Source organism: Phoenix dactylifera, chromosome 4 (genome assembly GCF_051530095.1).
Source record: "Phoenix dactylifera cultivar Ajwa chromosome 4, Ajwa_hap1_PhDact_Kaust_v1.1, whole genome shotgun sequence".
Taxonomy (NCBI): domain Eukaryota; kingdom Viridiplantae; phylum Streptophyta; class Magnoliopsida; order Arecales; family Arecaceae; genus Phoenix; species Phoenix dactylifera.
In genome coordinates this window covers 26,786,270-26,858,358 of record NC_143193.1, presented here as the reverse complement: position 1 = coordinate 26,858,358, position 72,089 = coordinate 26,786,270, and the positions used below count along the sequence as shown (strand labels likewise).

The 72,089-nt window shown below is 39.5% G+C and overlaps 1 protein-coding gene across 1 annotated transcript; it reads right to left on the bottom strand.

The window, feature by feature from the left end:
• Nucleotides 1-37,049: 37,049 nt before the first annotated feature.
• On the bottom strand, nucleotides 37,050-49,538 carry LOC149753758 (uncharacterized). Its single transcript, XM_089930379.1, has 6 exons — nucleotides 49,245-49,538; nucleotides 47,352-47,675; nucleotides 38,867-38,937; nucleotides 38,703-38,790; nucleotides 38,401-38,541; nucleotides 37,050-38,320 (listed from the first exon to the last, which is right to left on the bottom strand). The coding sequence occupies exons 1-6, from the start codon at nucleotides 49,536-49,538 to the stop codon at nucleotides 38,090-38,092; spliced, it is 1,149 nt and encodes a 382-aa protein (XP_089786505.1). The 3' UTR covers nucleotides 37,050-38,089.
• Nucleotides 49,539-72,089: the final 22,551 nt, after the last annotated feature.

Genomic DNA, 72,089 nt, shown 5'->3' with positions numbered 1-72,089 from the left:
TCATTCTCTTTGCCTTAGTATCCAATTAAAACATAAATTGCAGGTATTAATCATTTCTGTGATATAAGTGATACTTTTGGCATGAAAAGAAAATATATCCAAATCACTCCATCTTTCTATATTATGCTTCAGTTATTGATGGATAACTTGCTTAATCAATATTCTTAGAATAACTCTTTAAATTCTCTATATGCTTGATTGAGAGGTCTTATCCATGACATTATCTTCTATTGATCACAAACATAAGAATGTCTACTTGGTATAATTTTTTTTATATGCATTAAGAATACCAAGATTAAAGAGTCTAATTTTGGCATATAAAATCAACTCATACTAGTATGGACTTGATCTCAAAAGACCTTGTCATTGGTTCACTTAGATTATTCTTTGCAAGGTCAAAGTTTGCTATGGATGTCATCTAGAAAAACAACCTAGAATCATTTCTAAATCTGAAAATATTGTTTTCACCTTTTAGCCTTTGAAAACTCTTCATAAGAACTTATTTGGATCTCTAGGATTGTGAACCTAGGAGATAAGCTCTCTAATTTTGTAATTATGGATGATTTCTCAAAGCTAATGTTGGTTTTATTCTTGACACTTAAATTGAAATATTTTCTGCATTGGCACAAACTCACAAAAAGGGTTCAAATGAAAAAGGTTTGCAAACTATGAAAATAAAATTGTATCATGGCATAGTTTTGAAAACCAATTTCTTATTGAGTTGTGCACAGAAAATAATATTGAATACAATTGTTTCTACACCAAGAACACCATAAATAAAATAGAGTTGATAGAATCCTTGAAGAAATGAAAAAGACAATGTTGTATGATAGTCATCTACTTAAATGATTTCTGTTAAAAGCTATCATCATTGCTTGTCATACATATGGTTTCTATTAGAAAACTCCTTTTGATCTTCTGAAAAATAGAAAATGATATATTGTATATCTTTTATATTTTTCAGTCATACATGTCATGCTTGATATATTCTTATGAAAATAATGTCAAATCTGGTAAAACAAATATTCCTTTGGATATTACTCTTCAAGCAATGCATATAGAATATTCAATGAAAAGATACTAGTTGTAGAGATATCAATTCATACTATTCTTATTAAAACTAGATCCTTTATTGAGAATATAGTTTATCATTTTGATTCTATGTAACAATCAGAATTTTGATAGACACAACTATTTAAGATAATTTGATTAAAACTTAACTGGTATATCTTATTAATAATTATCTTAAGCAAATAGAATCTAAGCTAAATTGCTTCTGACAATAAGAAATTGATTTGATCTTGATGAATCTTTCTATTGCCTCACATGCTTGTCCTTGAACCATTTTACTTAATGAAGTTATCTCTTTAGTTCAAGTGACTTGTGCTTGCTTATATTTAGACAATCTCTTGAGTAAAGTGACTTAATATTCAATTATTGTCATATCTTATGTTGAGTCATCTAGCTAAAGAAATATATTGTATGAATGTTTTGTATCTTGAAGAAACTAATGACTTTCCTTCAAGAAAGAAAAAGAGTTTATTAATGATACAGGATTTATGAGCAAGAAATTTCAACTTGAAGGACACCTTGATGAAAGATACAATAAACATTCCTTTGCAAACAAAAAAGGAGAGAGATTTTCTTCAGCCAAGGGTGTAAAGAATCTAAAAGGTATTTGGCTTGAAGAATGCTAAATACACTGGTAATCTAAACTCTTCTCTTGTGAGTTAGTTGAGCAAAATCAATAATCTGAAATTATATGGTAGCATGATTAAACCTTTAATTGCTGATCATCTTGATATCATGCTAGTGATGATTGTTTCATGGTGTGATTAAATTGAAGTTTACTTTTTCCTATATAATGCATAACCATGAAATACACAAGTTTATGCCTCAAATCTCTAATTCAAAATAACTTGTGATAAGCTATGAATCATTGGGCATAATGAAAATGCTGTTTGCATGATATATATTTATATGCAGCATATTAGATTAATTCTTTATTCTGCTCTTTCATGTAACTACTTGAAAATAACAAAAAAAGAGAGAGGTAAAGAAAAGAAAATGGATATTATTCAAGAGAAGTAAAATCTAAGTAAAGTCAAATACTTCAATCTTAAGAAAAAGCAAAACAAGCATAATACATTCGGCACAATTGTGAGACTAATATGAACATTTCTTTGGAAGAGATAAAATCCGTAATTAATTACAGAAAAAAAAAGTTTGAAGTGAACATTTTAAACCTTCTATATTGCTCATCATAGGGATGGTGTCAATGGGGAGGCTAGTGGTAGTACCCGACACTATTTGACCCAACTATTCGGTGTAGGGCATATTAGGGACGGCACAAGAGGGAGGCTAGTGGTAGTACCTCGTGCCCCTTCCAACTCCACCGGATAGGGAGCAAATAGAATATCATAGAAAAGTAAAACCGAAAAATAAATGAAGATAATCAAAATGTTCATTGAATGGTTAAAGAAAGAAATTAAAAATTTGGGGAATGAATGATAAATAAATAAAAATATATAAGAAGGTTGTGAAAAATCAAATGAAGTTTGAATCACTTGAAAACACACCTTAAGGATAAAATCAGTGCTAAATTGTATTTAAATAAAGGAAATTTTATTTGAAAAGAATTGATTTTGATCCATGACATGCTTGTTATGTTTTGCATATTTTGAATTATGTGTTTTCAATATTCAAATAGCAAAGATCTTTCCTAGATATAACTTGTAATGCTTCATGCCTATAAATTTTGATTGAAACATGTTATTACCAACAACAACATCATTTTGTTTTAATGAATATATTTTGAAAAATAAAAAAAAATTTATTTGAATTTGCAAATTAGGCAAAATGGATTGATTCTGACATATCTTTTATCTTGCCTAACATTAGTACATAATATCCTCCAATTTGTACCAAAATTCAATATGAATTACAAAGATTCTGGATGTGCTCTAATGTTCTTGAAATATGTGTCTTCAATCTTAATAATTTAAGATGAGCTACAATGAGAAGATACATATCTCAAATTACAACTTTGAAAGCCTCCTTGAGAATCTTTATGAAATTCAGAATCTGATTTTATATAAAAGCTTAAACTCAACATGAATTTCTAGATAAAATTACAGCTTAAGAAAAATAGAATAATTCTGATGCCTTGATTGCTTGCCCCGATACGCATCTGAAACATATCATTTCTTATCTTCAAAGTGTACTAATATTGGTCTGAATGATGTGTCTTTTGATGATCTTGATTGCAAACAAATATTTTTAATATATGATTTTATTTTGATATTGAAAAGATTTATTGTGCTTCATATATTATATTGCTGAAAAACCTTGATTAAGAAATTGAGTTCTATAAATACATATACTTCAATGATCATCTATATATTTTTTTTCCTCTCCTACATTGTTAAAGACTTTCATCAAAATATATATGTATATATATTATTAAAAGAGTGAATGATCTCAAGTCTAGAAATATTTCAGCTCACTCAAATGATTCTTAAAAGAAAGAAAATGTAAATGCTTTTGAAAGAATTTGAGCTTCAAATGAATCATTTTCTGATTAATATTTCAGTACATTTTCTCAAAGATTAAGAGGAAGCATAACTTGTTCTTAAAAGATTAAAAAAGAGTGATTGCTATAAATTTTGAATAACTCTAGATCACTCTACATTCTTGATATCATAAAGTTTCAGTTTTATTCACGTTTATCATTAAAATCTGAAATTCAACAAAAGAAAAGAAAGTTTAAAAGAAAATGCATCTTTTGAGGGGGAGCTTTAAATACTCAATCTCTTTATTGAAAATTATCTTCAAACTCTAAACTCTCAAATGGAATGATTAATTAAGGGGGAGAAAGAAAATTTCAGAGGGAGAGATCATATAGAACTTAATCATGTAAATTCACAACTAAAGATGAGAGAAAGAATACCAAATGTAAAGTGGTATTAAACTCTGTGCTTCATTGAATATCTTTTGAAAGTTGGATTTTCATCTGTACTTAATTGGTAAATCACTTGTTTTGAAAACTAAGTGAAAAGGATTCCATTTGTCTTAGTATTGGAAATTTACTTTGGAATCTACTAATGAGCTCTTATTGGCTTGCACTTTAGCGTTTCAATCATGAGCCAATTCATTTTAATTGATTTTGATGTTATGATCTTTAAAGGAGTAAAAGAAAGTCCTTAAGAGAGCTCTAAAAGAACTTTCAAAGCCTTGAATTTTATGTATCCTACACTACATAAATTCATGTTTTGGTATCTATGCCCCAATACTTTTATTTGGATTTTCATCCGTGCCTTTCTTTGAATATTATTCTTGATACTCCTTGAAATAACTTGAAAAAGATTCCATCTACACTTGATTTCAAAACTATCTTTGGAATCTACATTTAGAGATCACTTCTGGCTTACATTCTAAATATCTCATTCCTAAAGCCAAACACATAGAAATAAGATATCATTTTACTAGGGATCATGTGCAAAATGGAAACATATGAGCATACATGTACTGAAAAACAATTAGCTCACATATTCACAAAACCCTTGAGTGAAGATAGAGTCTGCACGCTAAAGAGGAAATTAGGCATATGTGATCCTTTTTATTGAAGAGATATAAAAGGGAGCAAGCAATCTCATGATACATTCCTCCCATTTCTAAAAACCCATGAAACATGAGTCAAACTTGTTATCTATAGATTCCTTACTCATGTATCATTGTCCCATAAAGAGTTTATAAGGATTGGAAGCAAGGAAAACATTTTAGAAGCAAAACGGAAGAGAAAAGAAAAATTCTGCACTTGGGTCAACCCAACCCAGAATAGGGTCGACCCAACGTTGAGTCGACCCAAAAAATTTCTTGAGTCGACCCAACGTCGGGACCCCACTGTTAAAAGGGGGACCCGTGAGCTATCTAGGGCACTGTTTACCCTTTGTCCTCTTCCGAAAATCCTATTTCCCACTCTCAATTAGAGTCTCCCTAGGCTGATCTTAGCATCTATATTTAGAGCCTAGGCTAGAAATCTAGTTCTCGTATGTATCTTGCCTTTTCTCATATATATCTTGCTTTTTCCCTTATGAATCTTGTCTTTCCCTTATATCTTTAAATCTTGATTGTGGAACATTGTACTTTTCATCATTTTGAGCATTAATATATGAAAATGTTCCTATTTTGATCAATGAAGTCTGAAGTTTGTTCTTTATTGCATCTTTTCCCATATATATGTTTTTGATGATAACAAAAAGGGGGAGAAGAGAAGGAAAGAGTATATAAAGGAGAAGAGAAGGAAAGAGTATATAAAAGAGAAGAGAAGGAAAGAGTATATAAAGGGAGAAGAGGAAAGAGTATATAAAAGAGAAGAGAAGGAAAGAGTATATAAAGGGAGAAGAAAAGAGTATATAAAGGGGGAGACGAAAAGATAGAGTATTCACTCTAAGAAAAGAAAGAGTATTTCATTTGAGAAGAAAGAGTATTACTTTTGTGAGAAAGAGTGAGTAAAGAAGTTATGAAAAGAAAAGAGAAATAAATGGGCAAACAAATTGAAAATCATATAAGAAAGCTTACATATCTAAGGGGGAGCAATTTGTAACAATGAAAATCATCAAATCAAAAATTTCTATCATAATTCAGAATTTGGCACATATAAATTCAGAATTTGGCACGCTCCTTTCTCACCTCGATACATAAGCTGAAACTCTTATTTTATCTCAAATTTTTGAAGTTTCATTGCTAATGAATTATAAATGAAAGGGGGAGTCATTCAAAAAAATCAAATTGGCAAATTTTGAATGATATAGGGGGAGATTTCACTTATATATATGAAAAGCTGAAATTCTGAAATTCAATCCCTTTTATAAACTGATTTTAAAGACAAGTATCAATAGGCTTATACTCTTTATTTTGTAATCATCAAAAAGGGGGAGATTGAGGATGATAGTGTTATTTTGATGATTAACAAGCAATTATCTAGAGCATGCTATAAGTTAAATTGATACTTCATTTATAAGTTCATTACTCTCAGTATATTTGTTTAATTGATATAGATACATGTCTTTGTTCATTTGAATGAATCTAACCTTGAGAATGCAGCAAAGTGTGGATTGAGTCGACCCAAAGATTGTTTGAGTCGACCCCGGCACATCAAGAAAGCATTTGGCACACTTCTGCAAAAATGACACAGATGAACAGTGAGTTGGGTCGACCCAAGGAAAGCATGAGTCGACCCAAACATCAAGATCCTCAAACAACTCAGAAAATGGTTCTCTGGATTTACTGAGAGGGTCGACCCAAGATGAAGTTGAGTCGACCCAAGCTTGAGTCGACCCAAAGAAAGGTTGAGTCGACCCAAGTGAAGAAAGGCTGAAATTCAAGGTTCTGATTTTCCTGAGTTTGGGTCGACCCAAGAAAAATGTTGAGCTGACCCAAGGTTTGAGTCGACCCAAAGAAAGGTTGGGTCGACCCAAGGCAACAGAAGGCTGAATTTCAAGTTTCTGTGTTTTCTGAGAGGGTCGACCCAAGGAATGTTTGAGTCGACCCAAGTGAAGGTTGGGTCGACCCAAGGACAGGTTGAGCCGACCCAAACACGGGCTGAACATAACGGCTAGTTGTGCAGAAATGCTTTTTGGACTCCCAACGGCTATAAACGGCTAGTTTCTTCAATCCAACGGTCAGAAAGGACTATTTGGAGGTTGGAGAAGTATTTAAGAGGGAGTATTCATCAGAGGAAGCAAGCTTTTGGGAAAATACATCAAGTGCATTCAAGAGAGAACCCTAGCAAGGCAAGCTTCATCCAAGGGCTTCATTCAAGAATCAAAGAAAGGGATTGAGCAGATTCAAAGAGGCATCAAGAGCTCCATCCTCCCTTGAAGAGTGAAGCATCCTTGACAAAGAAGAGCAAAGCCACTTCAAAGCGATAAATACTTTCTAACTCTTCTTTGTAGTTTATATTGTTTCATATGCTCATTTAGGAGTTTAAATCTTTTCTTTTCATTTGTTTGAATACTTTGTAAAGGTTCGTTGGTGAGCCCGCAAAACCAACAAAGGTTTTTGGTAAACCCGGAAAACCAAAGTTGTAAAGGTTCGTTGGTGAGCCCGCAAAACCAACAAAGGTTTTTGGTAAACCCGGAAAACCAAAGTTGTAAAGGTTCGTTGGTGAGCCCGCAAAACCAACAAAGGTTTTTGGTAAACCCGGAAAACCAAAGTTGCAAAGGTTCGTTGGTAAGCCCGCAAAACCAACAAAGGTTCGTTGGTAAGCCCGCAAAACCAACAAAGGTTTTTGGTAAACCCGGAAAACCAAAGTTGTATAGGTTTGTTGGTGATCCCGTAAAACCAACAAGGTTTTTGGATTGTGAGCCCGGAAAACAATCCAACTGTAATCCGCGAGATTATAGTGAATTCCCAAGGGTACGCTTGGGGAGTGGACGTAGGTGCTAAGGAGAGCACCGAACCACTATATATTGTTGTGTTTGGATTGTGTTTGTGCTTTCATTTTCTCTTGCTTTACTTTCTATTCTTGCATTAGTTTAACTCACTCAAATAACCTAAGAAAGCATCCATCGCATTTAACTAAGAAAGTTTTAAAAGCACTAAAATTTAGAAGAAACCAATTCACCCCCCCTCTTGGATTGTCACCTTGGGCAACACGTACCTTATTAGATATGGTACGGTCCATGATGTGCTTCATAAATCTTCCAATTTCCTTCTGGGGACATGCCCTAAAAACTGCTGCATTAGTATTAAATAGAGTACCATCTAAGTCTGTATCTAGCACTCCATATGAGATATGGAAAGGAAAGAAACCTAATCTTAAGTATCTTAAGATATGGGGTTGTCATGCTTATGTCAAAAGAAATTTTGGACATAAGCTAAGTGCTAGATCGGACGAATGTATATTTGTAGGTTATCCTAAAGACAGTTTAGGATATATCTTCTATAATCCTACCGAACAAAAGGTATTTGTTGCTAGGCATGCCATTTTCTTGAAAAAAGAGTTTTTTTTTAGAAAAGGGCAAGGATAGAAAAATTGAACTTGATGAAGTTCAAGACCTACAAGGTAAGATACATAATAATCCTCAACCAGATGTACTTGAGAAGGACTAGAGATGTTTTTCTGATTTATGGAGGATCAGAATTGAAACTAGAAGGCTATTCAGATTCTAGCTTTCAATCTGATCCAGATGATAGCAAATCAATCTCTGGATATATCTTCACTTTGAATGGTGGAGCTGTGAGTTGGAAAAGTTCCAAACAGCAAACTGTAGCTGACTCAACTACTGAGACAGAATACATAGCTGTTAGTGAAGCTACTAAGGAAGCAGTTTGGATGAAGAAGTTCATCACAGAGCTGGGTGTAGTTCCTGAGATTGCCGGACCAGTCCCAGTTTATTGCGATAACACTGGAGCTGTTGCACAGGCTAAGGAACCAAGGTCTCATCATAGATCCAAGCACATTTTGAGACGCTTCCACTTTGTTCGAGAGATAATCGAAAGACAAGACGTCAAGATTGAACGAGTAGACACAAAGAACAATATAGCAGACCCATTTACTAAAGCACTACCATAGCAGAAATTCAATCGTCACCTCGATTGTATGGGGTTAAAATATAAGGGCGATTGGCTTTACTGCAAGTGGGAGATTGAAAGAGTAGATGCCCTATAAGCCAATCATTTGATGGGTTTCTCTTTGTAATCCTCCAAATCATGTACTTTGACGCTCGATATATATCAATAAAGGCATTGTATTTCATCATTTGCTGCTTATCTATTTTATTATTGGATGATGAACCCCATAAATTAGGACATTGGTTTTAGGGTTATGATGAGATCATACCAGTGAGACCTAAAATCCTAAAATCCTAATTTAGAATATTCCCAGTCAAATTGGCATATTGAGTCGGGGATCAATATTACCGGAAAGACTGGCACATCTTATGTATGCTCAATATAGAGGGTGATTGATCTCACAATCACTTGTGTGAGACACTAATACAAAGATGTGGGTGCTCATTAGAGGAATGAGTTCACTGAAATGACCAGCCATGAGAACATCTTATGGATTCTTAATTAATTATCAAAAGATGGTTCTCATAGTGGGAGTTGTGCAAGTGATCCTTAGACCTGAGATCACCATGGTACCTTGTGCACTTGAAGCTATGTTTTGGTTTACCCTCATTCACGACATTGCATTGTGTACGGGGTATTCTGGATATGGTGGATTTTGTACGAAGGTTGTGAGTAGGTCAACAAGGAATCAGTCACTTCTAGTAAGAGAAGGTAACATCCTACTTACTCTAATCTTATGATGATTCAAGAAGCCTTTGATCAAAGCAAAATGAATATTAGAAAGAGTTTCTAATGTTTCATTGTTTGAATTATTATATAAAAGATTGAGAGAGACATGAATAAGTGATTGAGTTTGATATTGATCCATACTCATGCACTTATTCAGGATGTAGTATGACTGAGGGATTGAATTGCATGGTAACTTGCCACTGAAGGGTATGTTTGGATTTGTCCAATACATTCCTCATCTTCCGGGTAGACATGATACGTTGCTAGACGTCAATCATGTCTTGTGGGTTGATCGGATCAAAGAGTTTGATTAGATCAAAGCATCAGAAAGGTTCTGATTGCTAAGTCAGGTTTAGCACTAAATTGAACCTAAATTGGATTAGAGGTATTCTAATCAGGTTAGGTCAACTTGCACCTGCACCTACTGCTGGCTAAGATAAGGAACCCAATGGGTCACACACAAGGGAATTGATCAAGGGTCTAATTGGATTAGATCATGTTTGCAAGATGAACATGCTAGCACGTGTTGCAAACCCTAGCTCCTGATTCAAATTAAATTCGAATATGATACTTAGATTAGGTTGATCTAATATGATTAGATCATGACCTAATATGGGTTAGCCAAGAGTTGAAACCCATTTGGCTTTAATTAGACCTGATTTGATTAGGTTTAATGTTTTCTTTAAGTTGGTTAAACCCAATTGGATTGGGTTTGATAGGGCCTTCACTTCTGGACCATTGGATCGCTTCCTGGATGAAGGATCTGGTCCACTGGTTGGCGCCTTCATCTGGACCATTGGATGGCTTCCTGGATGAAGGATCTGGTCCACTGGTTAGCGCCTGAATCTGGACCACTGGATGGCTCTCTGGATGAAAGATCTGGACCGTTGCTCAGCGCCTGAATCTGGACCACTGGATGGCTCTCTGGATGAAAGATCTGGACCGTTGCTCAGCGCCTGAATCTGGACCATCGGTGATGGCATCTTACTTCTGGACCATTGGATGGCACCCTAGATGATGATGCCCTGATCTGGACCATTAGATGGCGCCTAGATCTGGACCATTGGCTTTGGTTCACTGCATTTGGGCCCTTGGATCATCAGGATTTAAGAGGGAGATGTGAGAAAGAAGTTGATACACCCTTCTCCTTAGCACCCCATCATGATGGGATGCATCTCTTGGCACATGCCTCATCATGATGAGGTGTGTGGATGGGATGCATCCCTTTATGATGCATCCCTCCATCTCTTATAAATAAGGAGGTGCCTTGGGGTTCTAAAAATCATAAAAGAAAAAGTCTCTCCTTCTCTCTCCCTTATCCTTTCTTTCTTACAAGCCTCTCTCTTTTGTCCTAACCCAAGACAAGAGGGTCTTCTTTAGGACAAAAAGACTAGTGAATGTTTTAGAGGTAGAAAGGAAGAAGGAAGTGAAGGAAAATTAGCCAATTAAATTCTTTGCAAGGATTGAACAATTAGAATCAAGTTTTGGTGGAGCTAGAGTCTTGAACCCATTCCTGTGTGGATCAACATCGGAGGGTGAACATTTGGGCACCTTAGGACATTTTCAGATATATTGGATATAGCGTGATAGGTATTCTTCTATACTAAGATTATATTTTCTACATTATTTGGTTATACTATTAAGGCGATCTTGGCTTATTAGGTTTCATATAATGGGTTTTATAAGAAAATTTTATAATCCCGTATCTTCCGCTGCGCCCTAGAGCACTGGGAAACCCTAACAATGGGTTGGAACGATTCCAACTCAACTCATTAGGATTTATCGATCATCGAGATATTTCCTGTGAGTCTCACCTACTGCAGCCAATCTATACTGCTTAGACCCATATGGCTAGAGACCATGTATGTGTGCAGTCAAACTACAATAACGTCACTGTGAGCAGCCGAAGCATCGCAGGTCAAAGGACTAGTCACACTACTGTAGCATCAAGCAAGTCACTGACGAGTGGATGGACATCCAAGTGACTTCTTGTCTTGGTCACGCTCAGTACCCTTGTTCTCTAACAAGCACCTGCACTATCACTTCAGTGTCCCTACACTATGGACTCGAGTCTCGTCCATCCGTAATGAAAGTGATGTGTGCATTGATCTTATCGGATCGATCACCGTCGTCGTGATGATCCATTGATCAGGAGCATTTAGAAATTAATCACCAATAATACATAGCTCAAATTCTCAACTCTTGAGAATATGCATCATCATCTTATTAATTTCTTGGACGATTCATAGACACATAAACAATATGAATGAAAAAGATGCCTTTTATTTATTCAATAATAAATAGTCAAGTACAAAATTATGTTCCAGAATTAATAATGTGTCAGCCTTATTGGCTTCTAGGGTATATATCTAACAATCTTCCACTTGCACTAAAGCCAATCAGTCATATATCTAAGCCCCATCTTCTCAAGGTGGGCTTCAGTCTTCTGCTGACTCAGCTGCTTAGTGAACGGGTCCGCCATGTTATCCGCGAAGTCTACTCTCTGCACCTCAACATATTTCTTCTCAACGTATTCGCGTATGAGGTAATAGTGCCGTGATGAGAGCACAAAAGTGCAATCGTCATACAATCTTAATTAGTATTATAGCTAATCATTAATAATAAAATTAACTAATTAAAGTTGTATTTTGTTTTAGTGCAAGTAATCCAAGAAACCAATTAACATTGGGTTTGAGCCCAATGTCCGGCAGCTCGAGCTCAAGTCAAGCCGTCCGTGAGGAGTTTTTCCAACACAATAGATTCGTTCATCCAGTCTCAGCCCAACTATGATTCCAGCCCATTCCAAGCTTCACGTGATGAAGCCATCAACGCCCGCGTCCCAATCCTCCACGCCATCAACACGATCGATCCATTCGTCCGTGTCAGTCCCAGGCACTCGTTCGAACGCAGCCCAGCTTCTCCAAGTGATCCCGCGGCCAGCGTTGCAACCTCCCATCCACCGAATCCACGTTCTCCCCTTTTCCGTGATCCCAGCACCTTACAGCCGATCCAGCCGTCCGCCTCTTCCGCGTTTCTTCCTTCCGCTATCCATCCCAGCCACCCGTGAAGGAGGAAACCAGCAACACCCATTTCAGCCGCCTGTGATTCTCCCCCAAGCATCTTCCGTGATCCCGGCAATCCCGCACTGCCTCCTTTCTTCCACGCCCAGCAGCCCGCATCCTTCATGCGGTGAATGTCCCAGCGCCCGGATCCAAGCCGTGAACGCCTCCTCCCAGCTCCTCCACCGCCAAGCATCACGTCCGAGCCGCAATGATCCAAGGCGCCATCCACGGATCCGTTCCTCCCAGCACCGATTCCGGCCGCCCGTTTCAAAGATCCATAGCTTCATCCCGTGCGGAAACCAGGGAGAAGAAAGGATCCCACACCCGCTTCCAATCCGGCGTCCACAGAGCTTCCGGTGATTCCGCATCTCTTCCGGATTTGAAATCCCAAGCGTCTGCATCCATGGATCACGCCGGCCGATCCACCTCCCCGAGATCCCGCGCCCGTTTCTCCTCCTCTCCATGCTGTGGCAATCTATAAGAAGGGGAGAACGAGAGGAGGAGGGGAGCTCTCGGGTGGTGCTGGGTGGTGGGCCAAAGAACTGGGAAAACAGGGGAGTGTGGAGGTCGGTTTGGCCAAGGAAACAGGGGAGCTCGATTTTTAGGAAGAAAAGAAAAAGAAAAAAAAACAAGAGAGGAGTATTTTATTAGTTTTGTTTGAGTTTGGTTTTTTTTATTTATGAGAGCATTGTTTTTCTTTAGCTTGAGTTTATGAGAGCAATGTATTTTTTTAGTTGTACTTTAATTGAAAGTTTTAATTAAGAAGTTATATTTTGAGTTTGAGAGCATGTTGTTCTTATTTTTAGTTTTATTTTAGGTTTTGTTTTGAGTTTTAATTTTTGAGAGTTTATTTGGGTAGAAAGTTATATTTCTGTTCTGCAATACATTAAATCCTCTTTCATGCAATCTATATTCCAGTCTGCAATTTTTCTAGCGCTGTTTTCATCCATTTTAATTATGCCAAAGCCTTTTTTGATTAGTTAAATATATAAATGCTTTTCGAATTTAAATACTTGTCTTTTTGTCAATTTCAAAGTAGAAAACATTCTCTGGTAGCCCAGAGAATCATTCAAACATTCTCGAAGTAATGTTTTTTTCTTTGTTATTCAAGAATCGATTTCGAATCCGAGTGAACGTTCTAATTTTTATGCAACTCCAATCGCCTCCCTGTGGATCGACCTCTTACAACCGCTATTCTTCGAGTAGGAAAGATAAGAGTAAAATTAAATTAAACTTTGTTTGTCAGTTCTAACAACGATCTGTTTAGCATATTTTTAGGTAAATAGAAATCGGCACAACAGAATTTTGGCGTCGTTGCCGGAGAGGCAAATCGAGAAGCAAGAACGATCACGAAGATCAAATCGAATTTTGGATGCCCGGAGTGAACACACTCCAGTAGTAAGTTTTTATTTTTATTTTTATTAATTTTTCTTATTTTGATAATTTTTAGTTAATAATTTCGTAGTTATTAAATTCTGAAATTTGAAATTTGAAATTTGAAATTCAAATTAAGAAATCAAATCATAAAAAAATTTATTAAATCAAAAAAAAAATAAAAAAAAATTATTATTATTGCTAGTAATTGATAGGGTGCAATCCCCCAAGGTTATCATACCTCTATTGGGGCTCCTCACGGAGTAATCTCCAGAGCTTATTCAACGGGCATTCGGAGATTGACTGACGTATAAGGATTGTGTTTAGTTTACATTTATGTTATTGTTATATAAAAATTAAAAAAAAATAAAAAATAAAAAAAATAAAAAAATAGTAAATAAAAAAAATAATTTTGTTTGCTCATTTAATCAGTACAACCTAATGACATTGCATAAATTTTAAAAAAATTATTATTGATTATTTGCTGCATTTAGTATTAAGCATTTGTATAAAATAATTTAAGGGCAAAACCCATTAAAAAAATAAGGTCGGAAAGTCATTATCTGTCCTTAGCCCAAAAATCACCACTTTGCATACTTATCCTAAGCCAAATTAAATTAAAATCAATTAGACGTTGGCCTTAGAATTTTCGAGCTCAATTAGGCTCTTGGAAAGAAGCGGCTGAAAGCCACTCCAGTGAGGATTTAATAATTGGTGATGTCTAGGAAAGTTTTACAACAGTGAGAACTGTTACGGGTATTGTGGTATCGGTGTATCCCTTCTGGCACCACCACACACCTCGGAACTTTCTTGGTCACTGGTTACTGGATCGCTTAATTGGTAAGCTCAAGCTTAATCTGAAAGGGAGATTAGGAGCTGTCTAATCTAGAGAGAATTTCAGAAACTTTTTAACCTGATAAATCTCTGTGCAACTAGATTTAAAAAGCTACTAAACCTCACTTAATTCTAAGACTAATAGGGTCAAATTATTGTGTGGTGTTGATTGTGGTCATCTGTGTCTAGCCCTTCTCTTCTCTTAGGATTTCGTTCATTTTAGGAGTCAAGTCTAATTAAGTTGTGATAATGTATGCATGGTAGAAGGTCATTAAGGGATAAGTTAACCCCATTTGATCCTGAGATTGATAGAAGTTTTCATCACAACCTGCGAACTGTAAACCAACCGTCGATCTCTACAATGAGTGAACATATTAGAACCCTGAATGAATTGTTTGCACCCGCATCCGCTCGTCCCCCTACTTGCATAGTATTACCAATTAATAACGCAGCCCAATTCGAGATTCGGGCTGCAACAATAAACATGTTATCCAAGTTTCATGGGTTCGAGAGTGAACAACCCTACATTCATCTAAACAAATTTTTGACAATCTGTCAAACATTTAGAAATCAAAATTTAGATGAAGAGGATATTAAATTAAGGTTATTTCCCATGACTTTAGAGGATCGTGCTGCTGCATGGCTGTATTCCCTAGCTTCAAATTCCATCACATCATGGGAACAACTATCTAAGAAATTTATGGCTAAGTTCTATCCCATGGTAAAGACTGAAAAAATTAAGGATGCCATCAGAACTTTTAGAGGAAAATCTGAGGAGAAATTTTTCCAACTTTGGAAAAGATTCCATGATCTTTTGGTCAAGTGCCCGCACCATGGGCTTGATAAGGCTGATCTAGTACATTTCTTTTACAAAGGATTACCTCCAGCACATAGGAACATGATTGAATCCATGCATAAGGGTAGGTTCATGAACCAAACTCCTGATCAAGCCTATGAGTTCCTTGTGGACTTAGCTGAAAATGCTCAAAATTGGAGTAGCTACGGTCAAGAGGTAGATAGAGATGATTATGGGTCTAGAGAACCAAGTACCTACGAAATAAAAACAGACCCAGAACTCAAAAATGTCATGTCCAATCTAGTGAATGGGGTGAATAATCTAAGCAAAAAGTTGGATGCTTTTACGGTTTCCACTAACTCAAACTCAGAAAAAGAGTCAAATTCCATCATGAAAGTGGAACATGAGCCACAAGGCTTATGCATCTTGTGTAACAGTCCTGAGCATCTAGTGGAGTGCTGTCCTAATCTGCCCACCATAAAGGCCGAGCAAACAAATGCTCTAAATTCATATAGTGCCTTTAAGTAGCCCACTCCCAACTCATTCAGCCCTGTTTACCACCCTGATAATAGGTTCCACCCAAATTTTTCATACAAGCAGAACGAACCTATTCAGCATCAAGGTGGTCCACCAGGTTTTCAGATGAACTTTTCTAGGATAGGTCCATCACAAATGAACCAACCTCTGGTTCAATCTGTACCTACTTACAATACCCCTGCCCCACAACAATCTTCAACTTTAGAAACCATGATGGCTAATATGATGAAGCAGCAACAAGACTTCATCCAACAGCAACAACAGACCAACATGGCTCAAACACAAACTAACCAATTCCATGCGCAAGCGATTGCAAAACTTGAGGTTAGTCTGAGCCAAATAGCTAACTCTCTAGGGGATAGGAAGAGAGGTGAATTGCCAAGTCAGCCAGTACCTAACCCTAGTAGGCAACAGAATCAAGGGCCGAGAGGCCAGTTTCAGATTGATTCTAATGGAAACCCTAACCATAAAGTCCAGGCAATTACCACTTTATGGTCTGGCAAGCAAGTGAACAACAAGGTCCAACTTTCTGTACAAGGAAAAGAAGAAAAGCATGAACCGAATCCCAGTCAGAAAAAGGCACAAGAACATGGAACACAAGGAATAGAGGAGAAACCAATAGAGACATATACACCCAAGGCTCCCTTTCCTAGTAGACTACAAGACAAAGAAAAAATCTCAGTATGATGAAATCATGGAAGTCTTTAAAAATGTTCATGTTGCCCAGATAGACAACCCAGGAGGGGGGGTGAATTGGGTTTTAAAATAATTATTGCAATTAAAATATTTGTGGACACTAATTAATACTTTTTGCAAGTTGATTAATTAGATGCTATGTGCAGTGAGTGAGATGAAAGTAAAGACGTCAAGGCAATCACAAACAAAATGGTTCTATAGTGGTTCGGAGCTAACCCTTGCTCCTACGTCCACTCCCCAAGCCTCACTTGGGAATTCACTATAACCCCTCGGATTACAGCCGGTTGTTTTACAAGCTCACAACCCAACTTGTTGTTTTACGAGGTCACAACGAACTCGGTAGGTTTTTCCAGGCTCACCGACTAGAACCGCCCGATTATTTTTCCGGGATCACAATCAAACCCTTACACGTTGGTTTCAACCTAGGCTCACCAACAAACCTTTACACCCTTGATTCAATCCCCTGATTGAATCAAGTAAGGACCAAATGGTTTGAACAGAAACAAACAGAAGAATAGAGCTTCTAAAAAGCAGATATACAGCGATATAAATAATAGAAAAGTTAAGAGCCCTCAAACAGTTTATGATGATGTAGTGGAGGGCTTCTTGAACTCTGGGTCTCCTCTTGTATGTCTCGAAGACTTGAAAGCTGAAGGAGACTTCTTTAATGCTGGAAGAATTGTTTGAATGGAGTTGATGGCCCTCTTCCTTTTTTTTCGTTGAAATCCTTTCGCAGAGGAAGATTTTGAGTTTTCTTTGAAAGGAGTGTCACTTCTCTACCTTGCTACAGTCCTCTGTGGCTATTTAAGCCATTCCCCACGGAAACTAGCCGTTAGACACACTTTACTAGCCGTTCTGCACATTCTGCACATCCTGACAATGTTTTCGTTGGGATCGGAGTCGACTCGCGCGATCTGGAGTCGACTCGGCTGCAGCAGGAGTCGACTCATGCTTTTCTGGAGTCGGCTCGGCAACTGTTCCGGATTTGAATTAAAGTGCTCTTCTCGACTGGGAGTCGACTCCCCAGAGTCTGGAGCTGACCTGGCACTTTTGGAGTCGGCTCATCCCAAGGAATCCATGGATGCATTTTTCAAGTTTGCTCACTCGAGTCGACTCGTGAATTCTGGGAGTCGACTCGGCGCTCAGAGTCCGAACTCCCGAGCTTTTGTCTTTTGGCTCGTGTTGTCTTGGAGTCGACTCGGACTGTTCTGGAGTCGACTCGGCTCTCAGTATCCGAAAAGCAGTCTTCTGTCTTTTTGGGGTAGCGCTGCCTTGGAGTCGACTCGAACTGTCTTGGAGTCGACTCGAACTGTCTTGGAGTCGACTCGCCTCTCAGAGACAAAAATACTGTCTTCTGTCTTTTTGGGGTCGCGCTGTCTCGGAGTCGACTCGGCCTTTGCGGGAGTTGACTCAGCTCTCAGGGTCCAACATACCTTCTCTGTCTTTCTGTCTGTAACCCCCTGGAGTCGACTCATACTACTCTGGAGTCGACTCGGCTAGCATCGGAGTCGACTCGCGCTCTTCAGGAGTCGACTCGCTGACAGGTTTTGAGTTGTATCTTTCTGTTCGTCTGTCTGTTCTCAGTCGGAGTCGACTCGTAATGTCCCGGAGTCGACTCGAGCCTGTGCCAGTGCTTCTGATACGCTTGGAGTCGACTCGAAATATCCTGGAGTCGACTCGAGTCTCAGACTTTGGTTCACATTGACTTCTTAACTTATCCAAATTGTCTTGAACCAAATCTAGAAACACTTAGCCATAAATTTACAAGGATATCACTGAAACACTAGATTGAATTCATTAGTAAACATAAGATATACTCAAATACTTTGAGCTCATCAAAATCAAATAGGATTATAATCAATCACTCCACAATCTTTCCCTTTTTGATGATGACAAAACATTGAGTATATGTAAAGTGAATTGCTCAACAAATAAGGAGAATTATAGTAAAATTTGAAAATGAATTCAAGTGTCTAGTTAGTTTTAATTTATCCAGACTTGAAAGGTGTGAAACAATAAATTTCGACGTTAAGGCTCCCCCTTTCATTTGGAATTATATAAGCCTTCATATCACGCAATCAATTGTTTGGCTTATATATATTTAATGATTTTGCTTTCTTAAAAATTCAGATTCTCCCCCTCAACACATGCATTCAACTTTGTTTTGAATCTCAGAATTTTCTTTTAGTGCATTGAAGCTTTTGAACTTAAATTTTTGGTTTTTAGAGGAAAAATCTGTCAATTTGTTCTTAAGTATGATTCAACTAATCTCCGAATATCCCTTGAATAGATTCTGGAGATTACTCCATTAGGAGCCCCAACAGAGAGATAATGAGCCTCGAGGTATCGAATCCACTAAGAACAAATTATTGTGTGTTTTAAAAGTTTTCTTTTTATTGATTTTCATTAATTCTCTTTACATGTCTATTCAATATATTTCTCCCCCTTTTTGTCATCATAGCAAAAAGGAAGAAAGCACATTACACAAGCAACTTAGAGATTAATTTGCACATTTTTGAAGAAAATGGTCTACTCCTTGTATTGATGTATAAGTAAGTACACTTGTGATTACAAAGAGGAAAGCAATAAATACATGTCAAAATACAATAAGTAAGCTAGGGCTTCTTGGAGGAGGATGCGGCTCCCTTGGGCAATCTCGATTGTTCCATGAGTAGGGTGACCCCATCTGTGACGTGCCCTAACTGTGTGATGATCGCCGAAGTAGCCCTGCTGTGAATCGAGGAGAGCTCAGTCACACTCTCCTGGAGTGTGTCTAGCTTGGCGATCAATACGTTCGCCAGACGCTCGGCCCCCTAGCTCTGGGTGCCCATATCATGTCGGATGTCATCTCGCATCTTCCTTGTGTTGCTTGTGACATCGCTCATATTGGAGAACTGGGCTTGTATCAAGCTTCTGACATTGTAAATTTCTTCCCTCAAATGGGCCGTCATCTCGGTCACGGCTGATAGGGAAGGAACCAATGCAGAAGAGGGCGCAGTCGAGGGAGCAGTCGCTGGACCTCGGAGCTCCCTCAGCAGGTCGTCCCGAAGATCTCGTACAATCTCCTGCCACAACTCCCGGAGCTACTCAGGAGAAATCCGGACCTCCATCGGCTGAGTGGGTGGAGCTAAGGAGGAGGGTCCGGCTGAGGTGGATGGTGCTGATGTGGAGGGAAAGGTGGGATAGTCAGAATCTGGATCAGGACTGGGGGAGCGTCTAGTGGTAGGTGTGGAGGAGGATGGTTTCCTGACCCAGGTTCCCTCTACCTTATGAAAACCCATCCTATGTAGGGTTCCCTCACTCATGCGATCTGTCCATCGTAGTGCGCGAGAGGGTTCCCCCTCAAGACTGGGGATCCCGGACTCCCTAAAGATCAGGGTGTACATCATCCCATAAGGAAGGGTGAGCCTAGGTCTGTCTAGTGGCTCACAAAGGTACTTGTAGATCATCTTGGGGAAGTTAATAGGTGTGTCTTGGAGGATGTAGAACATAAGGGCTAGGTCCCTCTCAGATACAAAATCAAAGCGGCCGGTCTTAGGGAAAAGGGTCCTAGAGATAATACTCAGGAGGAGCCGCATTTCAACTGACAGTGAACTAGCGGACACCTCATCGATTGGGGACTGGGGTGGACTCCCTAGAATGGCCGTAAGGGCCTCAGTCCTATCCTCTGGGTGTGTAGGAAATACCCCAACTTGGGGAAGATGTAGGATTTGTGCTATGAAATCCTCAGAAATGAATAGAGGGACACCCGCTATGGTTCCCTGTATCCCCCCATTGCCCCTATGCACTGTTCCATAGAACTCCCTAACTAGACCTGGGTATGTGGGGAGATCTAATGAACAAAAGAACTCTAAACCTTGGCCCCTCAACCTATCTCCTATGGTGAAGCCCTCCCGGGAGAGATAGTCGAAGTTGACGTATCTCCCGGTGGAGACCGCCTTCCCGGCGCACGGTCGCGAGGGAACCGGCCTCGGCGGGGAACGAACCGGAGGTTGTGGCCTCACGGGATCGTTCCGAGCCTTGGACCGTCGCTCGGCACCGGTCGCGGGTTGGGGCCTCTTCCGGCTTGGGACAACCATTTTCCGAGGCATCCTTGACCTAGGGATGGGGTAAAAACCTAAGGGACGGAAGAAGGTCGACGGAAAAGCCCTAACGACGGTCGGAGATGATCTCGGAGACAGCTCTAGGGTTTGTGAACAGTGGAGGCGGTGAATAGAAGTGTTGATTAAACGCTTGGATTAGGGTTAAAAACCCGGATCCCGACCTCGAGTCGACTCCTGTAAGTCGCGAGTCGACTCGACCTCGAGTCGACTCCAAAATATGCACGAGTCGACTCCCCTTATGCTTCCATCGGCCTCGAGTCGACTCCCGTCAATGTGCGAGTCGACTCCCCTTATGATGCCATCGACCTCGAGTCGACTCCCGTCTATGTGCGAGTCGACTCCCCGTCATGAGCCGACTCTGAAACGTATCCGAGTCGACTCGAACTCTGGCACGCACCTAAAAATTATGCTATTTTCGTACCAAACAAGGGACACTCACTAAGTTATGATCTGATTTGATGATCATAGATGAGAAACTCTATTTTTAACACAATCTAATCATCAAAATCAATGAACTAGAAGAGAACATCACTAGGATGGATCAATCACTCCTAATCCTCTCCTAAACACACAAAATCTCTCTTCACTCAAGGGTTTTGTGAAGATATCAGCTAATTGATCATCAGTACAAACAAATTGAAGTGTCACATCACCATTCAGTACATGATCTCTTATGAAGTGATGTCTTATCTCAATATGTTTAGTTATTGAATGCTGAATTGAATTTTTAGTTAGATTAATGGCACTTGTATTATCACAATTAATGGAAATTTTATCTTGTTTAATGCCATAGTCTTCAAGTTGTTGTTTAATCCACATGATTTGAGCACAACAACTCCCGGCTGCCACATATTCAGCTTCAGCAGTAGATAATGCAACTGAGTTTTGTTTCTTGCTGAACCATGAGATTAAACTTTCTCCTAAAAATTGACATGACCCGCTGGTGCTTTTTCTATCAAGTTTACAACCAGCAAAGTCTGAATCTGTGTATCCTATTAAGTTCAAGCTAGATTCTTTAGAGTACCATAAACCTATATTTTTTGTTCCTATTAGGTATTTAAAGATTCTCTTGACAGCAATTAGATGAGATTCCTTAGGATTAGACTGATATCTAGCACACATGCATACACTAAACATGATATCAGGTCTACTTGCAGTGAGATACAATAAAGATCCTATCATACCTCTATACATCTTTTGATCTACAGATTTACCTGATTCATCTTGGTCTAATTTGCATGATGAGCTCATGGGTGTGCCGATTGACTTGTTTCCCTCCATATCAAACTTCTTAAGCATCTCCTTGATGTATTTAGCTTGATTGATGGAGATCCCTTCTTCAGATTGTTTGATTTGAAGCCCGAGGAAATAGTTCAGCTCTCCCATCATGCTCATTTCAAACTCACTCTGCACCAAGTCAGCAAATTCTTCGCAGAGGCGATTGTTAGTAGCACCGAAAATAATATCATCAACATAAATTTGTACTACTAACATGTCTTTGTTTTTCTTCTTTAAAAACAGTGTCGTATCTACATTTTTCCTAGAGAACTCATGATCTAGTAGAAATTTGCTAAGTCTTTCATACCATGCTCTAGGTGCTTGTTTCAAACCATAAAGTGCTTTGTTCAGTTTATACACATGATTAGGATATTGATGATTTTCAAAACTAAGAGGTTGTTCTACATACACCTCCTCATTAATATACCCATTTAAAAATGCACTTTTTACATCCATTTGAAATAATTTGAAATCCTTAGAGCATGCAAATGCTAATAATAATCTAATTGCCTCGAGTCTAGCTACAGGAGCAAAGGTTTCATCAAAATCTATACCTTCTTCTTGATTATACCCCTTTGCTACTAGTCTAGCCTTATTCCTTATTACAATTCCATTTTCATCAAGTTTATTTTTATATATCCATTTGGTACCTATAATTGAGTATTCAGAAGGTCGTTCAACTAGATTCCATACCTTGTTTCTAGTAAATTGGTTTAATTCTTCTTGCATTGCATTTATCCAATTTACATCTTTTTCAGCTTCTTCTATGTGTTTGGGCTCAAAATGTGAGACAAAAGCTAGATGATTATTTATGTTCCTAAGAGATGCTCTAGTCCTAACAGGTTGAGATGGATCATCTAAAATTAATTTCTTAGGATGCCCATGAGCATACCTCCAAGCCTTAGTCAGCCCATGATCCACAATAGCCTCTTGGCTTGATGATGCATTTCCAATTAATTTTTGTTCATTATCTTGTAATGTCATCTCATTAATCTTTTCTTCAAGAATTTCAGCATCATCATCAAAATTAACTTTCTTACTAGAAGAGATATCACTAGAATCATCAAAAACAACATGTATGGATTCTTCTATAACTAGGGTTCTTTTATTAAAGACTCTATATGCTTTACTAGTTGTAGAGTACCCCAAGAATATACCCTCATCAGATTTAGAGTCAAATTTTCCTAGATTATCTTTTCCATTATTATGAACAAAACACCTACATCCAAAGATATGAAAATAGTTTACTTTTGATTTTCTGTTTTTCCAAAGTTCATAAGGTGTTTTCTTTATAATGGGTCTCAATAAAACTCTATTTAATATATGACAAGAGATATTGATGGCTTCTCCCCAAAAGTACTTAGGGAGGTTACTTTCACATAACATGGTTCTAGCCATTTCCTCTAGAGTTCTATTTTTTCTTTCGACAACTCCATTTTGTTGTGGTGTCCTAGGTGCAGAAAAATTATGAGTTATCCCCTTTTTACTACAAAACTCATCAAATAAATGATTTTCAAATTCGGTTCCATGGTCACTTCTAATAGCTATGACTGAAGTATCTCTAGCATTTGTTACTTCCTTATGAAATTTCTTAAAAACTGAAAATGCTTGATCTTTATGAGCTAAGAACATGACCCAAGTGTATCTAGAATAATCATCTACAATAACTAGACCATATTTACTTCCACCTAGACTTGTGGTTCTAGTTGGTCCGAATAGATCCATGTGTAGTAGTTCTAGAAGTCTAGAGGTAGAGACATAATTTATGGATTTAAAGGAGTTCCTTGATTGTTTGCCATATTGACAAGCTTCACATATTTTATTCTTTTCAAACTTTAGTTTCGGCAAACCTATCACGGAATCTCTTTTAACTAGTTTTGATATTGTGTCCATGCTTGCATGACCTAACTTACGGTGCCATAACCAACTAGCATCATTATCCTTAGTTTCATTAACAACTAAACATGGGTTATGTTTGGCAAGATCCTCAAGGTCTACAACATATACATTCCTACGTCTTATTCCTTTAAAAACTAAACTATTGTCATTTGAGTTGGTTATGATGCATAGTGATGGTTTGAACAAAACATCAAAGCCTCTATCACATAATTGACTAATGCTAAGTAGATTATGCTTAAGACCATCAACATATCGAACATTATCAATAAAGGTTGAAGGGGTAATTTGTACTTTACCTATACCAATGATGTGACCTTAGTTATTGTCTCCAAAAGTCACAGCACCTCCCTTCTTAGCTTCAAGGGTGAAGAATTGATCCTTGTCATCCGTCATGTGTCTCGAGCAGCCACTATCCAAGTACCAACAATTTTTGTCGACCTTGGCTGCAAGACACTCCTACACAAGCAAATCATACAATTTTAGGTACCCAAGTTTTCTTGGGTCCTTCATGGTTTGTAATGATGGTTCCTTTTGAAACCCAAACCCTTTTAATTTTTCTTTTAGTTTTTTCTTTTCTATAATCACACACATTTGCTTTATGTCCTAAAGTTCCACAGCAAAAACATGTTATTTTCTTAGTTTTGCTTTCTCCTGCTTTAACAAAGAAATTACTAAGGAGTTTTTGTCTATTTTTAGGTTTATACCCTAAACCAGCTCTATTGAACACAGCTCGTTGACTATTAAGTATCATTTCTAATTTTTCTGAGCTATAAGTAAATTTTTCTACAAAAGGCTTGTACTTCTCAAGTTCTAGTGCCAACTTTTGTTTTTCTATTTTTAGTGCATCTAAGTCTTTTGTGAAATTGCCTCCAATAGTTTGTTTATCCTTTTTAAGTTCAGAAATTTCCTTGGCTAGTTTTTCGTTATCTTTACTCAAGGTATTAGTTTTTTTAATTAACATTTGGTTGCTTGTTTTAAGTTCTAAATTTTCTTTAGTGATAAAATCCTTATCCTTAACTAATTTATCGTATTTATGGAGGTGAGATTGATTGGTTAGTTTTAGCTCTTTATTCTTAAGGCTTATTGTCTTATATTCATCCATTAATTCATTAAACGCATCATATAACTCATCAAAGGTAAAATCTAAATGCGTTTCAGATGTTACCTCATTTTCGTTTGCCATAAAGCATAGATTGGCCTTTTCTTCTTGTTCCTCATCCGATGATGATGAAGATGTGTCGGAGTCCGATAGGGTGGAGACGAGGACCTTCTTCTTCTTGTACTTGCTGGCCTTCTTGAGCAAAGGACAGTCTGCTCTGAAGTGTCACGGTTTCTTACATTCGTAACATCCGATTCCCTCATTTTCCCTTTCCTTACCTTTATCCTTGTGATAGGAACTTGAGGGGCCTCTCCTTTGATGAAAGGTCTTCTTACGGTTGATGAATTTTCTGAACTTACGCACGAGAAGAGCCTCATCATCATCTCCCTCATTGTCTTCCTTTCACTCCTGCTGCTGCAAGATAAGTCTTTGTTAGTAGAAATAGATTTGAGGGCTATTACCTTTTTCTTATGGAAGGACTCTTCTTCGCTGTGTTGTTTTATTGTGAGCTCGTGCGTCATTAGGGATCCAAGAAGCTCCTCAAGTGGAAGCTTGTTCAAGTCCTTGGCTTCTTGGATTGCCGTCACCTTGGCTTTCCATGACCTTGGTAGACAGCGAAGAATCTTCCTGACAAGCTCACTGTTAGTATAATTTTCGCCAAGGCTTTTTAGGCCATTGACAATGTCAGTAAATCTAGTGAACATGTAAGTGATTGTTTCATTAGAATCCATCTTAAATAATTCATACTTATGAACTAATATATTTATTTTGGATTCTTTGACTTGATTCGTGCCCTCGTGGGTCACTTCAAGTCTATCCCAAATTTCTTTTGCAGAATTGCAAGTAGAAACTCTATTGAATTCATTTCTATCTAATGCACAGTAAAGCACATTCATTGCTTTGGCATTGAGTTGTGCCTTCCTAATGTCATTGTCATCCCAATCCTTTTCAAGTTTGGGTACAGTGACACCCTCTACATAAATGGATGGGATGTATGGTCCATTTAGTATAATGGTCCACATCTCATAGTCTTGGGCTTGGATAAATATTCTCATCCTAGCCTTCCAATATGAGTAGTCGGATCCATTGAAGAATGGGAGTCTTTGGGTGGACTGGCCCTCAATGTGGGAAGATCCAAATGGGGTTGTCATTTTGATCTTTTACTCTTTGGGTAAAAGAGTTCCGGCTTTGATACCACTTGTTGCCCAGATAGACAACCCAAGAGGGGGGGTGAATTGGGTTTTAAAATAATTATTGCAATTAAAATGTTTGTGGACACTAATTAATACTTTTTGCAAGTTGATTAATTAGATGCTATGTGCAGTGAGTGAGATGAAAGTAAAGACGTCAAGGCAATCACAAACACAATGGTTTTATAGTGGTTCGGAGCTAACCCTTGCTCCTACGTCCACTCCCCAAGCCTCACTTGGGAATTCACTATAACCCCTCGGATTACAGCCGGTTGTTTTACAAGCTCACAACCCAACTTGTTGTTTTACGAGGTCACAACGAACTCGGTCGGTTTTCCCAAGCTCACCGACTAGAACCGCCCGATTGTTTTTCCGGGATCACAATCAAACCCTTACACGTTGGTTTCAACCTAGGCTCACCAACAAATCTTTACACCCTTGATTCAATCCCCTGATTGAATCAAGTAAGGACCAAATGGTTTGAACAGAAACAAACAGAAGAATAGAGCTTCTAAAAAGCAGATATACAGCGATATACATAATAGAAAAGTTAAGAGCCCTCAAACAGTTTATGATGATGTAGTGGAGGGCTTCTTGAACTCTGGGTCTCCTCTTGTATGTCTCGAAGACTTGAAAGCTGAAGGAGATTTCTTTAATGCTGGAAGAATTGTTTGAATGGAGTTGATGGCCCTCTTCCTTCTTTTTCGTTGAAATCCTTTGGCAGAGGAAGATTTTGAGTTTTCTTTGAAAGGAGTGTCACTTCTCTACCTTGCTACAGTCCTCTGTGGCTATTTAAGCCATTTTTCATAGAAACTAGCCGTTAGACACACTTTACTAGCCGTTCTGCACATTCTGCACATCTTGACAATGTTTCCGTTGGGATCGGAGTCGACTCGCGCGATCTGGAGTCAACTCGACTGCAGCAGGAGTCGACTCATACTTTTCTGGAGTCGGCTCGGCAACTGTTCCGGATTTGAATTAAAGTGCTCTTCTCGACTGGGAGTCGACTCGACTTAACCCGGAGTTGACTCCCCAGAGTCTGGAGCTGACCTGGCACTTTTGGAGTCGGCTCATCCCAAGGAATCCATGGATGCATTTTTCAAGTTTGCTCACTCGAGTCGACTCGTGAAATCTGGGAGTCGACTCGGCGCTCAGAGTCCGAACTCCCGAGCTTCTGTCTTTTGGCTCGTGCTGTCTTGGAGTCGACTCGGACTGTTCTGGAGTCGACTCGGCTCTCAGTATCCGAAAAGCAGTCTTCTGTCTTTTTGGGGTAGCGCTGCCTTGGAGTCGACTCGAACTGTCTTGGAGTCGACTCGCCTCTCAGAGACAAAAATATTGTCTTCTGTCTTTTTGGGGTCGCGCTGTCTCGGAGTCGACTCGGCCTTTGCGGGAGTCGACTCGGCTCTCAGGGTCCAACATACCTTCTCTATCTTTCTGTCTGTAACCCCCTGGAGTCGACTCATACTACTCTGGAGTCGACTCGGCTAGCATCGGAGTCGACTCGCGCTCTTCAGGAGTCGACTCGCTGACAGGTTTTGAGTTGTATCTTTCTGTTCGTCTGTCTGTTCTCAGTCGGAGTCGACTTGTAATGTCCCAAAGTCGACTCGAGCCTGTGCCAGTGCTTCTGATACGCTTGGAGTCGACTCGAAATATCCTGGAGTTGACTCGAGTCTCAGACTTTGATTCACATTGACTTCTTAACTTATCCAAATTGTCTTGAACCAAATCTAGAGACACTTAGCCATAAATTTTTTACAAGGATATCACTGAAACACTAGATTGAATTCATTAGTAAACATAAGATATACTCAAATGCTTTGAGCTCATCAAAATCAAATAGGGTTATAATCAATCACTCCACAGTTCAAATAAATTTATCCTTTCTAGCATCAGACAGATCCCCTCCTATACAAAATTCTAAAAAGACCTAACCACGGTAAAAAGGAAAACCAGTATTCCTAGGCAAGTTGTTATGGCTGCACAAGCCTCATCTCTTATTCAACAACAGATTGCCCCAAAATACATGGACCCTGGTTGCCCCACTGTTGAAATTAAAATAGGAGAAACCATCATTTAGAGAGCTCTTCTAGATTTAGGAGCTAGTGTGAACCTGTTACCCTATTCTGTTTACACAGAGTTGGGTTTGGGGGAATTAAAACCCACAAACATCACTCTTTTGTTAGCAGATAGGACGGTAAAGTATCCCAAAGGAATTGTGGAGGATGTGATTGTAAAAGTTAATGAATTCTACTATCCTGTGGATTTTGTGGTCCTTGAAACTAAAACAGTAAAAAATTCAGAAAGTCACATCCCGGTGATCCTAGGTAGACCATTTTTGGCTACTTCAAATGCTGTGATTAGTTGCCGAAATGGAATAATGACTCTAGCCTTTGGTAACATGACTGTACAGCTCAATATTTTTCATAGTAGTAGTCAGTCAACTGAGATGGATGATTTGGAAGAAATTTACATGATTGAGAACATAATTAGCGGTTCTTTTGAAAAGTCAAGTTATTCTGACCCATTAGAAAGATGTTTGGCTAATTTTGGTCAAGATTGTGAGTCAAGTCAAGAGGTTAATGCATTATTAGATTTCATTCCTGTGATGGATACTAGCAGATGGGCCACCAAGTTTGAATTATAGCCTATTTCGGAATCTCATCTAGTGCCATCCAATGTCAAACCTCCACAACTAGAACTTAAAAAACTTTCCGAAAATTTGAAGTATGCATTTCTTGGAGAAAACAAGACCTTACCTGTTATAATTGTATCGAATCTGACTAAAGAATAGGAAGAGAAGCTGTTAAGTATCCTTCGGAAGAATCAGGAAGCTATCGGTTGGTCTATAGCTGATATTAAGGGGATTAGTCCTTCTGTGGTCCCACATAAAATCCATTTAGAAGAAGATGTAAAAATCTCTAGAGAACCACAAAGGCGACTTAATCCAATCATGAAGGACGTAGTTCGAGCTGAGGTCATCAAGCTTTTAGATGCAGGGATTATATATCCTATTTATGATAGTCAATGGATAAGCCCAGTTCAAGTCGTACCTAAAAAGTCTGGCATCACTGTGGTGAAAAATGATCACAATGAGTTAGTCCCTACTCGAGTTCAAACGGGATGGCGAGTATGCATCGACTATAGGAAGCTTAATGCCATGACTAGGAAAGACCATTTTTCTCTACCCTTCATCGATCAAATGCTAGAACGGCTAGCTGGCCACTCCCATTACTGCTTCCTTGATGGCTATTCTGGATATAACCAAGTCCCTACCGCACGTGAGGATCAAGAGAAAACCACATTCACCTGTCCTTATGGCACTTTTGCCTATCGTCGCATGCCTTTTGGGCTATGCAATGCACCGGCTACATTCCAACGGTGTATGATGAGTATTTTCTCCGACATGGTGGAGAAATTTTTAGAAGTTTTCATGGATGATTTTTCTGTATTTGGATCTAATTTTGATGAATGTCTGCACCACTTGACACTTGTTGTAGAACGCTGTAAAGAGAAAAACTTAGTTCTTAACTGGGAGAAGTGTCATTTCATGGTAGAATCAGGTATTGTTTTAGGACACATTGTCACAAAGAAAAATTGAGGTGGATAAGGCCAAAGTAGAATTAATTGCTAAATTGCCACCTCCTAAGACTATTAGGAAAATTCGATTATTTTTAGGGCATGCGGGTTTTTACCACCGCTTTATCAAGAATTTTAGCAAAATATCAAAACCCTTATGTGATTTGTTCGCCAAAGATACTGTTTTCAATTTTTCACCAACTTGTGTAACTACTTTCGAAAGACTGAAGTCTGAATTGACTTCAGCACCCATCATAAGGTATCCTGATTGGAGTCGTCCTTTTGAAATCATGTGTGATGCATCCGATTATGCCATAGGTGCTGTCTTAGGTCAGCGAGTAGAGAAGCTTCCCCATGTTATTCATTATGCGAGCAAAACTCTGAATGACGCCCAACTCAACTATTCCACCACTGAAAAAGAATTGTTGGAAGTTGTTTTTGCCCTAGATAAATTTCGTCCCTACCTGATAGGATCTAAGGTTCTTGTTTATTCCGATCATGCCGCCCTTAAGTACCTTCTCACAAAGGAGGATGCTAAGGCAAGGCTCATTCGTTGGATCCTATTGCTCCAGGAATTTGATCTCGAAATTCGAGATCAAAAGGGATCTGAAAATGTAGTAGCTGACTACTTGTCCAGACTGATTGTTGAGTCATCTGCAGAATCCTTACCTGTATCCGAAACTTTTTCGGATGAACAACTAATTATGATTTTCCATACCAATGTTCCATGGTATGCTGACATAGTCAACTACCTCGTTACTGAACAAATGCCCAGCTCTTGGACTAAACAGGAGCAATTTCGCTTCCTAGCTCGTGTGAAGTGGTATTTCTAGGATGAACCATACCTATTTAAATATTGCCCTGATCAGAATACGAACAAAGGAAAGTCATTTCCTTTTGTCATGACCACGCTTGTGGCGGTCATTTCAGTGGTAAAAAGATGGCTGCAAAGGTTTTGCAGTGCGGATTCTATTGGCCCACACTATTTCATGACTCACACGAGTATTGTAAAGCATGTGACCGATGTCAAAGACTAGGAAAAATTTCAAGAAAAAATGAGATGCCCCTGAACCCGATCTTAATTGTAGAAATCTTTGATGTTTGGGGTATTGATTTTATGGGTCCTTTTCCTATGTCATTTGGGCACCAGTACATACTCCTAGCTGTTGACTATGTATCTAAGTGGATTGAGGCTATCACGTGTAAGACCAATGATCACAAAGTAGTGATCAAGTTTCTTAAGGAGTCTGTCTTCGCTCGCTTTGGCACCCCTCGTGCTATCATTAGTGATGGGGGGAAACATTTTTGCAATAGAATTTTTAAAGCCCTTGCTAGAAAGTACAACATCACCCACAAGGTCGGTACACCATATCATCCACAAACGAGTGGACAAGTTGAGATTTCCAATAGAGAAATCAAGATCATCCTTAAAAAAACTGTCAACCCATCTTGAAAGGATTGGTCCCTTAGGTTAACAGATGTATTGTGGGCATATCGAACGGCCTACAAAACACCAATTGGAATGTCCCCATATAGGATTGTTTATGGCAAGGCTTGCTATTTACCTGTCGAGTTAGAACACAAGGCCTATTGGGCAATTAAACGCCTAAATTTCAATCTCGACAAGGCAGGAGAACATAGAAAGCTACAGCTCAATGAGCTTGAAGAAATTAGGAACAATGCTTACGAGTGTGTTAAGAAGTACAAGAATCGCATGAAAGTCATGCATGATAAAATGATTACTCGTAAAGGGTTTCACCAAGGATAAAAAGTTTTTTTATATGATTCTCGATTACATCTATTCCCTGGAAAACTTAAATCTCACTGGACTGGCCCATACACGGTAGAGAAAGTGCATCCGCATGGTGTGGTAGAAATATGCAATACTAAGGATGGTAGGTCATTTCAAGTCAATGGACATCGTTTAAAACCATACCTTGAGTATGTGAGTCCAGAAGTCGAGGAGACACTTCTGACCGACCCTGTCTATCATAAATGAAGTATAATTGTCTGGCTGAAGACATAAAACTTAGCGCTCTTGGGAGGCAACCCAACATGTAAATATTTTTGTGCTAAAAAAAAAGAGAAAAATACAGATTTGTCCCTATTGTCACTTTGCCCACCCATATCAGATTTGTAAATTTACTGCTTTAAATTTTCTTTAACATTGAGGACAATGTTAGATTTAGGTATGGGGGTGAGAATATTTTTGATTTTTTATGCCAAAAAAAAATAAAAATAAAATTAAAAAAAAAAGGAGTTCAAATTTTTAACTCAAACTCTAATCTTTTTGGCTGTACAAACTAGGAATTGCTTTGACAATAGCTTTGAGTTAAGGAATATGATAGCAGTTCTAGCTTGAGTTTTTGTCCCACCTATCTTCTGCTAACATGTTACAAGATGATTTAGCACCAACACGTAAGTACATGAATAGTGGGGTATGTATACTTGCAACTAATATGAATACTTTTAATCTTCGGGATAATTTAAAGTTATATGTGTGATGAACATCCTAAAAAAAAAAAGAAGAAAGATAAAATAAAATAAAAATAATGAGTTTATTTTAAGTCTTCTCACTGAGTAACCGGGCCTCTTGCCTGGCAAGCAGCGAGTGTTCGCGTAAAAAGGTGAGGATGATTGAGATTAAACTCTGAGTGACTAATTTGGCCTTGAAGCCTAGTTAACTTGAGTTATTAAGCCTGTTAGGGTGTCTCTACACCTAGTGCCCTGAGCCATCTCGATCGGGAGTCATTGGCCTAACACTCGCTACATGGGTCAGCTAGAAAGCTTAATAAGGCTAAATATTGCACAAGTCATTCTTCTTAGCATTCAGTCTGAAAATATATATATATATAAATAAATAAATCTGGGGTGTTCATTACCATTTAACTCTAGAAAGTCTTGAAAATTAGAGTGATCATGTTGGAAGTAAGTGAAAGCCACTCATTTATATGATACTATCTTGCACCTCACTACATTCTTGACTTGTTAGCAGATAGATGGGGAGTAATGGAACTTGAGTTAGAGTCTGCTTAAATATGATAGCAATAAGTCTTTATTGTCCTTGCAATTCTAAGTTCATACAGTAATACTTGTTCAAATTTTGAGTTAAAAATTGGAAATCCCTGACTGATGAAGTTTGTGGGTAACTTCACTGCAAACCCTCACGAGACAACACTCGTCCACTAGGGTAACCTAGGGGTTTAAAGGCTTGTTGCACGTGCTAAGTGCAATCGTGATTTCCTACGAAAATGGGTACATATCTTAGTTTTGTGTATTTAGTTTAAAAAAAAAAAAAAAAAAGGGAGTCATAAGTTAGACTACATCTTTTTGTGCCCTCATTTTATCGTTTGCTTGTTAATTGCTAGAGACTAGCAATAAGCTAGTTGGGGGGTGTGATGAGAGCACAAAAGTGCAATCGTCATACCATCTTAATTAGTATTATAGCTAATCATTAATAATAAATTAACTAATTAACGTTGTATTTTGTTTTAGTGCAAGTAATCCAAGAAACCAATTAACATTGGGTTTGAGCCCAATGCCCGGCAGCCCGAGCTCAAGTCAAGCCGTCCGTGAGGAGTTTTTCCAACACAACAGATCCCTTCATCCAGTCTCAGCCCAACTGTGATTCCAGCCCATTCCAAGCTTCACGCGATGAAGCCATCAACGCCCTCGTCCCAATCCTCTACGCCATCAACGCGATCGATCCGTTCGTCCGTGTCAGTCCCAGGCACCCGTTCGAACGCAGCCCAGCTTCTCCAAGTGATCCTGCGGCCAGCGTTGCAACCTCCCATCCGGTTGATAATACATGCACAAGAGTATGTCAGCTTGTCTGCGATGCTTTTAAAAATTACATACTTGCATATATTATTCGCATCTGTACAATATGAAAAGAATATGCATCTTGAAACAAGACAAACAAGCATATTAGAAAAAAAAGCACAGAGACATCCAAGACTAATTCACAATTTCCATCCAAATCTCAAATCAAAATGCCTTGGTTTATATGTGCTTTTTTAGAATTTACCAACCTATTGGATCATCTAAAATCAAACTAATATTGTAATGGTCCAAGTCTAGATTGTGTTGGATTGGAGTGTTCTGTTTCATTTTTCCTATCGAAATTTTTTATCTCATTACTATTTAATAAAACTCTTGCTGCTTAACCCATACACAGATGTTCATGCATCCATCCAAATCCATACATAGAGAATTACATGATTAAATCATGTCGTCAAGCTAAGCATCTTGATCATCCACATCAAAAAAGAAACATTCACCACACCCCACAGCCATTCTAAGCTCAACTAAGCTATTCTTCTTAATCATTCACACAAAAAAAAAACAATCACACTCCTCCGCTCAACCATTCTAAGCCCATAATCTTCTTTCCACTAAGAAACAGCTGCTACAAGGAATCTACAAAAGCCATCAATTGGACTTTGGTTTTTATCCCAAAGCCATCTATTTATCTAAGCTTGTGTTTGTCTCAAACTCTCAAGCACACTCAAAAGTTCTCCAACCCTCCCAATCTCAGGCTAGATCCAATCAGATCAAGTAATTCTTTATTTTGAGCGCTACTAACAATGGCAAAGGAGAGGCACTACTAAAAATACTCTTTTTGAAGCACGGTGCCATACTCTAATTAGGCAATAAACATGATTATGCATAACAACAAAAGATGATTCAAAAGTAACCATTTTATTACCGGCTTCCAAACATGACATGGAAACATTAGTTCCATGAGTGGTCATATTGGACCCTCAAGCTGCTTCTAAGCCCATGAAACCTCAAGCTGCTTCAAGGCCATCCAACAGATGATCCATAAAAAGGAGTGGAGAAAAGAGGGATAAAAACAAAGAAGCAAGGAGAGGCAAAAAAGATCTAAGTTGTTTAACTTAACTTGAGCTTGCCCACCGACTTCAAAATATGACTGAATTCAACCATCAGTGGCAACAACGCAATGACCAAAGTTGTGGTCCATTGCCACCAATGCCGTTGGATGGCGGTCGGCAATGGAGCCAAGCAACACTAAGCCTAGAAAGAGAGGGTCTTTGTTTGAAGGAGCCAAAGGCAAAGCAGCCATGGATGGAACAGCAGCTATCGATGAAAGAGATATAATCATATAACACACGGCTAGGGTTTTTACTACATGGTGGGAGAAGTCAGAAACCACTTTTCACCATGGGGGAAGGCTTTTCACTTGATCCTAAGCAGTCCCAAGTGGTACCGCTCTTGAATCGGGTGAATAAAGTAGTTCAACCTCAATTCGAGCATGAGACATGGAAAATCAAGCAATTCACCCTCGAATTGAGTGGACCTGGACCTAGCTGCCCTCCGTTACATATGAGTCAAGTGGTTTAGTTTGGTCACTCTATTTTCAAGACATTGGCATGACCTAATCCAAAAAAACCTCTGGATAGTGTCCATGAAAATCAACCATCTCAATTTTTGTGCACAATCCAGTTTTGCAACCCTACATGTCCATTCACATGAGTAGGTGTTTCAAGGAGTATAAGAATGTTAACGTGTGGAAGTTAAGGAATGAAAGAAGTTCAGTTTGTCTTTCAGGTAAAGATTTTGATTTTGAAGGAGCGATGATTCTAAGGTTTATGTCTCATCCAAGGAAGATCTATCAGAAGTCATGTCATGTTGACAAAAGGCCTTGTACAGTACCATCATATTCTCAGCAAAGGCCTCAAGTCTACTATTTGATTCAGCATCCAAGACCATGGTGAGAAAAAGAGAGGAGAAATTAAAGAACGAAAGGGAAAGGAGGTGAAAAGGAAGAGAAGTTTGGCTCCGATACCAAATTGATAATAAAATGGCATCCTAGTGCATGAGGCTCCCACCATTTTGAGGTTTGGGGAGGATCAGATCTATGCAGCCCTTCCCCCACATGGATAGAGGTTATTTTCATGTTTCGAACCCATGATTATAATGGATCAACCTTTTCATTGCGTCAAGGTTCCCCTCTTCTGATCCGAAACTGATGTAGAGGATGGCTTGCACTACTTCAGAGGACTTGATTAGAAGGTTCAATAAGATTCCAATTTAAGTTGGTTGCTTACTGACCAAGGTTTGAGGATGCAATAGCAAATAACTTTTTTAGTTTCCTAGCTAAAGGAAGAATCAAATAGGTTAAGATTTAAGGCTTTAAGGAGTTAATTGAACATTTTGTTATAACCTCAAAATCAGACAAAAAATAATGCATGGAAAACAGACAGCAATAAAATCAAATCTCAGCAATCAAACAATAGAGAAATCTGTTCTGGAATTTAAGAGGATTATATTGAGACATTAAATAAAACAGATCATAAAGCAAAGATTAAGTTTTTACTGACTGAAATATGATAGCACATTAAATAGTATCAGCAGCAAATGTTAAATAGAACTAAATCAATATAGATGGAGAACGGTACAAATGGAGAAAGAGAGCATAATTAACAGAGATACAAAACTGATACAGAAAAGAGAGGTGAGTGAAAGGGCAGCGGAACTAGGCTCCAGAGAAGAATTTCTTCTCTACGGGAAAAACAAAAAAAGATTCTCTATGCGTAATTATGGACATCCAAAAAGCAAGCGACATATAAGACCAATCTAATTGACCAACTAATTAGGTCTCGTAATCATACCTAACAGAAGCATCCCTATTCATGCCACCATGACACATGAATAGCGGCCAGCCCAATGTTTGTTGTGCCAGTATCGAGCCCCGTACCGGTTGTCCAACGACACAGGTCGGTACGACCCCGCACCATGTCGTGTCGGCCCAATACCGAGAGAGGGAGAACGGGAGAGAAGAAAAGAGAGAGAGTGTGGGGGAGGGAGGGAGAGGAAGAGAAAGGCCAGTCAGGGCCGGCCGGGGAGCCTCCGCGTGTTGGAGGCGGAGAGAGAACGAGGGAGGGAGGGAGAGGGAGAGGAACGAAGAGAGAGGCCAGTCGGGACCGGCCGACGGAGGCTGAGGAGCCTCCTCGCGGAGGAGGCGTAGGCTAGGAAGACGCGGAGGCGGGGCTCCACCTCCAGTTCCCTGTATCTTTTGAAACAGGAGCCCGAAGAGGGCCCCTTTTATTTTTTGCAAATTTTAAATTGAAGTCGGCAAACCCATTACCGACTTCACTTAAATAAAAATCTGTAAAAATAAAAGGGCCCCCCTCCGGACCCTTAATTCAAACGAAACAGAGAACCAAAGGCGGAGCCCCGCCTCCGCATCTCTCCGACCTCCGCCTCCTCCACACAGAGGCTCTCCGGCCTCTGCCGGCCGGCCTCTACCGGCTGGCCTCTTTCTTGCTTCCTCTCCCTCTCCCGTCCTCCCCCCCTCTCTCTCTCTCTTCCTCCTTTTACTTTTCCTTTTTCTTCTCCCCCTCTGGGGACGGGTCTCGATTTCGATGACAGAACCGTTCTGGTCCACTGCCTGTATGGCTCGAGATACCCTGAACCAGGCGGTTCAGAATGGTTCCGCCGACCATGGGCCAGCCCCTTATTAACTTCCAAAGTAATATGAAAATACTATAAGAAATTAAAAGACTATCAATCAGTGATAAATCTGGGCCCAATAGGTGAAGTTCCAGTCATGCCTTGCTTCATAAATGTTCCTCCCTACAAGTTGGGGCCCTCGAAAACCTAAATTGCTGCTCCAATTCAAAAGTTAAGGCCTTCATTAACTTGTTAGTGATTTGATCACTTCCATGAATGATTTTTGTAGCCATTGCACCCTCTCTTGGGCTTTAGCAGCTATCTTCAATGATTGCTGCATCACATAAAACAGATTAAAATGCTTGCTTTTGGTCTTTGTATTTAAGTATTCACCGCTTTGCTCACCATGTTGGCATAAAGGATGTGTTGGAAAAGTTGAAAGGCCCAAAAGAAATGCCTATCAAACTAAATGTTATTTTTCTTTGAATTAGTATCACATTTTCCTTCATCATTTTGATTAAAAAATGTTAAAAAATATAAAAAATAGTGATTATGACAGCTAACTGAAGTGGATCTACGAATTAGGTCTCTCAACCTAGATTTCTAATGAAATGTAATGAAAAAATTGTGAGAGGTATCCAAAGGTCTTCTATTATAGTGAAAAGGCCATCAATGCATTCTCGAGGTGGCTGGTGAGCTAAGAAACATTTTATATTGTTTATTATCTCATGACTCTTTCAGGTGATAGGCAAAATATGCAACTCAAAGTAACCTATTCAATAAAAGAATAGCATATCAAGATATCAAGATTTGGTTCTAAACATTGATAAAAGATGACTAATAATCATGTAATACAAAGAGACCACTTGATGTCTTAAATTTCTTGCAAACTTCAATGTGAAAACATATCAGATGGATCATCCTTACCTATGCTTATGTTCAAAAACAGAAATACCCAAAGTGAGCACTTTCGAGTAGACCCATGAAGCCGAGAAACATGAAAAGAATGTTGGTGGGGAGTCAAGAATTGAGGACCGAGTATCTTCCATTAAACTAGCTTGTATGTGGCTATCAGACACATCAATGCACCTTATCACCATATCCATATTGTTTGCATCTAGATATTCATCCATTACTTGTGCCACTTCAATGGCCTGCAGGCATCATAGCAACACAATTAGCATGATAGCAGGTGCAGGAAGAAAATGTTCCTTCACTAGGAAAAATCTACCACCTCTTCATATTCAAGAAGGTCATCTCGACCTGCAAAAACTTGGTGTGAAATATTGCAAGCATAATCTGGAAATTTGACCAGTCCAAGATCAACTAATAGAAAAGATGAAAGGTCCTGCTCCCCACTGAGGAAAAAGAGTCTCTGCATAAACACATCAAGACAATGACTTACAGGAGAAAAGTAAGGCATCACAATAAAACATAAAAAAAAGATAAAATAAATAGGACTAACTTGAAGAAGAAAGAAATCTGCAACGGTATAAGGATATTGAGATAAAGGGATCACGGTCACCACTAAATCACCTGAACACGCCACAGAAATATATCGGCAGCAGATGATATTCTCACACAGGTTCCTACCCGTTCAAAAACCACCTTTGGTAGCAGTGGGCTGCATGTCCCAACAGTTGATTAGCTAAGCATTCTGAAAGAATCTATAAGCAAAAAGTATTTTAAGTTACTTTTACCATATTTCATTTTCATATGCAGAATACAGAACATTGATAAGCTCCGGTCGTCGAGTGCAATTGATGGCTTTCTGAAGACACATAAGGAAAAAAAAGACAAAGAAAAGAAAGGTAAAGAACAAAAGTCTGTTAGTGGACTAGCCAGACGAGGCAAATTGCATATCTCAGAACAATTACATAAACAAAAACATGATATAAATATAAATACTTACAAAAAGCACTAAAGAATCGATTTTGTTTGCTAACCAAATTCTTGTTCACCAATTCTTTCTAGTGAAAGTCAAGATCAACTTATTCTAATGAAAGCCAAGATCAACTTATATAACTTTCACCATTTTTTTTACATTTGTTCCTTTCCACCCCTCTCCCAACCCTTCAACCTGTATTCAAATATTCTAGACTCCCAAGGGTTTCAATCTCAGTATAAGACCTCGTCCGGATTGCTTCTAGGATAGTGAGGTACTAGGAAGGATGGTACAATCAAGACATATTGACATTGCCGATTGCATCCCCAATTTCAAGACACAACCAAGACAGTTGGGACATCCTAGTTCAAGAGAATTGGTGTCTTGCAGGTATCTCAGGTCCCAGTTTTTACATCAGAATGGTATAATATCGATGCTATCATCCCATTCCAACAGGACCTAAATTTTTGACAACCATATTCCAACAATCCAACTTATATCTAAAATTTTTAACAGTTTTCCCTCAATATATCCTTAAATTTATGTAAACATTTCAAATACCATGCATGTACCCTGTAACAGTCAATGACCGGCTATGCATCGTACCATAATTGTCATACACTCATACTAGCACTTGGGATCGCCTAATGCCCCAGTAATTCGCATGGACACCATTTTCTTTTACTTCTTTCTCTTGGTTGTTGTTTTTAATGGTCATTTAGACTTCAGAAGCTTTTTAAGGTTTGTTTATATATCATAATTTTGGATTATCGAAGGTTGTCAAGGTAAGGGTGGTTTTATGGTGTCAATATAGATACCAACACCTTGCTCTTTTTATTGTTTCCCATGCTAGAGGACGAAAGAGAGAAGGGAAGAAGAGAGGAAAAGGGGGAAATCGCCGGTAGATCTAGCTTACATTGCTCGAGTCCAGCCTCCTCCAAGCCAAGTACCAAGTTAGAAGATAGAAATTTCCTCTCCTACCTTATCTTTTTGCCTTTCTTTAGCCAAAAATCAAGAAGAAAAAATCTCAATATCAATACCATAAACCCATCGATTACCTCAAAAGCATCCAGTACTATTAAATTATGATAGAAACAAATCCTAAAAAGCTTCTAAACCACCATTGAAAGCAACAAAAAACAGAAAAGAAAAACAAAAAAATTGGCATCTTGGTGAATTACTTCTATGTCAAACTGCCCTACGTGCCAAACAACCATCCTGGTCACCGTCCTAGTTTGTACAAGCTGGTACCAACCGAGCTGACCCAGTTTTTCATGTAAGGAAGTCCCAAACCTGTCGCAAGACTCGGTATCTTACTGTCCAATCCTGGATGACCAAGATAGACAGAGAAATACCAAATCTTCATAGCTTGACTAGTGCCAACATGACATTTGTTTGATATGTTGATTTTCAAATATATCCACCTAGTTTTGCCATTGACCTTAACATGTCCATGCTCATGGTCCCTCCTCACATCTCATAGCTTGAAGCTAGTTGTATAGTTGCCTAATAATATTTCTGTCTTTTACTAGAACTAAAGCACTTGCATTAATACAAAAAAATAACTTAGTTGGCATATACCGTGTCAAGTTTCAGTTTGCTTAGTGCGCCCATAAACAAGCATATTTTGCTTAGATCAGCAATATAAGGGCATATCATGAAAACACGAAGAGCACAATTAACACAAAGATATACACAACATGCTGCACGTCACCATGTCAGGAGTTTGTTTGATATTTCTTTTTCCTAGATAACATAGTAATAGAATGTTAAAGTTAATTGTTAGTTATTATATTTTTTACAAAGTGGCTAGATCATAGTCTACCGAACTGGGCCAAACCACTCGATTCACCCTATACCGAACCGAACCGGCACTGAACCGGCATGGTTCTGTGCTTCTTTCGAAAAAAAGCTTGAACCGCTCCGAACCGAGCGATTTGGAGCGTAACCAATACGAATTGCTCGGTTCGCACCAAAATGTCTAATGTTTTTTACCTAGAGAATTAATCAGCTTTTTGCAAGCGGAACAAGCAGGAGTTGTTTTGGACAATTCGGTTCGCTCCCCCCCCCCCTCCTCTTTTTTAATATCTCAAAAAGCTTGAAAAATGGTATGTTGAATAGGGGTGAACCGGGCAGTTCACCCCGTACCGAACCAGTACTGTACCGATCCGTTAGTCGACCGGCATGGATCCCGTACCAGTTTGGCTAACCTTGGGCTAGATTGTTATTCGTTCGATTTTGTTGAACACCAACCCATGCTTCTAACGCATATTCTCATAAAAGACAATCATGTAACAGTATTCTATGAAAAAAATAAGATGAGAAAGTAAACTTTCTGAAACTCATCTAACTCCCCAATTCAATCTGCTATACCCAACTTTACCACCACGAATTCTTTACACACTGGTAGGCGAAACCGCATTAAAGATAATGGAGAGAGATAAAATGTTATAACCTTCATTTTTTTACAAAATTCTGTAACAAGAGAAAAACATGTGCAACAAAAATAAAAATTTGCAGAATATCTCGTGGCATGCAAATGATTCATATCCAGAAAATAGAAGGTGCTACAAGAACGGCAAAGGCAAAAAACGATGATGATGATAATAAAGGAAAGCCCTAGCATGACAATAAACTCATGTAATTGGGTGGAAAAAAAAAGAGATGATGAAGTAAAGAGATGTCATTCGATGGTCACAAAGGAAGAAAGGTGTGCATCAAGGTTCACCGAGCAAGAACCAAGACCCATAACATTTGGCTGCTGGATCTAGGGGCGAACAGTTATTCTTTTTGTTGTTTGTGAACTGAAGTCAACAAATGGTTTGCCAACTTCACTATAGCAAATCAGTAAACCATTAGCCGACTATAGTTGATAAACGAAAAAATAATAAAGGATCGTGCATTTCGTTTCAAAACAAGGAGGTCTTGGAAGCCCTCTCTCCCTCTTTTCGAGCGACGAGAGAGTCTCTCTCTCAGCCTCCCTCTCCCTCCCTTCCTCCCTCTCCCTCCCACCGCTCCCTCTCTCTCTTGTCCTCTCTCTCCTTCTCCCTCTCCCCCTTATTGCTAGATTTCTCTAATTGAGAGGCAAAACTATATTGGTCCGCCCCCACTACTATTCAGTATGCCTCGAATGGAGCGATTCAAGACGGTACCACCTTCCTTGGTGCATAAATGGTATACTAAATTGTTAAGGCCTTGGATCCAAAATTGACGGGTTGGCATGAGCTTATCCATGCGGTTATGCACTCTTCGAATAGGAATCCATTTTCTGACCTGGCTTTCGTGCTTTGGTGAGTCGTCCGATTAAAAATATTTAAAAAGTCAAATAAGAGGTGTTAAGCTTTTTATCATTCTGGCGTCGAGCTATTTTTCCGCAGGACCTCCCCTACAGTATCGTCACCGCAGTAGAGTTTAACCACCAAGTTCGGGATGGATTGGTGTGGTTCCTCTACGCCTAGGACACCAGAATATCGAACCATGAATGAAGAAAGGCATGAGAGAAAAGCATATTGGCTAGTGATTGTGGGGCCCCAATTCTTGACTGGAAGGGACACCAAAGGCCTCTGCCCTTCTTGGAGTTACCATTTCCATCTAGCACTAATATGATTGATTGGTGTTAAAAAAACCTCTTGCGGGAAGGCTGGCTAGAGATTTCTTGTAAAAATACCAGCTCCTGTCAGTTCATAATGATAATAGTTAAATTTGGATTCCATGGATTATTCCCCTTAGTACTATGCACAGAAGGGAGGAGCCGTATGAGATGAAAATCTCACGTACGGTTCTGGAACGGAGATTCTTTGAATGTTCATGCAAAAGCAATGAAGCATTAAAAGTAGTCATGAGGCAAGCATATTTCCAAATGTTCTAGTTTATGATCTAGAATGGCAAAGAATGGAAAGATAGTTGAAGATATTGAACAAAATTAGCATTAAGTGGATGGATGGAAGGTCATTTTGGGGTATAATGTCATCGACATATGCTTTGGCAACATAAGGAGAAATTCTCTGAATCGGAAATAAGGCCTATAATATTCGCATACACGCATGTGTAAAGAAGAAATATTAAAAGATAATTGGTTCTTGTAATATTTGCATTAGTGGATTAGTTAAGCTCCATTTCTATATTTTATGCCTGATTTCATGATGTAACTAAAAGCAACTGCGCCCAAGCAGAAGGGAAAGTGATATGTAGATAGTATTGGTTTCCACCCTAACTTTGATAAGACAGGCAGAAATACAACCTATAGAACATACCATACATTCCTGTTCCTTTACTTTTTAGCTCCTCTTCTTCCATCATTCCATTATTCCTCTAATGTATCATTTGATTTTGCATTATTTCCTTGTCTTCCATTTCTTAACATATATGACAAAGGTTAAATTATTATTTAGAATATTCGAATTTATAGTTTTGGCATATTCATGCAAAAAAAGCCTAAAAAATTATCAATAATTTTAGAATAAATTACAAAAATCCTCTTGAGGTTATGTTTATTACACTTACACCCAATAGTTTGTAAAACCTTCACTTACACCCAGTTAAATTAATGGCGTTAGTGAATTCGTTTACCTTATGTGAAAAATCAAAATTGCCCCTAGGATATCATTGAAAAATAAGAATCCGTGTTATCAAAGGATTTTTAGCGATTATTTCTAGTATGGAATGAGTCAATCATCCACTTTAGTATCTTTTTGAACAAAAATGGTAATAATGTTCCTCCATTGATCAAGAATTTTGATTTTTGGAAAGTAAAAATGATGATCCACTTTGTTTCAATTTATTCAAATGAACGATTTGAACCTTTCCCTTAGGAATGTGATGATATCTTTTATTTGAGGCAGGAGTTCACTTATGGATATGGGTAGGGGAGGATAATCCGGCCTTTGATTGTGAGTAAATTACGAAAACCCCCTGAGATTAAGGGTAAATTATACTTACATCCAATAGTTTGAAAAACCTAAGCTTATCCTCCGGAAGTTTATTTTTATCCAACAAGTTAACCCATAACTTAACAAAATGTTAGCCAAACCATTAACTTAAATGGAACCTAAATGCCACATTAGAAAATTTGTAAAAAATGACCAAACTAAACTTAAGTGATATAACCATGGTCTGCCGTACCGGTCGGTACGGGCCGGTACCGGCCGATACATACCGGTACCGGACCCTACCGGTACGGTACAGCTACATATTTCGGTACCGAACCGTACCGACCGGTACCGACCCATACCGACTCGGTACCGGCCCGTACCGAACCGATACCGGCCCGAACCAACCAGTCCGTACCGGCTGCAATTTTTTTTGGCTTTTAGCCCCATCGGTACAGTACCGGTTCGGCTCGGTTTGGTTCGGTACCGTACCAGTACCGATGCCCACCGGTACATCGGTACAGTCGGTACCGCGTACCTTGGATATAACATCCATCCAATGAGGAGAATAGCCATGAGATGCCTTGGGTCTGGAGCTTGATCTTGATGAATTATCAAAAAAGAGCCATGTGCCAAAAGAAAAGCATCTAGATCTCTTAGGCAAATGGATGCCTCCAAAATTTTCTGCTACAAAAAACTAGCACCAAGAGTTTTGTCACTTGAGCCAGCCTATCCATGGTCCAAGCCAAGCTATGGAACCGTAACTGATTTACCCTCCACAAAGAAGAGTTCTCATGCACTGATTTGGATCCTTTTGATAACAGGCTGCTAGAGCTATCAAAGTTTCATATGTAGATATAGAAATTCTCATCTATAGCGATAATGTTAAGGAATCATATCTATCATATTGGAAAAGTAGAACTCAGAATCAGCAAATAATACACCAGCATCCTTGATCTCTATGACGTGGCGGGTGGAGATGCGAGAACAAAACCTAATCAAGAAGGATCTTAAAACTCTGAATAGCTTGGCCCCCACCCCCTCCCATGTGCTACTACAGTAATTTCTTAGCGTATCATGGCACGCTCAAGAGCACTATGGCAACACTCGAAATTCCACTCAAATCGGCACAACTGATTCAGTTAGAATCATTCTGTTTGTTTGTTTTGATTCTCTGTCAGAAGTAGTTAATTGATCCTCATTTGATTCCTTTTTGATACGGCTACATGCCTATATATATATATATATATGAGTGTATATCCACTATAAAGAGAAAATTAAGAACTATTCATTTTCTTTTAACCCAGAGCTTTCATCTTCCTCTGGTTCATTGTCTTCTTCTTCTTCACTTTCTTACATAGTATCAGAGCCAAAAATGGCTGCAGGTTCCCATATTTCTTCTGCCTCAGCCACCTCACCAGTTTATATTTCTGCTCCTTCTGAAGATCCAAATAGCCTGTTCTTCCTTCATCATACTGATAATGCCTAGACTGTGATCGTCACCTCTTCATTAACTGGTTCAAACTACTTGTCATGGAGCCGATCCTTTTCCCTAGCCATTTCCATCAAGAACAAGCTCGGATTTCTTGATGGAAGCATCTCCACTCCAAAAATTACAAATCCTTTATATGTTCCTTGGCTACAATGCAACAATCTCATCTTGCCTGGATTCTAAATTCAGCTGAAAATGTGAGGATCCATCAACTGAAACAACAGCTCAGCTCAATAACTCAAGGAACTCTTTCTGTAAGTGAATACTTCACCCGATTAAATGCTATATGGGAAGAGATAAGAAATTATAGACCTCTGCCGTATTGTTCTTGTGGCCATTATATATGTGATGCCCTTAAAGGAGTAGGAGAAAATTTAGAACTTGATTACATTTTTCAATTTTTAATGGGACTTAATGATACTTTTGACACTATTAGGGGTCAAATTATACTCATGAGTCCCCTACCAAGTCTGGATAAAACCTTTTCCTTAGTATTACAAGAGGAAAGACAAAGACAGGCTCGTGCTCTGACCTTCCCTGCACCAGAATCTTCTGCACTTGCAGCAATTCTTAACAAATCGAAGAACAAGGACAAAGAAGATCTCACCTGCTATCACTGTGGAAAATCTAGGCACACACGAAAAAAGTGCCATAGGCTTATTGGGTTTCCTCCTAACTTCAAGTTTACTAAGCCTAAGTTTCCTTTTGCTAACATAAATCTGTGGCAACTTATTCAGCTAACCAGGTCATCTCTCCAACTCAGAAGAAAAGTCTTATGGAAGCACCTCAACTGTCTCTCACCCAGACTCAAATTCAGCAGCTTCTTGCACTCGTCAATTCTGGAGTACCACAGTTGAGGCTTTACTCCATCACAGCAGCAGCCTATCCTTCCTACACCAAAGCCGACCACTGAAACTGGTAGCAATTCAACCTCTGCTTCCTCAAATATGGCTGGTACAAGTCTCTGCCTATCTAGCATTATACATGTGCCAGACACTTCTTTATTTTCAGACAAGCATCATTCACATCTTACACTCCTTATGGATCATAGGCCACACAAAACTCATGAAGTACCTTCAATCATTGACACTGGTGCAACATACCATATGGTCTGTTCCACAACATTCCTTACTTCTATAAATCATCAAGTAAAAGCATTTGTCCAACTACCTAATGGTTCTCAAGCCGATGTAACACACATAGGCACAGTCAAAATTTTAGAGTCTCTGACTCTTGAGCATGTTCTTTGCGTTCCTTCTTTCACTTTCAATCTGTTATCCGTTGGTAAGGTTACTCACCAATTTATCTCTCTGCCTTATCTTCTTGGATAATCTCTATTGCATTCAGGTCCAATCTCCTTCGAAGACAATTAGTCTAGCTAGGATGCATGAGGGACTATATTACCTGACTCATACTCTTCCAGAACACAAGACCAGCAACCAACCTTTCAACTCCCAAGCATACACAACCAAAGCAACAGAATTTTTTTATCTATGGCACTGCAGATTGGGACACTTGTCTAATCAGAGACTAACTTTACTTCAATCTCATATTCCTCATATAAAGAGCAATAAACAAACTCATTGTACCACTTATCATTTGGCAAAACAGAAAAGACAGCCATTTCCTTTAAGCTCAATTTCCACTTCCTTTCCATTTGATCTCATTCAATATGACATATGAGGTCCCTATTCTCATCCTTCTACTCAAGGATTCCATTATTTTTTGACTATTGTGGATGATTATAGCCGTGTAACTTGGGTTTACCTAATGAAAGTGAAATCTGAAATAAGAACCATCTTACAAGCTTTCATTCATATGGTGCAAACCCAATTCAAAACTCATGTCAAGTAGATTCGGACAGATAATGAAATGGAATTTAAAATGCTAGATTTCTACACTACTATAGAAATCCTTCATCAAAAAACTTGTGTTTATACCCAACAGAATGGAGTAGTGATGCCGGACAGAGACAGGCGGAAGGCCGTGGCGCGGTGAAGTCCACTTTGGGATGACTGCGGAGTTGCTGCCAAATCGGAACGGAAGAAACACTGAAGCGGTGAAGAGTCCACTTGAATGACAGTTGCTTCTGCGAAACCTGGAGACAGAGGAACCGGGAGGGAGAAGAGGGGGAGAATACGAGAGGAGAGAGGCAGAGAAGAGGAGAAGAGGGAGAAGAGAGGAGGAAGAGAGAAACGGGAAGGGAGGAAGAGAGACCGGAAGAAGAGAGATGGGGAAGAAACTTTCAATACTTCATTAAAGCCCTAATCATGAAGATAGTCTCCTATATATAGGGCCCAAATAAACACAATTAACATAAAACCCCCTTACACAAAAATAACTCCTAATAAGCCCAAAAATAACACAAATAAGCCCTAGAATGCAAATAAGCCTAGAAAGAAAAATAAAATAAATATGCAAATAAGATGGTGGACTAGGCGGGTAAATAATCAGCTCCGATGTCCCCATCAACTCCTCCCAGATGGAAAAAACTCGACCCCGTCGAGTGCAGGTCTGGCCGGCTGTCGTACTACTCCAGAAGGTCAGGGTCAAGGCGCTGCAACTTGGCTCGCGAAATCCACGTCACATCCGATTCGGGTCGACCTTTCCACCGAACAAGGTAACGTTGGTAACTTCTCCTCCCGGTAGATATAACCTGCTCATCTAATATATGTTCTATGTGTTCTCTGCGTGCATGAAACTTTGGAGGTGGAGGCTCAATAGCAGGTGATGGGTTAAGGAGATCAACAAAGGTGGGTGCATCAACAAAAGGGTCAGAAGGAATAATTGTTGACTTTTTGTATGGGACTAAATCTTCAATATTAAATGTCGCACTAATCCCATAGTCTTCAGGAAGATCTACAACATAAGCATTCGAACTGATTTTCTTTAGGACTTTGAACAGTCCCGCACTACGAGATTGCAACTTTTTGAACGTTCCCGAAGAAAGTCGTTCAGGTCTAATTCTCACCATGACATAATCTCCTACATTCAACTCTTTATATCGTCTGTGCAAATCAGCAAGGAATTTATATTTTAAGTTATTAGAGTGAATACGTTTGCTGATTTTCTGATGCAATGAATGCAGGTGTGATGCAAATGAATGTGCAGACTCAGAGACTCTATGTTGATGAGACATGGGAATCAAGTCTATGGGCTGCCTAGGTTTATAACCGTTCACCACTTCGAAGAGACTCATGCCTAAGGATCTATTGACCGAACTATTATATGCAAACTCAGCTGTCGGTAACACTAAATCCCAGATCCTAACACGCTTACCTTCCAGACGTTTTAACAGGTTTGTAAGACTATGGTGGACAACTTCAGTCTGGCTGTCGGTTTGAGATTGATAGGCAGAAGAAACTTTTAGTTTGGTGCCTATAATATGCTAAAAAAATTTCCTAAAGTAGCTCATGAATCTAATATTCCTATCAGATATAATAGATTTTGGAAGGTCAGGAGGTCTAACGACTTCATTGAAATCAAGTTTGGCAACTCTAGAAGCATCAGTAGTCTTAGAACAGAGGAGAAAGTGAGTCATATTTGAGAAACAGTCCACAACCACAAAATTGGAATCGTGCTTGATAGAGGTTCGAGGAAGTCCTAACATGAAATCAATACTGACATCTTGCCATGGACATTCGAGACGAATCCGAATCTGGTGGTATCTACTCTTCAGGTCGATATTGGAGAAAACCGTAGCACCAGACAAAATTTAAGAAGTCGTCCAGCCTAGGGATGGAAAAACGATACTTAACCGTGATTTTATTGATGGCACGGCTATCAACGCACATCCTCCAAGACCCATCTTTATTGGGAGTGAGTGCGAGTACAGCACGAGGGCTCAGACTCTCACAAACATACTCTCGGGTGAGGAGTTCATCAACTTGACGTTTCAGTTCAGTGTGCTCGTTTGGGTTGAGCCTATGATGGAAAAGATTTGGTAAGGATGATCCAGGAACGAGATCACGCATCGGAGGAAGTGTATCTGGAGTATCCTCAAGAAAGATAGAGTGAAACTCCTCCAGTAGGGGAACTACTGCCGGTGGGTGCTCAGGGTTCGACTCCACACTGATGGCTCTAGCCACAAGGGCAAACACAGGTGATTGGCTTTCGATATCCTTCATTACCTCTTTCGAAGAAATGATGTGAGGTGATTCATCTTTTTGTAGAGTGGTACTCTTCTTTTCAAGAGCGGGCTCTCTAGGAGGCAAAGAGTTCAATATAATTTTCCGACCCTGAAACATAAAGCTACACGAATTCGAACGTCCCTGAAGTGTGACGTCTGTATCGTACAGCCAAGGTCTCCCTAGAATAACTTGACCTACGTCCATTGGAATGTAGTCACACCAGATTTCGTCTTTATAAGATAGGAATTGAATCGGGACGAGGCATCTTTCCGACACCGGGATGGACATCTTATCTACCCAAGCTACCTTATATGGGTTTGGATGAGGGGTAGATTTCAGGCCGAGGCAGGATACAACTCCGGAAGCAATGGCGTTGATGCAACTCCCGCTATCAAATAGGATTTTGCACGTTTTACCATTGATCTTAATAAGCGTGTAAAATAGGAAGGTCCTACGCCAATCTTGTTCGGCCTTAGTCTGAGCTAGAGTACACCTAACCACATGAAGCCTAGGGTTTTGGTCATTCCGATCAGTGGGCTCCTTTTGGGGTTCAGCCTAGATAAACTCTAACTCGGTCTGTTCGTCTCCAAAGTCTTCTACAAAATCCTCGATGTTTGGTTCATAGACTTCTTCGACACATTCATTCTCCTGGGTTCCAACTTCAAGTTCAGTCATTAGATAGGTCTTGACATTACATCGGGATGCTATATGGCCAAATTTTTGGCACCTAAAACATTGGGTTTGGCTTCTAGAAGGAGAATTGAAACCTAGTATGCCTTTTTCTTTATCATTTGACGGGTTCTGGACAGGCATCGGGGATGCTCTAGTCGGTGCTTGACTAGAACCGGGCTGGTTAGGAGGGTTGGAAAATGGCTTGGATTGCGGGAGATAATGTTGAGTAGGTCGGACTCCTGGGGCTATGGATCGAGAGTCGGTACGCATCACTACAAGGATCCGTAAGAAACTATCCACATCTTGAGCCAACTGGTATGCTTGGCCAAGGGTGGTAATCTCTCGGAGGATTAATTCTTTCTGGATCTCCTCGTGGAGTCCTGCCCGAAATCTAGAGAGAGTAACAGTCTCTTCTTCGATTACACTGCACCTCATATGAAACTTCTCAAATCGTGCAATGTAATCGGCAACGGTTGAAGTCCCTTGAGTTAGTTTCTGCCACCTATCCATAAGGCGTTGTCGATAAGAGAATGGCAGATACTTCTCATTCAGCTTTTCTTTCATATCCTCCCAAGTTGTGATACGAGGAAGCCTTTGGGTCTCGCGTATATGTTCAACATTATGCCAGTACCAGTGAGCTTGCCCAATAAGCTTTATTTTAGCGAATCGTACTTTTCTATCGTCAGTCATTTCGTACCACTCGAAATAATTATCCATTGCTGCTCTCCAATCAAGATACACACTTGGCTCTAGTTGACCAGCAAATGTGGGAGCCTCTACTCTTACGGTACGAAGTAATCGTTCGTCAAGATCACGCTGGTGATCAGGAGGATGGGGAAGACCTACAGGTGGTGTAGCCAAACCAAACTCGGGGTAAGCTGCGATTGGGGTTGACGGTTCATGAGTCCTAGGGTGTTGCACTAGAGCACGGATCTCTCGCTTGAATTCGTCATGATCAGCTCGTAAAGCAGCGATTTGTTCTACAAAATCTTGCAGAACTCTGGGATCCATGGTGGTTAAAGGGGTCTTAGAATGAGTGAGGAGGTACTCCCTACCACTACGGGTTGGCATGCAAGGACTACACTAGTTGATGATATGACATGCAATGCTACTAATGAACCCTAACTGACCAAATGTGATGCAAGACAACCTACTAATGCAACCTACTATGAATTCGGAAATCAGCAAATTTTCACAAAAGTAACTTAAAATTAAATGTTACTAATTTGTACTTCGGTTATTTCAGAATTAAAGTAGGAAATTAGTCACTATAAGAAGTTAGGTTGCAAGCACGTATTACAGTCGTTCTAATTCTAAAGTAATCTGATCGACGGATGTTGATAATTATCCCATCGCTAAGGTGTGCTAATTTAATATCTAGATTTAAATGGTGAGTAGAATGGGTGTGGTAGTAGATGTTCTAGGTTTTGTAGTTTGACAGGAAAGTAAGTTTTCAAAATAGGACTGTCATGCAAGAGAACTAGAACATAATTAGATAAACAAGCCCAAAAGAAAGAAGAACCTGTTACCTGTGGTGGATGCAGTCAACCGGAAGCGTCTGTTGTAGAGTCTCGAGCACGAAGTTAGCGCCGAGCGAAGCTAGCTGGAGATGTGGTCCTAGATCTGCAGCATAAGGGGCTCCTGGGCTTCTGGAATGGACTGAAGAATGGCTGGATCGGACCTGAGACAGGACCTGCAGCTGCTTGGGCCTAGGCCGCGCTCAAATGATGGCGGGCCTGGGTCAATACAGGAGCAAGAGCGGCTGGGGTGGGCGACGTGCTGCTTCCGTGGGTAGTACCTGCTGGCCCGTGGTTTGTGTGGGAAGGATGGGGGGCCTAGGGGAAAATCAGAGTGGAAGAGAAGTGCGGGAGACGTCGGGGAATGGCGGCCGAAGTCGGGGAGGTGCTGCAGTGGTGCTCGGGGTGGCGGTGGCGAGGATGGCGTGGGTTCCAGTGTTGTTCAGGGAAGACATCGGCGGGTCGTAGTGAAGGCGGACACGGCGGCGTCGGCGAACGAGGCTCGGTGGAGGCGGAGCCTGGTGGAGGCGGTGCAAAAGCGGTGGAGCGGCAGCAGCGGCGGCGACTCGAAAGAGGAGGCGGAGCTCGGCTTCGGTGACGGCGCGGCGAGTCGTGCGCAGGCGGCGTGGGCGGTGCAGCACGAGAGGTGGGATGGCGACGGATCTTGATGGCAGCGGGGCGGCGAGGCCGAAGGGGCAACGTCTGCGGCGGCTAAGGTGGAGCAGCGCTTCACGGGCGGTGGCGACGGCGGGCGAACAGAGGTAGAAGATGAACAGAGGTAAGGGTTTTTTTCTCTTTTTTTTTACTCTTTATGGGTTCGGGTTATCGGGTTCGGGTTTTCGGGAGCGCGCTGTTTTCATCCATTTTAATTTATGCCAAAGCCTTTCTTTGATTAGTTAAATATATAAATGCTTTTCGAATTTAAATACTTGTCTTTTTGTCAATTTCAAAGTAGAAAACATTCTCTAGTAGCCCAGAGAATCATTCAAACATCCTCGAAGTAATGTTTTTTCTTTGTTATTCAAGAATCGATTTCGAATCTGAGTGAACGTTCTAATTTTTATGCAACTCAAATCACCTCCCTGTGGATCGACCTCTTACAACCGCTATTCTTCGAGTAGGAAAGGTAAGAGTAAAATTAAATTAAACTTTGTTTGTCGGTTCTAACAATGATCTGTTTAGTATATTTTTAGGTAAACAGGAATCGGCATAACATGCCGCTCTATGTGCTTCGACTTCTGATGAGACCTTGGTTCCTTAGCAAGAGCTATGGCACCATTATTATCGCAGTAGAGTGTTATGGCATCTAATGTCATCACATCCAATTCTGTAATGAATTTCTTGTACCAGAAGCCTTCCTTAGCAGCTTCAGATGCGGCGATGTATTCAGCTTCCATAGTAGAGTCAGCAATGATCGGTTGTTTAGAACTCTTCCAATTCATCGTACCACCATTGCACAAGAACACATATCCGGACGTAGACTTCCTATCATCGATATTTGTCATGAAGTCTGAATCCATGTATCCTTCTACCTTTAATTCTGATGCTCCTCCAAAAACCAAAAACAAATCTTTAGTTCTTCTTAAGTACTTAAGAATGTTCTTCACAGCAGTCCAGGGCTTCTCGTCTGGATTTGACTGATATCTGCTAGTGACACTCACTGCAAGTGCTATATCAGGTCGTGTACACAGGATAGCATACATGAGGCTTCCTATTGCTGAAGCATATGGTATCTTGCTCATGCGTTGAATCTCCTCAAATGTGTTGGGGCACATCTTCTTTGAGAGATGAATTCCATGCCTAAGGGATAAGAGACCCCTCTTGGAGTTTTCCATGCTGAACCTCTTCAGCACCTCCTCTATGTACATCTTCTGTGATAGGCCAAGCATCCTTTTAGATCTATCTCTATAGACCTTAATCCCCAAAATATAGGATGCTTCTCCAAGGTCTTTCATGGAGAACTCTTTTGACAACCAGACCTTGACCGAGGTTAGCATGGGAATATCATTCCCAATCAGGAGAATGTCATCTACGTACAGTACGAGAAAGACGATAGCACTCCCACTAACTTTTTTATAAACACACGGTTCCTCTTCATTTTTGATGAAATCAAACTTTTTGATTGCATCATTGAAACGTGTGTTCCAACTCCGAGATGCTTGCTTTAGTCCATAAATGGACCTTTGTAGCTTGCAGACCTTGTGATCTTCATCATTGGAAGTGAATTCCAAAGGTTGTTCCATATAGATATCTTCATCAAGATATCCATTCAGGAAAGCAGTTTTCACATCCATCTGCCAAATTTCATAATCATGAAATGCTGCAATGGCAAGCAGTGTACGGATGGATTTCAGCATGGCTATAGGTGAAAAGGTCTCCTGATAGTCAATGCCTTCGCGCTGACTATACCCTTTCGCCACAAGCCTTGCCTTATAAGTCTCTACCTTTCCATCTGAACCTATTTTTCTTTTGTAGATCCATTTACATCCAATAGGTACAATACCTTCTGGTGGATCTACTAAGGTCCAGACTTGGTTGGAATGCATAGAGTCTAACTCTGACTTCATGGCTTCCAGCCATTTCTCGGAATCGATATCTGATATCGCCTCATCGTAGGTTTTGGGATCTTGTATTTGTTCCCTATCTTCCATGAGAAACATTTCATCAGTATCCTCTTCAAGTATAGCTAAGTATCTATCAGGAGGATGGAAGATCCTACTTGATCTACGAGGTGGAGGGGGACAACGTGTACTGGCTCTATATGAATGGGTTCTATAGGATCCATGACTCGTCGCTTTTCAGAGACTTTCTCTTCATGCTCAATTTTTCTCCCACTGCCTCTATCAAGGATAAACTGTTTTTCCAAGAAGATGGCATGTCGGCTCACAAATACATTATGATCCTCTGAGATGTAAAAATTATACCCTAAGGATTCTTTAGGATATCCGATAAAACGAGCATTTATGGTCCTAGCCTCTAACTTGTCTGCCTGTAGTCGCTTGACATGGGCCGGACATCCCCAAATCTTGATATGACCAAGACTTGGTTTCTTACCATGCCATATCTCATACGGTGTGGTAGGAACGGATTTAGAGGGAACTCTATTCAATGAATAAATCGCTGTGAGTAAGGCATCTCCCCAAAGAAACATAGGTAAATCAGTGAAGCTCATCATGGACCTGACCATATCCAATAGAATCCGATTCCTCCTCTCTGACACCCCGTTGAGTTGAGGTATACCAGGAGGTGTCCATTGTGAGACTATGCCATTTTCCTTAAGATAGTCCCGAAATTCTCCACTAAGGTATTCTCTTCCTCGATCTGATCGAAGAGCCTTAAGAGGTTTTCCAGTTTGTTTTTCTACTTCATTTTTGAATTCTTTGAACTTTTCAAAAGATTCAGACTTATGTCTCATAAGATACACATACCCATATCGTGAATAATCATCGGTAAAGGTAATGAAGTATGAATAACGTCCCCTAGCTAGCACATCGAATGGGTCACACACATCTGTGTGTATTAGGGTAAGTATTTTAGTGGTCCTCTCCCCATGTCCTACAAAGGGTAATCTAGCCATTTTTTCTTGAAGACAGGACTCGCAAATTGGATATGACTTGAAAGTCAATGAGCCGATAAGCCCATCTTTCTCCATTTTGTTCATTCTGTCTTTTCCAATATGGCCAAGCCTAAGGTGCCACAAATACTTTTGATTTATCTCATCCCTGGATCTCTTGGATCCTATGGCATTCACTTCTTGCTCAGAAACATTCACAAACTCATCCATATGTAAATGATAGAGACTATCAATCATAAAACTACGTGCGACTATTTTATTTTTGAAATAAATAGAACAACAGTCTTTGTCAAAAGTAAAAATATGACCATCCTGTGCTAGACATGAAACATAAATCAAATTTCTGCTAGCAGCAGGTACATAATAATAGTCTCTAAGTAATAAACTAAAACCAGACGGTAGTCGCAGAGGATAGGTGCCCACAGCCACAGCAGCAACTTTTGCTCCATTGCCAACCCGAAGGATTACCGCACCTTCCGCCAGCCTTCTACTTTTCTTTAAACCCTGCATGGTAATGCACAAATGAGCACTAGAACCAGAATCTATAACCCAACTAGAAGTAGAAGAAACCGTTAGATTAGTTTTAATTACGAGCAAGTCTATATCTTCTGAAGGTGTGTCTTCCTTCTTGTTTTTCAAGCTCTCAAGATATGAAGGACAGTTTCTTTTCCAGTGGCCATCGACATTGCAGTGGAAACATTTTCCTTTGTCATTAGCCTTTTTCTTTTGAACTTCCTTTTTTGACTTCTTGTCTTTCTTCTGCTTCTTTGCAGGCTTCTTTTTCTTCCAAGTAGACTTTCTCTTGGAACCAGAAGTCAACTCAGTAGCAAGGACATTGCCCCTTGAACCTTTCAGGGCTCACTCAGCAGTTACCAACATGTTTAACAGTTCAGTCTTAGTGCATTCAATCTTATTCATGTGATAGTTTACAATAAACTGTCCAAATGAATCAGAAAGGGATTGAAGGATCAGATCTACTTGCAATTCCTTATGCATGTTCATACCGAGCTTCTCAAGCTCTTCTAGGTCCTTGATCATAGTCAGACCGTGATCATGGACAGACTGCCGTTCGCGCATCTTTGCTTTGAAGAGCCTTTTGGATACTTCAAAACGAGCTGTGTGACTCTGCTCACTATACAACTCTTGCAGGTGTGCCAGTATGTCCCCAGCAGTCTTCATATTCTCATGCTGGCATTGGAGTTCATTGGACATGGATGCCATAATGTAGCACTTGACTCTAACGTCATCATCCGTCCACTTTTGATGAGTCTCACGCTGATCATCAGTAGGACGTGCTGGTAGTCTGGGGATATCTGTTTCGAGTATGTAGCCTAATTTCTCACAGTTCAAAACAATTTTGAGGTTTCTAAGCCAGTCCTTGTAATTGGTTCCAGTCAATCGGTTGGTCTCAAAAATACAGATCAAAGGATTTGAAGCTGACATTGTGATCTGCAGAGAGTAAAGATTCTAGTTAGACTTTGTACTTGATCTAAATTTGTTCTAAAGTCTTTTAGAACAAATGTTCCTCCCACTATTTTTTCGAATCCCTTACACTCTCCTGGTAGGAAAACGGAAAATCTTCGCGACTAGGGTTTCTAGTGGGTACTGTGGTCCCACCGGTTTACATGGCACCTCACCTAACAGTTATTGGTGACACATAAATAGATGAGTGTACAACTCTTGTACAATGCTTCTCAAGCTTGTTGCAGTGGTACTTGGTCTCTAAGCCATGAAGACCTCACCTAATAGTTATTGATCCCATTTCTTAGTTAAGTCAGACCCACCGTATAACCGTAGAAATAAAGTCGTCATTGGGTCCTCACCTAACAGTTATTGGTGCCCAACCCCACCTTTACCCTACAACATCTCATGTCTATAGAGAGGTCCAGCCCTCCGATGCAACTTGCCCACTGTGTCCAGCCGAGATAAATCAACATCAGAAAGACCTTAGCAGCTCTACTACAGTGGAAGACCTATTGACTTAATATTGGTTAATCAGGTCTTAGTGTTTGCAACTTGAGCTCTTCATAAGAGGTAATCGAACAATTGGCCAGATAAACAGGTGGGAGGCTCCCCTTACTCAGAGAGTAAGGTCCTAATTAAGTAACCACCTTTAATGCTTTCCTAGACACTAATTAGATCAATTAATCTAATATGACTCGCTCATGTTGGTTCACTCTCGACTTGATTGAGGAGGTTTTAGTTTAGGTCTCATTGGGTTTGCTACATCACATGTAAACCTATCTATCCCGCTCTCATTCACATCACATGCAAACGGCACATCGTAGGCAGTTATAATCGCAGCAATAAATAAAGCTAAACTTTAAATAGGTGATGATCATGGATTCTAATTAGGTCATATTACAAGCACATGCACGTCAATCGATCAACTGGTCTTCAACTCTTGAATTGGTTCCAAGCCTTCTTGATTCGATCCTTGATCAATTCTTGATCCAATCGCCATCAACCGCTCAGATCGCCGTTCATCTCATGCACTATCTTCGACTTGATCGTTGACGTACATCACATCACAGAAATACAACCAGATATAAAATAAAAATAATAATAAAATACATCCCCTTTTAGGAGGCATGCAGGCCTTTCAAAATATCAATTAAGATGCATGCAAGCATCTGAAAAATTACATGACATTACATATCACATCGCAGGTCATTACATTTGATACCAAAAAGGTTTGAATCCTATGATCATCACCACATGCAGCAATTATACTTTTCATATCTGAAACTTAATTGATTATATTATGACATAGGTTGCTGATCATGCTAATCATGATTCTAAACTTTGTAATCTCATTAACAATGCAATTAGAATCATCATTTTATCACATAAAAATCAACATGCAAAAATCAGCACCCCTTGAAAATCTGCATGCAAAAAATTTTCAGCATGCATAACCTTTTAAATTTCAGATCTAAGATGCCTTTAGATAATTAATCCTTACCTTAATCTATGATGCCTAGGCTCTGATACCACTGTTAGAACCCGCCCATGCCGTAGAAAATTTAAGAAAAATTCAGATGCAGCGGAAGAGGCATGTGCGGGATCAATCGTTCATCGCATGAATGTTGTTAAAAACCATTCGTAGTTAGATAAGGATTAAAAATTTTTAAAACATTATGAAGATCAGATCTTAACCTTATGCGGGTAGATGATCACCGCAAATTGAAGTTCGTGGTTTAGGATGAAGGTTCGCTTGAAGCCGTTCAAGTGTCCGGCCTCTACGGGTATCCACACGAAGCAGAGATCCGATCAAAGCTTCCTTGTCTCCCCGGGGTGCTAGCTCCCTTGCAGAGACTACTTTAGGTGGCTGATCTCCTCCCTTTTGATCAACCCTTGATTGTGCTTGGGAGGAGGAAGAAGAAGGATGAAGATTGAAGAAGAATCAAAGCACCTTTGAAACCCTTTTCTTTCCCTTGCGTTGGATGAAGCAAAGGAGGAGGGAGGAGGCCGCCAAGCTTCTTTCTTCTCCTCTTCTTGCTTGCGGCTGAACCAAGGAAAGGGGAGAGGGAGGCCACGGCACAAAGGGAAGAGGGCTTCTAATGAATGCCCTAGGTGCCTCCCATAGCCCTTTATAAGCAAGTGGAGCTCCTAACTTTTAGGAGCTCCTTGATAACCTTCCAAGAGGGGCGCCGGCCCCTCTTGTTTGCCGCACCAAGCAAGGAAAAGGAGGAGGGGCGTGTGCCCCTCCTTCATGATTAACCTAATCCTCATTAAGTAAGAATTGAATGCCCTAATGTGGCTAAGCCCTAATCTAATTAGGCTTAGTACAAGGGTGAACCAATTTTGGGTTTGATCCATGCAATGTCCTAATCCAATTAGAACTCAATGAATCATGACTCAATTGAACCCTTCAATCCTAATCTAATTAGGAGTCATTAGATTAATAATTAATTGGGACTTAAGAAATCCTAATCCAATTAGGACTTATTTAATTTTAATCCTAATCCAATTAGGACTCTAATTTGAATCTAAAGTCCTAATCCAATTAGGACTTCTAGGAATCCTATTCTAAGTAGGAATCCAAATTGAATTCAAAAACCTAATCTAATTAGAATTGTTGGAATCCTATTCTAAGTAGGACTCCCAGTCCTACTCCAAGTAGGATTTCCAGTTCTAATCCAATTAGGACTTCCGAAATCCTACTCCAAGTAGGATTCGTATTTAAGTCCAATTAATTAATTCCCATTGTTCCTTCTTCAACTGATCATCAATCAAATTGATTACTCGTGATTCATAATCACATTTCAACCATCAGATCGATCAATACTTCTAGTGTGTGTGACCCCATAGGTTCTATTCTGACTGGTAGTGAGATATATTGCGATCTCTATCACAATATCATTGAAAACTTCTTTCAATGGGTTGGAACGATTCCAACTCAACTCATTAGGATTTATCGATCATCAAGATATTTTTTGTGAGTCTCACCATCCACTAGTGACACCTAGCAGCATGTAGTGGTTACGATGCAGAATGGAATAATGAACCTCTAGATGCAGTTATCATGTGATACAGTCCTTCTATCGTGGATCCGTACAGGGCGGAGGTCATGGGCAACTCGTCAAACCCCATCGCCTGTCATATGTCAAGATTTATTTGACTTAAGCTCGAGAGTGGAAAACTCTTTCTCCACTGTACAATCTACTCCGGCCGAGGTCTTACGAACTCAGTCTTATGAATCACATAGGATCTCTCCTTATCTACCAAGGTCGATAGATTCCATATAGGTGCATACCCTACTCTTACAGTGAACCTACTGCAGCCAATCTACACTGCATGGACCCATATGGCTAGAGACCATGTATGTGTGCAGTCAAACTACAATAACCTCACTGTGAGTAGCCGAAGCATCGCAGGTCAAAGGACCAGTCACACTACTGCAACATCAAGCAAGTCACTGACGAGTGGATAGACATCCAAGTGACTTCTTGTCTTGGTCACACTCAGTACCCTTGTTCTCTAACAAGCACATGCACTATCACTTCAGTGTCCCTACACTGTGGACTCGAGTCTTGTCCATCCATAATGAAAGTGATGTGTGCACTGATCTTATCGGATCGATCACCATCCTCGTGATGATCCATCGATCAGGAGCATTTAGAAATTAATCACCAATAATACATAGCTCAAATTATCAACTCTTGAGAATATGCATCATCATCTTATTAATTTTTTGGATGATTCATAGACACATAAACAATATGAATGAAAAAATGTCTTTTATTTATTCAATAATAAATAGTCAAGTACAAAATTATGTTCCAGAATTAATAATGTGTCAGCCTTATTGGCTTCTAGGGCATATATCTAACACAACTAAGGTAAAATGCTTCTATCCTCCATATGCATCATATTTTCGTCCAAAATAAAATAGAATAAACTAATAATATAATATCTCAAAAAAAAATTAAAAGAAAAAAAATTAAAAAAAAAACATAGAGAACCATGTCTGATCTAGGTTGGGGGGTATAGGATTGAAATTTTTGAAGAAATTTTTCGAATTTTTGAATAAGTCTTTCATTTAAAAAAAAAACCTAATTTCTATGCTTTAGTGCTGAAATGATAAACACATAAAGTATATAAAATCTAAAAAGCACAATGATTAGTCAGGAGTAAGTCAATTTGAGTTCTTTTTATTAAAAATTCTTTTAGCGAGTTGTAAGATAATTTTTACTTTGAAATTTCACAACACATGGCCTGCACTTCTAAGGGTTAGGTTCAACATTATGTTGTTAAGTCTGGTAGCAACATTGAGTCCTAATGAATCATACCTATCTGATTTACTATTATCTCATATTAAAGAAAAAAAAGAAAAAAAAAGTGAATTTAGTCAGATACATCGAAAAGGGCTACCTATTGTTAAAGGTCAGCGGGCTTGTGATGATAAACCCAAGCATAGGTCCGTAGGGGAGTCTTAATGCCCAACATCTTATGCCATCTGGTATGGGAGTGTTGACTGAATGCTTGCTACACGGAGGAATCATTACAAGAGTAAAAGTGCGTAATTTATAAATACAAAATAAAAAAAAGAGAAAAATAGAAAATAATATTGACCTTGAAAAAGACGATAGTGTGAAAGCTGTCGTTGTAAAAATTCGAGTAAACTGAAAAATTACAGATAAAGCCCATGAGGTATTAAAGTAAACATCCACAACTCTCGAAATTCTGCAACATAGGATGATTTTGAATCAATGAATAGGTCTTATCTGACCAATTCTTGGAAACTACTCGCTTTAGCAGTATTTTGGGAAATCTAGAGCCTTAGCTTGTGTATGGTCCAGATTTCACCAGGCATCCAAGTATAAATAAGTCTTACAACTTCCTAACGGAAACTTAATGACTTCAACTTAAGTTGCATACGGACTTAGGATTTGGGCTGACTTAGTAATTAAAACTTTATGCGCTTTTGAAATTTTTAGCACTTATGCATTTGAAATTAGATTTTATAAAGCAATAAAACAAATTCTTTAGGTAGAGACAGCAGATTGTGGGTATCTGAGCCGGAAACCCTCACGAGACAGAACTCGTCCACTAGGGTTACCTAGGGGTTTAAAGCCTTATTGCATACGGTAAATGCAATCGCGATTCCTGCGAAAGTGAGTTAGTTTTTTTTAATTTTATTTTGTTCGAGGACTAGCAAAATGTAGGTTTGTGGGTGTGATAAGTGCTAAATAATGCATGAATTAATATCTTATTCATAGCACTTATCATTATTTTTTAGATTTAAACATAAGAAAATTCATTTCTCTTTATCATTGCATTAGAAATAATTCAAGTTTGATTATTTTTATTTATCGAGTCTAATGTATGCAGGTCAAGTCAAATTCATTAATTTCTGAACCCAAATCGCACACACCCTACAAATTAGATCCTCTCAGATTTTGATTTAGCCATTCATCCCAATTCCCCTGTATCATATCTCAGCATTCGCATTCAATTTGTTCACACATTCACTCATCAAAAACAAATCTCTCCACTTCCCAATTTTCTCTTCAACACATGGCTATCTCAAGATTCACTTGTCTTCTCCCCTGCTCCGTGCCTTATCCCTACTCTATCACAACCCCAATTGCAAGTCATCTCAACCATCAGCTGAATGGCCCGAATCATCCCAGCATCCAAGCCAATCGTCACCCAAAGATCTCTTCCGGCTTAATCTCCCAATGTCCCAGCCATTCACATTATCCCTCACGCCCGTGAGCTTCATCCACATCCATTCCATCGCCCATGGATAAGCTCGAAGCTCCCAGCTTCTTCCAAATCCCCTGCATCTCAGAGTCATCTTTCCAAAAATCAAGCATCCAGCTCCATCGTCCGCTGATTTCCCATGTTGTTCTCGTTCCTTATCCGTGATTCGGCTTCATCCTCAACCATCTGCGATCGAGCTTCATCTCCTTGTTATCAACCGTATCCACAAATTCAAAACTTCAAATCTCTGCATCCGCCACGGAAGAACAGAGATCCCAACTGCATCATCCACGGCCGGACGAAGTCATCCAAGCTTATCCCTTTGATCCAACCATTCCCTCCTTTCACAGACATCTCCCAAGCCGTTCCCAGCATTCCCGCTCCATCCCCTGTTTCGAGTTGATCCGGAAGAGATGAAGCAGCAATCTTCTATGCGCGATCAAGCTTATTTTCCAGCCGAATCCAGCACCGCTTTCTTCCGGATTCTCCCCAGCAGAACAAGAATTCATCCACAAAGATCCCAGGAATTCAGCTTCCCATCCAGACTCCTCCACGCAGCCGGATCAACTCCATCCTGCAGCGTGTCCAAGGATCAAGGAACAGAGCTTCACAGATCACTCCCTTCCAGTTCATCCCAGCGTCCGTGAGTTCCTTCCAACTTCTCCCATGTCCGGATCTCCTGCGGCCAACAAATCTCAACTCCACCCAGCCGTTTCCATCCTTATCCCACATTCAAGCTTATCCTTCACACGAAATAGGGGGGGTTGAGATGCTATAAAAGCAGGAGGGTTTTCTTTGGGATTCATTCTTCTTCCCCACCGGGGGACCATAGCATTATCATCACCTTCATCCTCTCACGCTTCACCATTCTTCTTCCCCACCAGAGGGAGCCGGGGTTGATTCATGAAGCTTGGGGGTTCGGTTCATCATCCCTTCTGAGGAGTTCCCACCCAAGAACCAAGGGAGAGGAGACTTTGGGTATTTTGGGAATGATTTCCTAAAGAAAAAAAATAATGAAATTCAAGAGGGAGAGGAAGCCAATGGGAGAAAAGAGGGAGAACCCAATCGTGATGAAGGCCTTCTACATCGTTGCTGCTGTCGCCCACGACTCCATGGAAGACTGATCTACTCACTAGGGCTGGATGTAGCCCTAACAAAGGGCCAAGGGTTTTATATTTTAATTTTATATTCTTGGAGTTGTATGAACTTATTGTTTTCAATGAATATTTTCTTTTATTTCATGTTTAATTTATGTGATTTTAAATATGAAGTTTATACAACTGCTCTTCGTGATCATTGAAGTAAAAATAAGATATTTCATTCTTAAGGAAGATGTGATGTGCTGCCACCTTAGATTAGGGTAGACATTTCATGCTAACTAAAGATGGATTATGCCTATATTACTTTTGTAAAATTTTATTCGAATGCTTATTAGGCTTATAGCCAATTTGCATGTTAATCCAAGAATAAATTAAAATACAATTAATCCTTGTTCCGATGTTAGTGGTGAATTTCTTGTCCTAGGTCCCCTCACACTGATATCACTTCAATTGCATTTTCATTAAATTTCTTAGTTTAATTTTCTTTACAAATTCTTCTTTTTAAATTTTTTTTAGAAAACAACTATACTCCAATCCCTGTGAATCGATACCCGTAATCACTATCCTACCAGATACGTGCTATTGCGTGGTCTTTAAAGTTGATTATCAGACATGTGGCGGAGCAGGATACATCTTTTTCTTGCATGTGTAACATGTGTCCTGGCAGGACACCTCACAGGACACCTCATAGGGACACCTCACCTTCTTCTTGGCCTATAAATAGGCCACCCCTCTTCCTTCTTCTTGACATGAAGAGCACCAGAGAAAGAGAGTGAGAGGAGAGAGTAGCTCTGAAGGTGAAAGCCCAAGAAGGAGTTCTTGAGCTGTGAAGGTCCATCTTTTTCCTTCTTCTCCCTTTCAGCCAACCTTCTGCCTCCCTGCGAGCTAGCACTCCTCGGAAAGCTTATCATTCCGGAGCTTTGCGTGAATGAGTCATCGAGGCTGGAAGCTTGTGCGGCTACGAAGCATCCTTAAAGGAACCTCCTTCTAAAGGTAAGAGATCCGATCTCTTTTATGGTTGAGACATGATCTCAATCTTCAAATCACAAGAAGTTGTGATTTATGCATATTTATTTGAATCACACAATCCTTCGGATCTGAGGGCTTTGTGATATTTGGTGTCAAAGCAAAGGATTAGTGGAGACTATCCGATTTCCGGAAACTCTCATGCGTGATCGTGTGACAAAGTGTGACTCTCCACCCGGGGGCTCATATGATGAGTGCTTTGATAGGCACGCGCAGGTGTCACCCTATGTATTGGGATTGAGCCTGCGGCACATGTGATGTGCAGTTGAAGACTGTCTTCGACTGGTACCAGAGTCAAAATATCTAAAAATATCAAGCATATTTTGGGTTAAAATGTTTAACCCGTTCTTTTCGCATAAAATTTTTGAAATTCATGCTTAGCCCTCTGCATGCACACCATCAGATCATGCCCAAGAAAGAAAATTACTTGATGTTCTAAAGAATCATAAAGGAGCCTTAGGGTAGTCTATTGCCGACTTGAAGGGGATTAGCCCCTTAATTTGCACGCAACGGATATATTTGGAGGACAATGCCAAAATCACAAGGCAAATGCAACGAAGGTTGAATCCTACGATGAGAGATATGGTTAAAGCAGAAGTCCTCAAGTTGCTTGACGTGGGTATTATTTACCCAATTTTCGATAATAAGTGGGTAAGTCCTACTCAAGTCATTTCTAATAAGTCGGGTTTGAGGGTAGTAGAGAATGAGCAGGGTGAACTGGTCCCAACTCGTGTCCTAACGAGTTGGCGCATGTGTGTCGACTACCGAAAGCTGAATTTGGTCACAAGGAAGGATCACTTCCCTCTAGCCTTCCTAGACCAAGTGTTGGAGAGAGTTGCGGGGCACGATTTTTATTATTTTTTCGATGGCTATTCCGGATATTACCAAATCGAGATTTCACTAGAAGATCAAGAGAAGACTACCTTCACTTGTCCTTTTGGCACATTCGCTTTCCGTCGGATGCCATTCGGGTTGTGTAATGCACCTGCAACATTCCAAAGATGCATGCTCAGCATCTTTGAAGACATGAATAAGAAGTTTTTGGAAGTGTTCATGGATGACTTCTCCATTTTTGGCGACTTATTTGATGATTGCTTGTCACATTTACAAGCAGTCTTAGCTTGATGTATGAAAAACAATTTGATACTGAATTGAGAGAAATGCCACTTCATGGTGCCAAAGGAAATTGTCCTAGGACATTATTTCATCGAAGGGCATGGAAGTTGATAGAGCTAAGATCGATTTAATCGCTAAGCTACCTGCACCCAAGACGGTTAGAGATATTAGATCATTTTTGGGTCACACCGGATTTTATAGGAGGTTCATCAAGGATTTTAGTGTCATAGCTCGACCATTATGTAACCTCCTATCCCTTGATACACCATTCAATTGGACTGAAATCTGTCAAGATGCATTCGAAAAGTTGAAGTCTATGCTTAGCACTGCACCCATCGTGCGACCACCTGATTGGTCACTACCTTTTGAGATCATGTGCGACGCTAGCAACTATGTGATAGGAGCTGTCCTAGGACAACGTAAGGATAATAAGCCATATGTCATTTACTATGCAAGCAAAATCTTAAACGATGCTCAAATGAATTACACCATCACTGAGAAGGAATTGCTTGCAGTAGTATTTGTATTAGACAAATTTTGCTCTTATATCCTTGGTGCTCCTATTGTTATCTTCACGAACCATGCAGCATTAAAATATTTGCTGGATAAGAAAGATGCCAAACCACGCTTAATACGATGGATACTTCTACTCCTAGAATTTGACATCACTATCAAAGATAAAAAGGGAGGAGAGAATGTGATTGCTGACCATTTATTACGGCTAGTTTTTCATGATTCGGTATCACAGTTTTCCATTAAGGACTCATTCCCTGAAGAGCAGTTGTTTGCACTTTCTACTATGCCATTGTATGCTGATATTGTAAATTTTCTTGTTACGAACCAAATTCCAGAGCATTGGGGGTCGATGGATAGAAAAAATTTCTTGTGCGAGGTGAAGAATTATTACTATGACGAACCATATTTGTTTAAGTATTATAATGATCAAATCTTCAGACGATGTATACCGGATCATGATATACAAAGCATACTCTCTTTCTACCATATTGATGCTTGTGGTGGATACTTTGCTTCTAAGAAAACCGCTGCAAAGATCTTGCAATGTGGTTTCTATTGGCCTACTATATTCAAAGATGCCCACGAGTTCTGCAGGATATGTGATCCATGTCAACGTATTGGAAGTCTAACCTGTAGGCAAATGATGCCTCTTCAGCCCATTACTGTTATTGAGATTTTCGATTGTTGGGGCAATGATTTTATGGGCCCATTCCCACCATCTTTTGGATATGAGTACATTTTGGTCAGCATTGATTATGTGTCCAAATGGGTAGAAGCTGTTGCCTATAGAACCAATGATCACAAACCTATTTTGAAATTTCTGAAAGAAAATATTTTTTCACGATTTGGGATGCCTAAGGTCATAATTAGTGATGGTGGAAAGCACTTTTGTAATAAGCCTTTCGAGACCTTATTGAAAAAGTATGGTGTCACTTACAAAGTTGCTACCCCAATAGGAAGATCAAGCATATTCTAGAGAAAACGGTGAACCCATCACAAAAAGATTGGTCCTTGAAACTATCAGATGCATTATAGGCTTACCGTACTGCGTACAAAACCATTCTTAGCATGTCTCCCTATCGGCTAGTCTATGGAAAAGCGTGTCATCTACCTGTAGAAGTGGAGCACAAATCATATTGGGCTATCAGAAAATTAAATTTTGAATTGCAAAATGCCGGTCTAGCTAGGAAGTTGCAATTAGACGAGCTTAGTGAAATTCGTAGAGAAACCTATGATAATGCTAAAATTTGCAAGGAACGGATGAAGATCTTACATGATAAATCAATTTTAAAAAAATCTTTTGAACCTTTGCAAAAAGTTTTTTTATACGATTCTCACTTACATCTATTTTCTGGTAAATTACGATCGAGATGGATATGTCCTTACATTATAAAAACTGTTTTTCCATATGGGGCAGTTGAGATTGAGAATCCACAAGATGGCAGAATCTTTAAGGTAAATGGACACAAGTTAAAATCTTTTCTTGAGAATTTTGCAGATGAAGAGGACTCCTTTTCTTTGGAGAAGCCTTCTTATGACTGAGCATGACGGCAAAGGTATGTGTATATTAGTTAGAATTATTTTTTCTTTTATTTCTAGTTTTCTTCTTATTTTGTAGGTCTTCTTTTCTGAATATCAACAGCTCTAGGTATTACTCTTCTTCCCAATATTATTTTTCTCTATTGTCTCTCATATATCATTTCTTGTATCTATTACATTGAGGACAATGCAATGTTTAAGTTGGGGGAGGAAAATATTCTGCAAAAAAAAGAAAAAAAAAAGATTTTGTTTTTGCATTTGATTTATGCTATTACTTTCTTTTCTGAGCAAATGCACATGTATTTTCATATTGAGTTTGTGCAACTATTAAGGCAAGGAACACATGCATACTATGACTGATCAGAGACCTATTATTAGATCCCTGCACATGTACTTAATGACAATAGGAGGTCTCAGGAGTTCACATTTGTTAACTGCATTTTTGTTGGCCTTATTCGTAAAAGAAGTACTCGTACCATAAGGTTCATGATTTGGTTTTCACATAAAGATAGAGGTTGAATATCCCAGATAGATTACTTAGGTGCCTTATGATCCGACCTTGGTTGACCTATAGTCACGATGCAGTCACGTATATAATAAAAAATATCTATATGGTTCAGTCTACCTTCTCTTTTCTTGCATAAGTATTCTTCAAAAAAAAAATCCTTATGATGACAAGTCGGGCCTTGTGGTATAGTCTGGTTCGAATAATTAAGTCCGAGGAGTGTTTACCTAATGTCTTGAGCCAACTAGATCGGGGGTCATTAGCTGAAAGCTCGCTACATGGACCTTACTAGAGCCTAATGGGGTTAGACAGCTTTAGTCGTAATATGTGTTGAAAAAAATAAAAATAATTAAATAAATAAAAATAAAAATAAAAATAAGCATGAATGGGTTGGTAAGACTGAACCTAGTGATATGTGGTAATGGCTGGTTTGATTCCATTGTGTTGGACTTCTGTGTACCCAGGTTGTTTAGTTGGGATTGATAGCTCTTTCTTTACGTGCGAACCATTCTTGACAAATTTAGACAACATGTGATATTCTGAAAATTTGATGGATCAAGTTCTAATAAATTGTAGAAAACACATGTGAACTTGAATAGTATGCCCAAAACTCGGGCGGTGCCCTGTTGTGGTGGAGGTATTAATAAATGTGAACTCTAAGCAAGTCATGTGATTTTATGCACACTACATGTTCATCTTTTCCTTGCTTTGAAAGTTGCCATGCTTGAAAATATTTATTAATTAATTACATGTGTATTCGCTTAGAATTTATTTCACATTTTTATTAGGATCTCATATCATGTCATATCATTCATGATGTTTGTGGGTAACATTCCTGAAAACTCTTATGAGACAACACTCGTCTACTAGGGTAACCTAGGGGTTTAACGGCTTGTTGCACATGCTAAGTGCAATCGTGATGCTCTACAAAAATGGGTACATATCTTAGTTTTATGTACTTAACTTCAATAAAAAGTCATACGTTAGACTACATCTTTTATGCCTTTATTTTATCGTTTGCTCGTTAATTGCTAGAGACTAGCAATAAGCTAGTTGAGGGGCTGTGATGAGAAGTGCGATCTACATACTACTTAAATTAGTATTATTGCCAACAGATAACGATAAAATTGCTAATTTAATATTATATTTTCATTTGGCACAGGTTATCATAAATCAGAGTTTAAGTGCACATTTGGTACAGACTGTGATGATTCATGACTTCAAGCCTGATTACACTGGAGCATAATTGAACCTGGTCAAGCACACTTGCACCCAAGCAACACGTGTCTACATGTCATAGTTCCTAGAGTGCATTAGAATTCTGCATTGGAATTCAAAATAAAGAAAGAAATCAGCAGTGTTTCTAGCTTTCGGAGTCCTGCTTCCAGCTTCCTTCCCGTCTCATCCCGTGCGTCCATTTTGAAGGCGATCGCGATCTTCCAGCATCTGCGATCAGCTCGCATCCGCGCCCCATCTTCCGTGTGCGATCTAGCTTCATTCTTCCGCGAGCCCAAGCGTCCGAGCTAGCGTACCTCCTCCCAGCATCCCGTGAAGCTTCCCAGCATCCGCGTCCAGCTCTCATGCGTTGGAGCCTTCTGCGTCTACTTCCAAGTTTCAGCCACATCAGTGATTTGCCCGCGTGGAAGGTATCCTAATCCCCCTCGATCGGGCCACATAATCAGCAATCTCCCGAGTTCCCTGCGTCCGCCTCCTTCCTCGTCCGCGTGCGATCCCATGCGTCTGCACCCCATCCTCCATGATCCGGCCTAATCCTCTTCTTCCATGATCAACTCCTTCATGCGATGCATGCCAAGTAATCCGCAGCCAGCACCTCCCGCATTCGGTCTTCCTTCATCAGCATCCCACGTTCACAGCAGCGGATTGGCATCCCATCTTTCCGCGCACCTCCACACGTCCGTCCGAGTCCGAGATCCAGCATCCAGCCATCCATCTCCAGCCTCACATCCGAGCTTTCCATATCTTGCGGCTAGCTGGGATGTGCTTCATTCTAGCATTCCTCCTCCCAACAAAATCCCAGCCGAATCACAGCAAACTTGATTTAGAATTTTGTTTGATTTGTTAGGAGGATAATTCTGAATTTAGATTGGCTTTCCACGAATAAACAAAGTGGGGGAGAGTTGAGTATAAAAGGGGCATTTCTCTTGGCTGGGGCTCTGATCTCTCATTCGAAAAAATAGAGGATCCCTCATTCAAAAAAAAAAGAAAAAAAAAAGAGAGGAGAAATAGTGCATGCTCTGTTTTCCGAAAAGAAAAGAAAAAGGGAGGCTATTATTTTTAATGGGAGGCTGATTTCTTAGGTGAAGGGTGATGGAGGAACCTTTGATGTATTGCTTTCTTTCAAGTAAATTCTAAATGATCATTCTCTTTGATTTACATCTATTAATATGTTCTTGATTCTTGCATACTTATTTATCAGATAGATCTTGTATGGTTTATATTTATTGATGCATGGATTGTTTCGATGTTTGATTTGTCGTAGACATAACCGACACGATAAATACTTGGATGTCGAATTCATATTTTCAAGTTATATACTCCATGATTAGACTATTCTATCTGATTAATCCTAATCAAGAATTGCAGAATTTAATTGTTGAAAATTTATTGTCAAGGGGGACTCCGGATCACTAGCCTTCTCCATATTCTCGAACTTTGTTTAATTACTTATTATTCTCTATTTTTAATTCTGAAAACCATCTGACATTACATCTGAAATTATGCTAATAATACATATATCGTTCTCTGAGGATTCGACCTTGGATTTCCGAGTTTTACTACTTGTGCGATTCTCCTGCAATTGGGAGAGCAGTTTTGCAAACGCATCAGAAAGTTTTAAATCTTCATTTTTTGAGGTTAAAGTTCTGCATACATCCATTAATTCATTAAATGCAACGTATAATTCATCAAAAGTAAAATCAAAATGTGTTTCAGGTCTTACCTCTTTTCCATTTGCCATAAGGCAAACATTTGCCTCTTCCTGTGATTCTTCTTCTGGTGATGAATTATCACTTACGCTTAAGATTATGAGGAGTGCCTTCTTCTTCATTTGTCCATGCTTCTTTACGAGTGGGCAATCAGTACTGAAGTGTCCTGATTTGTTACATTCATAGCTCTTGACTGCCTCTCTTTCCTTTTCTTTACCTTTCTCTCGGTCGAAGGCATGAGGGGTGAACTTCATTTTTTAGGGAGGCCTTCTTTTGCTCATGAATTTTCTGAACTTCTTTACAAGTAGGGCTTCTTCCTCATCTTCCTCATTTTCATTCTCACTACTGCTGCTGTAAGTATTTTCTTTAGCAGTGGATTTAAGTGCAATTACCTTTCTTCTTTGGCTCTCATCCTCGGTATGTTCCTTCATAGTCAACTCGTGAGTCATCAGGGATCCAAGAAGTTCTTCAAGTGGAAGCGTGTTAAGATCTTTGGCTTCTTGGATTGCTGTTACTTTAGCTTCCCATGTCCGAGGTAAAGAACGTAGCACTTTCCTGACAAGTTCACTGTTAGTATATGATTTGCCAAGACATTTCAGTCCATTAATGATATCAGTGAATCTTGTAAACATGCAAGTAATGGTTTCAGTAGATTCCATTTTGAAGAGTTCATATTTATCCACTAATCTTGTTCACTTTAGACTCTTTTACTTGATTAGTTTCCTTATGGGTAACCTCAAGTCTATCTCATATTTCTTTAGCTGAAGCACAAGAGGAGATCCTATTGAATTCATTAGGATCTAAGGCATAATATAAGACATTCACT

Bases quoted from the DNA above. Each gene is read 5' to 3' on its own strand.
- LOC149753758 (XM_089930379.1), bottom strand. From the start codon at position 49,538: ATGAAGGATATCGAAAGCCAATCACCTGTGTTTGCCCTTGTGGCTAGA. The intron at 47,676-49,244 runs GTACTCGCACTC...CTTCATGATTAG, and splicing joins AGAGTCTGAGCCCTCGTGCT to GGCTTTAATGAAGTATTGAA. The intron at 38,321-38,400 runs GTGGTAGATTTT...TGATGCCTGCAG, and splicing joins ACCTTCTTGAATATGAAGAG to GCCATTGAAGTGGCACAAGT.